The sequence below is a fragment of the Bombina bombina genome, chromosome 3 (genome assembly GCF_027579735.1).
Source record: "Bombina bombina isolate aBomBom1 chromosome 3, aBomBom1.pri, whole genome shotgun sequence".
Taxonomy (NCBI): domain Eukaryota; kingdom Metazoa; phylum Chordata; class Amphibia; order Anura; family Bombinatoridae; genus Bombina; species Bombina bombina.
The window spans coordinates 509624033-509696121 of NC_069501.1; the positions used below are offsets into that span (position 1 = coordinate 509624033).

The window sequence follows — 72089 nt, forward strand, 5'->3', positions numbered from 1 at the left end:
CTTTTGTCTCCACATTATTTAAGTCTCATTTTTTATTGCTTCTGGTTGCTAGAAGCTTGTTCTTTGGCATTTTTTCCCATTCCTGAAACTGTCATTTAAGGAATTTGATCAATTTTGCTTTATATATATGTTGTTTTTTCTCTTACATATTGCAAGATGTCTCACGTTGCATCTGAGTCAGAAGATACTACAGGAAAATCGCTGTCTAGTGCTGAATCTACCAAAGCTAAGTGTATCTGCTGTAAACTTTTGGTAGCTATTCCTCCAGCTGTTGTTTGTATTGATTGTCATGACAAACTTGTTAAAGCAGATAATATTTCCTTTAGTAAAGTACCATTGCCTGTTGCAGTTCCTTCAACATCTAAGGTGCAGAATGTTCCTGATAACATAAGAGATTTTGTTTCTGAATCCATAAAGAAGGCTATGTCTGTTATTTCTCCTTCTAGTAAACGTAAAAAATCTTTTAAAACTTCTCTCCCTACAGATGAATTTTTAAATGAACATCATCATTCTGATTCTGATGATTCCTCTGGTTCAGAGGATTCTGTCTCAGAGGTTGATGCTGATAAATCTTCATATTTATTTAAAATTGAATTTATTCGTTCTTTACTTAAAGAAGTACTAATTGCTTTAGAAATAGAGGATTCTGGTCCTCTTGATACTAATTCTAAACGTTTAGATAAGGTATTTAAAGCTCCTGTGGTTATTCCAGAAGTTTTTCCTGTTCCTAATGCTATTTCTGCAGTAATTTCCAAAGAATGGGATAATTTGGGTAATTCATTTACTCCTTCTAAACGTTTTAAGCAATTATATCCTGTGTCGTCTGACAGATTAGAATTTTGGGACAAGATCCCTAAAGTTGATGGGGCTATTTCTACCCTTGCTAAACGTACTACTATTCCTACGTCAGATGGTACTTCGTTTAAGGATCCTCTAGATAGGAAAATTGAATCCTTTCTAAGAAAAGCTTATCTGTGTTCAGGTAATCTTCTTAGACCTGCTATATCTTTGGCTGATGTTGCTGCAGCTTCAACTTTTTGGTTGGAAACTTTAGCGCAACAAGTAACACATTGTGATTCTCATGATATTATTATTCTTCTTCAGCATGCTAATAATTTTATCTGTGATGCCATTTTTTATATTATCAGAGTTGATGTCAGGTTTATGTCTCTAGCTATTTTAGCTAGAAGAGCTTTATGGCTTAAAACTTGGAATGCTGATATGGCTTCTAAATCAACTTTACTTTCCATTTCTTTCCAGGGTAACAAATTATTTGGTTCTCAGTTGGATTCCATTATTTCAACTGTTACTGGTGGGAAAGGAACTTTTTTACCACAGGATAAAAAATCTAAAGGTAAAAACAGGGCTAATAATCGTTTTCGTTCCTTTCGTTTCAACAAAGAACAAAAGCCTGATCCTTCATCCTCAGGAGCAGTTTCAGTTTGGAGACCATCTCCAGTCTGGAATAAATCCAAGCCAGCTAGAAAGGCAAAGCCTGCTTCTAAGTCCACATGAAGGTGCGGCCCTCATTCCAGCTCAGCTGGTAGGGGGCAGGTTACGTTTTTTCAAGGAAATTTGGATCAATTCTGTTCACAATCTTTGGATTCAGAGCATTGTTTCAGAAGGGTACAGAATTGGTTTCAAGATGAGACCTCCTGCAAAGAGATTTTTTCTTTCCTGTGTCCCAGTAAATCCAGTAAAAGCTCAAGCATTTCTGAAATGTGTTTCAGATCTAGAGTTGACTGGAGTAATTATGCCAGTTCCAGTTCCGGAACAGGGGATGGGGTTTTATTCAAATCTCTTCATTGTACCAAAGAAGGAGAATTCTTTCAGACCAGTTCTGGATCTAAAAATATTGAATCGTTATGTAAGGATACCAATGTTCAAGATGGTAACTGTAAGGACTATCTTACCTTTTGTTCAGCAAGGGAATTATATGTCCACAATAGATTTACAGGATGCATATCTGCATATTCCGATTCATCCAGATCATTATGAGGCAGTGGATGCATTATCACTTCCTTGGAAGTATCATCCTGCCTATATCTTTCCGCCTCTAGTTCTTCTTCCAAGAGTAATCTCCAAGATTCTGAAGGAATGCTCGTTTGTTCTGCTGGTAGCTCCGGCATGGCCTCACAGGTTTTGGTATGCGGATCTTGTCCGGATGGCCTCTTGCCAACCGTGGACTCTTCCGTTAAGACCAGACCTTCTGTCACAAGGTCCTTTTTTCCATCAGGATCTGAAATCCTTAAATTTAAAGGTATGGAGATTGAACGCTTGATTCTTGGTCAAAGAGGTTTCTCTGACTCTGTGATTAATACTATGTTACAGGCTCGTAAATCTGTATCTCGAGAGATATATTATAGAGTCTGGAAGACTTATATTTCTTGGTGTCTTTCTCATCATTTTTCCTGGCATTCTTTTAGAATACTGAGAATTTTACAGTTTCTTCAGGATGGTTTAGATAAGGGTTTGTCCGCAAGTTCTTTGAAAGGACAAATCTCTGCTCTTTCTGTTCTTTTTCACAGAAAGATTGCTATTCTTCCTGATATTCATTGTTTTGTACAAGCTTTGGTTCGTATAAAACCTGTCATTAAGTCAATTTCTCCTCCTTGGAGTTTGAATTTGGTTCTGGGAGCTCTTCAAGCTCCTCCGTTTGAACCTATGCATTCATTGGACATTAAATTACTTTCTTGGAAAGTTTTGTTCTTTTGGCCATCTCTTCTGCCAGAAGAGTTTCTGAATTATTTGCTCTTTCTTGTGAGTCTCCTTTTCTGATTTTTCATCAGGATAAGGCGGTGTTGCGAACTTCTTTTGAATTTTTACCTAAAGTTGTGAATTCCAACAACATTAGTAGGGAAATTGTGGTTCCTTCATTATGTCCTAATCCTAAGAATTCTAAGGAGAAATCGTTGCATTCTTTGGATGTTGTTAGAGCTTTGAAATATTATGTTGAAGCTACGAAATCTTTCCGTAAGACTTCTAGTCTATTTGTTATCTTTTCCGGTTCTAGAAAAGGCCAGAAAGCTTCTGCCATTTCTTTGGCATCTTGGTTGAAATCTTTAATTCATCTTGCCTATGTTGAGTCGGGTAAAACTCCGCCTCAGAGAATTACAGCTCATTCTACTAGGTCAGTTTCTACTTCCTGGGCGTTTAGGAATGAAGCTTCGGTTGACCAGATTTGCAAAGCAGCAACTTGGTCCTCTTTGCATACTTTTACTAAATTCTACCATTTTGATGTATTTTCTTCTTCTGAAGCAGTTTTTGGTAGAAAAGTACTTCAGGCAGCGGTTTCAGTTTGAATCTTCTGCTTATGTTTTTCGTTAAACTTTATTTTGGGTGTGGATTATTTTCAGCAGGAATTGGCTGTCTTTATTTTATCCCTCCCTCTCTAGTGACTCTTGTGTGGAAAGATCCACATCTTGGGTAGTCATTATCCCATACGTCACTAGCTCATGGACTCTTGCTAATTACATGAAAGAAAACATAATTTATGTAAGAACTTACCTGATAAATTCATTTCTTTCATATTAGCAAGAGTCCATGAGGCCCGCCCTTTTTTTGTGGTGGTTTTGATTTTGTATAAAGCACAATTATTCCAATTCCTTATTTTATATGCTTTCGCACTTTTTATCACCCCACTTCTTGGCTATATGTTAAACTGAATTGTGGGTGTGGTGAGGGGTGTATTTATAGGCATTTTGAGGTTTGGGAAACTTTGCCCCTCCTGGTAGGAATGTATATCCCATACGTCACTAGCTCATGGACTCTTGCTAATATGAAAGAAATGAATTTATCAGGTAAGTTCTTACATAAATTATGTTTTCTACCCTTGCTAAACGTACTACTATTCCTACGTCAGATGGTACTTCGTTTAAGGATCCTTTAGATAGGAAAATTGAATCCTTTCTAAGAAAAGCTTATCTGTGTTCAGGTAATCTTCTTAGACCTGCTATATCATTGGCTGATGTTGCTGCAGCTTCAACTTTTTGGTTGGAAACTTTAGCGCAACAAGTAACAGATCATGATTCTCATAATATTATTATTCTTCTTCAACATGCTAATAATTTTATCTGTGATGCCATTTTTGATATTATCAGAGTTGATGTCAGGTTTATGTCTCTAGCTATTTTAGCTAGAAGAGCTTTATGGCTTAAAACTTGGAATGCTGATATGGCTTCTAAATCAACTCTACTTTCCATTTCTTTCCAGGGTAACAAATTATTTGGTTCTCAGTTGGATTCTATTATCTCAACTGTTACTGGTGGGAAAGGAACTTTTTTACCACAGGATAAAAAATCTAAGGGTAAAAACAGGGCTAATAATCGTTTTCGTTCCTTTCGTTTCAACAAAGAACAAAAGCCTGATCCTTCATCCTCAGGAGCAGTTTCAGTTTGGAAACCATCTCCAGTCTGGAATAAATCCAAGCCTTCTAGAAGAGCAAAGCCAGCTTCTAAGTCCACATGAAGGTGCGGCCCTCATTCCAGCTCAGCTGGTAGGGGGCAGGTTACGTTTTTTCAAAGAAATTTGGATCAATTCTGTTCACAATCTTTGGATTCAGAACATTGTTTCAGAAGGGTACAGAATTGGTTTCAAGATGAGACCTCCTGCAAAGAGATTTTTTCTTTCCCGTGTCCCAGTAAATCCAGTGAAAGCTCAAGCATTTCTGAATTGTGTTTCAGATCTAGAGTTGGCTGGAGTAATTATGCCAGTTCCAGTTCTGGAACAGGGGATGGGGTTTTATTCAAATCTCTTCATTGTACCAAAGAAGGAGAATTCCTTCAGACCAGTTCTGGATCTAAAAATATTGAATCGTTATGTAAGGATACCAACGTTCAAAATGGTAACTGTAAGGACTATCTTGCCTTTTGTTCAGCAAGGGCATTATATGTCCACAATAGATTTACAGGATGCATATCTGCATATTCCGATTCATCCAGATCATTATCAGTTCCTGAGATTTTCTTTTCTGGACAAGCATTACCAGTTTATGGCTCTGCCGTTTGGCCTAGCTACAGCTCCAAGAATTTTTACAAAGGTTCTCGGTGCCCTTCTGTCTGTAATCAGAGAACAGGGTATTGTGGTATTTCCTTCTTTGGACGATATCTTGGTACTTGCTCAGTCTTTACATTTAGCAGAATCTCATACGAATCGACTTGTGTTGTTTCTTCAAGATCATGGTTGGAGGATCAATTCACTAAAAAGCATCGGACGCGATCCCCTTTGCTCGTTTTCACATGCGACCTCTTCAGCTCTGTATGCTGAATCAATGGTGCAGGGATTACACAAAGATATCTCAATTAATATCTTTAAAACCGATTGTACGACACTCTCTAATGTGGTGGACAGATCACCATCGTTTAATTCAGGGGGCTTCTTTTGTGCTTCCGACCTGGACTGTATTTTCAACAGATGCAAGTCTCACAGGTTGGGGAGCTGTGTGGGGATCTCTGACGGCACAAGGAGTTTGGGAATCTCAGGAGGTGAGATTACCGATCAATATTTTGGAACTCCGTGCAATTTTCAGAGCTCTTCAGTCTTGGCCTCTTCTGAAGAGAGAATCGTTCATTTGTTTTCAGACAGACAATGTCACAACTGTGGCATACATCAATCATCAAGGAGGGACTCACAGTCCTCTGGCTATGAAAGAAGTATCTCGAATTCTGGTTTGGGCGGAATCCAGCTCCTGTCTAATCTCTGCGGTTCATATCCCAGGTATAGACAATTGGGAAGAGGATTATCTCAGTCGCCAAACGTTGCATCCGGGCGAATGGTCTCTTCACCCAGAGGTATTTCTTCAGATTGTTCAAATGTGGGAGCTTCCAGAAATAGATCTGATGGCGTCTCATCTAAACAAGAAACTTCCCAGGTATCTGTCCAGATCCCGGGATCCTCAGGCAGAAACAGTGGATGCATTATCACTTCCTTGGAAGTATCATCCTGCCTATATCTTTCCGCCTCTAGTTCTTCTTCCAAGAGTAATCTCCAAGATTCTGAAGGAATGCTCGTTTGTTCTGCTGATAGCTCCGGCATGGCCTCACAGGGTTTTGGTATGCGGATCTTGTCCGGATGGCCTCTTGCCATCCGTGGACTCTTCCGCTAAGACCAGACCTTCTGTCGCAAGGTCCTTTTTTCCATCAGGATCTCAAATCCTTAAATTTAAAGGTATGGAGATTGAACGCTTGATTCTTAGTCAAAGAGGTTTCTCTGACTCTGTGATTAATACTATGTTACAGGCTCGTAAATCTGTATCCAGAGAGATATATTATAGAGTCTGGAAGACTTATATTTCTTGGTGTCTTTCTCATCATTTTTCTTGGCATTCTTTTAGAATTCCGAGAATTTAACAGTTTCTTCAGGATGGTTTAGATAAAGGTTTATCCGCAAGTTCTTTGAAAGGACAAATCTCTGCTCTTTCTGTTCTTTTTCACAGAAAGATTGCTAATCTTCCTGATATTTATTGTTTTGTACAAGCTTTGGTTCGTATAAAACCTGTCATTAAGTCAATTTCTCCTCCTTGGAGTTTGAATTTGGTTCTGGGGGCTCTTCAAGCTCCTCCGTTTGAACCTATGCATTCATTGGACATTAAATTACTTTCTTGGAAAGTTTTGTTCCTTTTGGCGATCTCTTCTGCCAGAAGAGTCTCTGAATTATCTGCTCTTTCTTGTGAGTCTCCTTTTCTGATTTTTCATCAGGATAAGGCGGTGTTGCGAACTTCTTTTGAATTTTTACCTAAAGTTGTGAATTCCAACAACATTAGTAGAGAAATTGTGGTTCCTTCATTATGTCCTAATCCTAAGAATTCTAAGGAGAAATCGTTGCATTATTTGGATGTTGTTAGAGCTTTGAAATATTATGTTGAAGCTACTAAGTCTTTCCGAAAGACTTCTAGTCTATTTGTTATCTTTTCCGGTTCTAGAAAAGGCCAGAAAGCTTCTGCCATTTCTTTGGCATCTTGGTTGAAATCTTTAATTCATCATGCCTATGTCGAGTCGGGTAAAACTCCGCCTCAAAGGATTATAGCTCATTCTACTAGGTCAGTTTCTTCTTCCTGGGCGTTTAGGAATGAAGCTTCGGTTGATCAGATTTGCAAAGCAGCAACTTGGTCCTCTTTGCATACTTTTACTAAATTCTACCATTTTGATGTATTTTCTTCTTCTGAAGCAGTTTTTGGTAGAAAAGTACTTCAGGCAGCGGTTTCAGTTTGAATCTTCTGCTTATGTTTTTCGTTAAACTTTATTTTGGGTGTGGATTATTTTCAGCAGGAATTGGCTGTCTTTATTTTATCCCTCCCTCTTTAGTGACTCTTGCGTGGAAAGCACAATTATTCCAATTCCTTATTTTATATGCTTTCGCACTTTTTTCTTATCACCCCACTTCTTGGCTATTCGTTAAACTGAATTGTGGGTGTGGTGAGGGGTGTATTTATAGGCATTTTAAGGTTTGGGAAACTTTGCCCCTCCTGGTAGGAATGTATATCCCATACGTCACTAGCTCATGGACTCTTGCTAATATGAAAGAAATGAATTTATCAGGTAAGTTCTTACATAAATTATGTTTTTGGAACTCCGTGCAATTTTCAGAGCTCTTCAGTCTTGGCCTCTTCTAAAGAGAGAATCGTTCATTTGTTTTCAGACAGACAATGTCACAACTGTGGCATACATCAATCATCAAGGAGGGACTCACAGTCCCCTGGCTATGAAAGAAGTATCTCGAATCCTGGTATGGGCGGAATCCAGCTCCTGTCTAGTTTCTGCGGTTCATATCCCAGGTATGGACAATTGGGAAGCGGATTATCTCAGTCGCCAAACGTTGCATCCGGGCGAATGGTCTCTTCACCCAGAGGTGTTTCTTCAGATTGTTCAAATGTGGGGACTTCCAGAAATAGATCTGATGGCTTCTCATCTAAACAAGAAACTTCCCAGGTATCTGTCCAGATCCAGGGATCCTCAAGCGGAAGCAGTGGATGCATTGTCACTTCCTTGGAAGTATCATTCTGCCTATATCTTTCCGCCTCTAGTTCTTCTTCCAAGAATAATCTCCAAGATTCTGAAGGAATGCTCGTTTGTTCTGCTGTTAGCTCCAGCATGGCCTCACAGGTTTTGGTATGCGGATCTTGTCCGGATGGCCTCTTGCCAACCGTGGACTCTTCCGTTAAGACCAGACCTTCTGTCGCAAGGTCCTTTTTTCCATCAGGATCTCAAATCCTTAAATTTAAAGGTATGGAGATTGAACGCTTGATTCTTAGTCAAAGAGGTTTCTCTGATTCTGTAATTAATACTATGTTACAGGCTCGTAAATCTGTATCTAGGGAGATATATTATAGAGTCTGGAAGACTTATATTTCTTGGTGTCTTTCTCATCATTTTTCCTGGCATTCTTTTAGAATTCCGAGAATTTTACAGTTTCTTCAGGATGGTTTGGATAAAGGTTTGTCTGCAAGTTCCTTGAAAGGACAAATCTCTGCTCTTTCTGTTCTTTTTCACAGAAAGATTGCTAATCTTCCTGATATTCATTGTTTTGTACAAGCTTTGGTTCGTATAAAACCTGTCATTAAGTCAATTTCTCCTCCTTGGAGTTTGAATTTGGTTCTGAACCTATGCATTCATTGGACATTAAATTACTTTCTTGGAAAGTTTTGTTCCTTTTGGCTATCTCTTCTGCCAGAAGAGTTTCTGAATTATCTGCTCTTTCTTGTGAGTCTCCTTTTCTGATTTTTCACCAGGATAAGGCGGTGTTGTGAATTCCAACAACATTAGTAGAGAAATTGTGGTTCCTTCATTATGTCCTAATCCTAAGAATTCTAAGGAGAAATCATTGCATTCTTTGGATGTAGTTAGAGCTTTGAAATATTATGTTGAAGCTACTAAGAATTTCCGAAAGACTTCTAGTCTATTTGTTATCTTTTCCGGTTCTAGGAAAGGTCAGAAGGCCTCTGCCATTTCTTTGGCATCTTGGTTGAAATCTTTAATTCATCATGCTTATGTCGAGTCAGGTAAAACTCCGCCTCAAAGGATTACAGCTCATTCTACTAGGTCAGTTTCTACTTCCTGGGCGTATAGGAATGAAGCTTCGGTTGATCAGATTTGCAAAGCAGCAACTTGGTCTTCTTTGCATACTTTTACTAAATTCTACCATTTTGATGTGTTTTCTTCTTCTGAAGCTGTTTTTGGTAGAAAAGTACTTCAGGCAGCTGTTTCAGTTTGAATCTTCTGCTTATATTTTCAGTTTTTTTTCATTATAAAATTTAAACTTTATTTTGGGTGTGGATTATTTTTCAGCGGAATTGGCTGTCTTTATTTTATCCCTCCCTCTCTAGTGACTCTTGCGTGGAAAGATCCACATCTTGGGTAGTCATTATCCCATACGTCACTAGCTCATGGACTCTTGCTAATTACATGAAAGAAAACATAATTTATGTAAGAACTTACCTGATAAATTCATTTCTTTCATATTAGCAAGAGTCCATGAGGCCCGCCCTTTTTTGTGGTGGTTTTGATTTTTTTGTATAAAGCACAATTATTCCAATGTCTTATTTTTTATGCTTTCGCACTTTTTTCTTATCACCCCACTTCTTGGCTATTCGTTAAACTGATTTGTGGGTGTGGTGAGGGGTGTATTTATAGGCATTTTGAGGTTTGGGAAACTTTGCCCCTCCTGGTAGGAATGTATTTCCCATACGTCACTAGCTCATGGACTCTTGCTAATATGAAAGAAATGAATTTATCAGGTAAGTTCTTACATAAATTATGTTTTTTAATGTTCTTCTACTGTTCCTTGTTCCTCTGCATAATGACTGGGGAATGAGTGGAGTGGGAGGAGTATTTAAGTCTTTGACTGGGGTGTTTTTGCCTCCTCCTGGTGGCCAGGTTCTCATTTCCCAAAAGTAATGAATGCAGCTGTGGACTCTTTCCATCTGAACAAAAGAAAATTATCGGTAAGCACAATTTGTTATTTCTTCTCTGGCTAAATGTACTACGATTCCTTTAGAGGATAGTATTTATTTTAAAGATCCTTTGGATAAGAAGCTTGAATCCTTTTTGAGAAGATCTTATTTACATACTGGTTATGTCCTTAGGCCAGCTATAGCTATTGCTGATGTAGCCTCCGCCTCTACTTTTTGGCTTTCTAATCTTGCTCAGCAATTGTCTTCATATCCAGAATGTTGTAATTTTCTTAATTTGCTACAAGACACAAATCGTTTTGTTTGCGATGCAGTATTTGACATTATCAAAATCAATATTAAGACTGTGGGGTCAATTTATTAATGTGCGAACGGACATGATACAATGATAAGATGTAGCCGCACATCGATACGCTGTCTGCATTTATCATTGCACCAGCAGTTCTTGTGAACTGCTGGTGCAATGCCACCCCCTGCAGATTTGCGGCCAATCGGACGCTAGCAGGGGGTGTCAATCAACCCGATCGTATTCGATCGTGTTGATTTCTGTCCTCTGCCTCAGAGCAGGCAGACAGGTTACCACTGCTTCATAACTTCTGTTTCTGGTAAACCTGAAGGCTCGCCGGAACCAAGGGGCCTCAAGCTCCATAAAGAGCTTGATAAATATGCCCCCAGGTCTTAAGATATTCTTTCAAGAAGAGCTTTATTGCTTAAATCTTGGAATGCTGATATGGTTTCTAAAATTAGATTACTATCTTTCTTTTCAGTGTAAAAATCTTTTTGGTTCACAATTATATTCTATAATTTCTTCTATTACTGGAGGTGAGTCAGTTTTCTCTTGTAAGGTGTATCCAGTCCACGGATCATCCATTACTTGTGGGATATTCTCATTCCCAACAGGAAGTTGCAAGAGGACACCCACAGCAGAGCTGTCTATATAGCTCCTCCCCTAACTGCCATATCCAGTCATTCTCTTGCAACTCTCAACAAACATGGAGGTAGTAAGAGAGAAGTGGTGAAATGTAGCTGTTATTTTGCTTCAATCAAAAGTTTATTATTTTTAAATGGTACCGGAGTTGTACTATTTTGTTCCAGGCAGAAAAAAAGAAGAATCTGCCTGTGATTTCTATGATCTTAGCAGGTTGTAACTAAGATCCATTGCTGTTCTCACACATGACTGAAGAGAGAGATAACTTCAGCGGGGGAATGGCGTGCAGGTTATCCTGCTATGAGGTATGTGCAGTTAAGATTTTTCTAGAAGATGTGAATGCTAGAAAATGCTGCTGATGCCAAATTTATGTAAGGTAAGCCTGAATACAGTGATTTAATAGCGACTGGTATCATGCTTACTTTCTGAGGTAATACTCTTTTATATTTACAATATAAAACGTTTGCTGGCATGTTTAAATGTTTTTATATATACTTTGGTGATAAAACTTTATTGGGGCCTAGTTTTTTTCACATGGCTGGCTTAAATTTGCCTAGAAACAGTTTCCTGAGGCTTTCCACTGTGTTACTATGAGTGGGAGGGGCCTAATTTAGCGCTTTTTTTGCGCAGTAACTTTTACAGACTGAGACATACAGCTTCCTCCAGGAGTCCCCTGAATGCTATAGGACATCTCTAAAGGGCTCTTAGGCTTTCCAAAATCGTTTGTTGGGGAAGGTAGGCCCACAGCAAGGCTGTGGCAGTTTGGTGTGACTGTTAAAAATCGTCTATTGTTTTTTTGATCCGTTTTTTGAACTAAGGGGTTAATCATCCATTTGCAAGTGGGTGCAATACTCTGTTAGCTTATTATACACACTGTAAAAATTTTGTTTGATTTACTGCCTTTTTTCACTGTTTTTCAAATTCTGACAAAATTTGTTTCTCTTAAAGGCACAGTACCGTTTCTTATATTTGCTTGTTAACTTGATTTAAAGTGTTTTCCAAGCTTGCTAGTCTCATTGCTAGTCTGTACAAACATGTCTGACATAGAGGAAACTCCTTGTTCATTATGTTTAAAAGAATACTAGAAAAGACACAGTTAAGTCCTAAAAGAAACTGAACTGTGTAGAAAACCTGGCGCTGTTAGAAACAGCTTAAATAAGTAAAATAATATGAAAGTAAATATCACCAGTATATCAGATTATATAGTCTGAAATCACAAAGAATCAATTGATGAAAAACAGATCGCTATGAGAATTGTGTCAAAAATGGTAACAAATGTTTATTAAGACAATGTGTTCAACATAAAAATATATGTCTAACAATTTTAAAACCTACGATGCACTGATCAGGCACTTAAAATGGCATAGTATCAAAAAAATGAAAAAAATAAAAATAAAAATGCAGATAAATACAAATCCCTATATTCCAAATATAGGAAAGACAAACATTTATGTTTAAAAGGCTGCCAGAATGATGATCCCAGAGGAGCAGTCAAAATGGAAACCGGATCAGCTGAGGGTATGAACGGTCTGGAGCTGAAATGAGATCAAGACCCACATCAAAGACAGGAAAAGAGCCACAAAATTATGGTGTTCACTTTTACTTACACCATAACGGTTCTCTGTAGTCTCCGGCTCTTTTTTCTTTTTTTCTTCTCTCTAGTGTATGCCCAATAATCACTGCGGTCCTCTTTTTTCAAGCAGCGTGTTTTTCACTCAATCAAAAGGCAGGACGGCTTGGGAGGGCAGCAAACTCAGTCGGCAGTTATTTCGTCAGGTACACCTGTGACACAGGTATTTGGTGGGCGGAGCAACGCGTTTCAGCCCGTTCTGGGCCTTTGTCAATGCCCGGTCTTTTAAACCGTCAGCACTTCTTCTGATTGGCTGTAACTCAATTTCAAATCAAACAGTCAATTCTCTTTACATAGCCACCATGTAATGTAAATACAAGTGCAGATCATAAGCTAGTTACTTTATTTAAAGATATATCAGATAGATCTGCCTTATGCACTACAAATGTCACAACTATACAAATAGCAGCCTAAATAGGAACAATTATGTAATAGAGTATAGTAGTTGTTTTAAAATCTCATGCCATCTCGTAATTTAAAGAGACAGTACTTTCATTGAATGTGCACAAACTACAAAAAAACAAAAAACTAAATATTAAATCAGAATAGGCTTAAAAACTAAAATAACATATTATATTAATATTCAATGTACATAAAAATAAAATTAAATAATTATAAAACTAAATAAAATAAAATGAAATAACTTGATGCCTTTGTATCCATCTAAGACACATCTTCTCCATAATACACCAATTAAATGGGTGAAATATACATTGCAGATTCTTTGTGATAGACATATAACCTCTTCAGTGTAAAAATATATCTCCAAATTTATAGAGACTAATATACTCAATATAGACTAATATATACAGTCTTTATAAGGAACTTAAGGTATACACAATATGGATAGAAGTATAACATATGGATACTATGACAATAAAAATAGTGTCACTATATATTTTGGCCTTATAGACCGATAGAAGTTATTTTGGGCCATATAGACCGATAGAAACTGATAGAACTTAATTAGTCCCTAAGAAAACAACCTATATCAAAATCTAAATTTAGACCATTTGGTTTTAGTGTTTTTAAGTCAAAGATCCATTTTGTCTCTCTCTTAATAAGGTCAGATTGCACATTGCCCCCTCTCCAATTTTTCTTTTCCGTATCTATACCCATATATGAAAAGCATTTCAAATCCCCATTATTACAAGTAGCGAAATGTTTTGGAATGGGTAATTCCTTATTCCTCTCTAGGTCATGTTTCTCTATGGACCATATATGTTCCCTTATACGGTCTCGTAGGGGTCTTTCAGACTCCCCCACGTATTGCTTCCCACAGGAGCATTGTATCAGATAAATTACAAATTTATCAGCACATCTTATAGTTTCATTAATCTTGAACGACTTCCCTGATATATTTGATTTAAATACTTTTTCTTTTTTAGAGTGTTTACATGACTTGCAAGTCGGACAAGGAAAAAAAACCTTTCAGTTTTTTTCTTTCCAAGCTTAATTGGGTATCCTCATTCTTTTTCTTTTTTTCTGTAGGTGCCAGAATAGACTTTAAGTTACGTGCTTTTTTGTAAATGATTTGCGGTCGTTTTGGTAATAATTTGCCTATTAATTCATCATTTCTTAAAATACCCCAATGTTTATTTAGGATCTTCTCTAAAAGGGATTTGTTATTACTGTAGCCCGTAATAAATGGTATAAAAATATTATCCTTCTCTACACCTATCCTATTGTAGTCCCCAGTTTTGTTTTTATTATTGTTCTTATTTTTATTCTTCTTCACTAGGTCATTTCTATTCACACATCTCACCTCCTGTCTTATATCTTCTATTTTATCATTCTTATAGCCTCTTTCTAAGAACTTAAGTTTAAGTTTCTCTGACTGTTCATCGTAGTCCTTGAGTTCAGTACAATTCTTCTTTATACGTAAAAATTGCCCTTTGGGAATATTATCCACCCATTTTGGATGATGGCAGCTAGTATAGTGCACATAACTATTGGCATCCACACTTTTAAAGTGCGTTTTGGAATGTAATTTCTTATTGACAGCAAATAGTTCTAGTTCAAGAAAATTAACTTTTATTCTACTCTTTTCATAGGTGAAATGAAGATTTATCTCATTTTGATTCATATTCTTCACAAAATCATCAAATTTGACCTCATCTCCTCTCCAAATCATTTGGAGAGGAGATGAGGTCAAATTTGATGATTTTGTGAAGAATATGAATCAAAATGAGATAAATCTTCATTTCAAAACTGGGGACTACAATAGGATAGGTGTAGAGAAGCATAATATTTTTATACCATTTATTACGGGCTACAGTAATAACAAATCCCTTTTAGAGAAGATCCTAAATAAACATTGGGGTATTTTAAGAAATGATGAATTAATAGGCAAATTATTACCAAAACGACCGCAAATCATTTACAAAAAAGCACGTAACTTAAAGTCTATTCTGGCACCTACAGAAAAAAAGAAAAAGAATGAGGATACCCAATTAAGCTTGGAAAGAAAAAAACTGAAAGGTTTTTTTCCTTGTCCGACTTGCAAGTCATGTAAACACTCTAAAAAAGAAAAAGTATTTAAATCAAATATATCAGGGAAGTCGTTTAAGATTAATGAAACTATAAGATGTGCTGATAAATTTGTAATTTATCTGATACAATGCTCCTGTGGGAAGCAATACGTGGGGGAGTCTGAAAGACCCCTACGAGACCGTATAAGGGAACATATATGGTCCACAGAGAAACATGACCTAGAGAGGAATAAGGAATTACCCATTCCAAAACATTTCGCTACTTGTAATAATGGGGATTTGAAATGCTTTTCATATATGGGTATAGATAAGGTAAAGAAAAATTGGAGAGGGGGCAATGTGCAATCTGACCTTATTAAGAGAGAGACAAAATGGATCTTTGACTTAAAAACACTAAAACCAAATGGTCTAAATTTAGATTTTGATATAGGTTGTTTTCTTAGGGACTAATTAAGTTCTATCAGTTTCTATCGGTCTATATGACCCAAAATAACTTCTATCGGTCTATAAGGCCAAAATATATAGTGACACTATTTTTATTGTCATAGTATCCATATGTTATACTTCTATCCATATTGTGTATACCTTAAGTTCCTTATAAAGACTGTATATATTAGTCTATATTGAGTATATTATTCTCTATAAATTTGGAGATATATTTTTACACTGTAGAGTTTATATGTCTATCACAAAGAATCTGTAATGTATATTTCACCCATTTAATTGGTGTATTATGGAGAAGATGCGTCTTAGATGGATACAAAGGCATCAAGTTATTTTATTTTATTTAGTTTTATAATTATTTAATTTTATTTTTATGTACATTGAATATTAATATAATATGTTATTTTAGTTTTTAAGCCTATTCTGATTTAATATTTAGTTTTTTGTTTTTTTGTATCGTTGTGACATTTGTAGTGCATAAGACAGATCTATCTTTGATATATCTTTAAACAAATTAACTAGCTTATGATCTGCACTTGTATTTACATTACATGGTGGCTATGTAAAGAGAATTGACTGTTTGATTTGAAATTGAGTTACAGCCAATCAGAAGAAGTGCTGACGGTTTAAAAGACCGGGCATTTAACACAACAGGAGCTTGACAAAGGCCCAGAACGGGCTGAAACGCGTTGCTCCGCCCACCAAATACCTGTGTCACAGGTGTACCTGACGAAATTACTGCCGACTGAGTTTGCTGCCCTCCCAAGCCGTCCTGCTATTTGATTGAGTGAAAAACACGCTGCTTGAAAAAAGAGGACCGCGGTGATTATTGGGCATACACTAGAGAGAAGAAAAAAAGAAAAAAGAGCCGGAGACTACAGAGAACCGTTATGGTGTAAGTAAAAGTGAACACCATAATTTTGTGGCTCTTTTCCTGTCTTTGATGTGGGTCTTGATCTCATTTCAGCTCCAGACCGTTCATACCCTCAGCTGATCTTCACTAGAGAGAAGAAAAAAAGAAAAAAGAGCCGGAGACTACAGAGAACCGTTATGGTGTAAGTAAAAGTGAACACCATAATTTTGTGGCTCTTTTCCTGTCTTTGATGTGGGTCTTGATCTCATTTCAGCTCCAGACCGTTCATACCCTCAGCTGATCTGGTTTCCATTTTGACTGCTCCTCTGGGATCATCATTCTGGCAGCCTTTTAAACATAAATGTTTGTCTTTCCTATGTTTGGAATATAGGGATTTGTATTTATCTGCATTTTTATTTAATTTGTTTCATTTTCATTTTGTTTCATTTTTTTGATACTATGCCATTTTAAGTGCCTGATCAGTGCATCGTAGGTTTTAAAATTGTTAGACATATATTTTTATGTTGAACACATTGTCTTAATAAACATTTGTTACCATTTTTGACACAATTTTCATAGCGATCTGTTTTTCCATCAATTGATTCTTTGTGATTTCAGACTATATAATCTGATATACTGGTGATATTTATATTCATATTATTTTACTTATTTAAGCTGTTTCTAACAGCGCCAGGTTTTCTACAGTTCAGTTTCTTTTAGGACTTAACTGTGTCTTTTCTAGTATTCTGTTTGGAGTTTGAGGAATCCTCCATTTAACCTATTGGCATATAAGTAAATTAATCCTAGCGCAGTGTGATCTTTGCTCTTTTTGTTGTCATTATGTTTAAAAGCCATGGTGAAAGTACATCTAGGGCGCCCATAGCGTTTACTTTACAAGACATGGTGGCAGTCATGGATAATACACTGTCAGCGGTATTAGCCAGACTACCTGAATTTAGAGGAAAGCGAGATAGCTCTGGAGTTAGAAGAAATACAGATCATACTGAAGCTTTAAGAGCTATGTCTGATACTGCCTCACAATATGCAGAAGCTGAAGAAGGAGAGCTTCTTTCTGTGGGTGATGTTTCTGACTCAGGGAAGATGATGCAACCTGATTCTGATATCTCTACATTTAAATTTAAGCTTGAACACCTCCGCGTGTTACTCAGGGAGGTTTTAGCTGCTCTGAATGACTGTGATACAATTGCAGTGCCAGAGAAATTGTGTAGACTGGATAAATACTATGCATTGCTGTTGTTCACTGATGTTTTTCCAATACCTAAAAGGTTTACAGAAATTATTACTAAGTAATGGGATAGACCAGGTGTGCCGTTCTCTCCCCCTCCTATTTTAAGAAAAATGTTTCCAATAGACGCCACCACACGGGACTTATGGCAGACAGTTCCTAAGGTGGAGGGAGCAGTTTCTACTCTAGCAAAGCGTACTACTATCCCTGTCGAGGACAGTTGTGCTTTCTTAGATCCAATGGATAAAAAGTTAGAGGGTTACCTTAAGAAAATGTTTATTCAACAAGGTTTTATCCTACAGCCCCTTGCATGCATTGCTCCTGTCACTGCTGCTGCGGCGTTCTGGTTTGAGTCTCTGGAAGAGGCTTTACAGGTAGCGACTCCATTGGATGACATACTTGACAAGCTTAGAGCACTTAAGCTAGCCAATTCTTTTGTTTCTGATGCCATTGTTTATTTGACTAAACTAACAGCTAAGAATTCTGGTTTTGCTATCCAGGCGCGCAGAGCGCTATGGCTTAAATCATGGTCAGCTGACGTTACTTCAAAGTCTAAGCTGCTTAACATTCCCTTCAAGGGGCAGACCCTATTCGGGCCTGGTTTGAAGGAGATTATTGCTGATATCACTGGAGGAAAAGGTCATGCCCTTCCTCAGGATTGGTCCAAATCAAGGGCCAAACAGTCTAATTTTCGTGTCTTTCGAAACTTCAAGGCAAGTGCGGCATCAACTTCCTCTAATGCAAAACAAGAGGGAACTTTTGCTCCATCCAAGACGGTCTGGAGACCTAATCAGACCTGGAACAAGGGTAAGCAGGTCAAAAAGCCTGCTGCTGCCTCCAAGACAGCATGAAGGAACGGCCCCCTATCCGGTAACGGATCTAGTAGGGGGCAGACTTTCGCTCTTCGCCCAGGCGTGTGCAAGAGATGTCCAGGAATTCACAAAGCTTATTTAGAAGCGAGTCAGTCTCCGCCTCAGATAATTACTGCTCATTCTACAAGATCAGTTGCCACATCTTGTGCTTTCAAGAATGAGGCCACTTGGTCTTCTTTGCATACTTTTTCCAAATTTTACCATTTTGATGTTTTTGCCTCTTCAGAAGCAGCTTTTGGTAGAAAGGTTCTTCAGGCAGTGGTCACTCATTGATTCTGTTGCCTATAAAAAAAAATCTTCAGGTTTTTTAATTATTAAAAGACTTTTATTTGGATATTATTTTTCAGTGAAAAAAGCTGTTTATATTTTATCCCTCCCTTTTTACTTTGTTACTCGTGGTCTTCCACATCTTGGGTATTGTATCCCATATGTAACAAATCGTGGACTCTCGCCACCTATATGAAAGAAAACATAATTTATGTAAAAACTTACCTGATTAATTCATTTATATCATGGTGGCAAGAGTCCACGAGTTCCTCTCCCTATTATGGGTTGCTTTTAACAGAGCACATCTTTTTTTCTGTTCTTTTTTATGGCTTTTTCTTACTCCTTTTTTTAACACCTCACTTCCTGGCTATACGTTAAACTGAGATACCCCAAGGCAGAACATGCTGTGATCTGAGATGTTATCGCAGAAAATGCAACATGTCTGCAGAAAAAGAATGGGACACATGAGGGAATAGTTAGCACATTAGTTTTGCAGCACTGCTCCACAACTGGCTATTCTTTAAACAGCACTTTGCTGCATTGTGTACATTTTTCCTTAACACAGTGCAGCCACAGCAAAGCACTGTTTGAAGAGAACAGTCAAATACGGGGTAGCACTGCAAAGGAGCAGCGCATTGATTGATTACTGCCTCTTTTTTAACTACTCCAATATAATATATAAAACTTTAATTAGCTTTATTCTCCAGTTAATCAGTATATTGCAATTTAGCTGGTGCGTTAGTATAGCTGCCTAATTTAATATTGTATTTAATTTCAAAATGACCTGCAGAAAAAATTTGACTAAATAAATGTCATTGCAGAAAGTGAAACAAACTTCTGCCTCTGGGCTGAGATATGACTGAGGTGGGTGTGGTATTTATAGGTTTTGAGGTTTGGGAAACTTTACCGCCTCCTGGTGGGAATGTATATCGCATATGTAACAAATTGTGGACTCTCGCCACCATGAAAGAAATTAATTTATCAACTAAGTTCTTACATAAATTATGTTGTTTTTTTTAACACATCTTTAAATTTACAGGTCTTGGTGCTGAATTGGCTGAGCTACTAATGGAAGCTCAGCTCCTACAGGTTTCACTCCCCGAAATTCAAGAGTTGTATCAGACGCTTCTGACTCATCCCTCACCTGCAACTCCTGATCATAACCTTCCTCTTACTAGTCCTAGTAAGGATAAGGGCTCTTCAAAACCGCAAACAGACTGGACCACCACTCATTCTGAGGTAATCAGTTAAAGGGATTGAAAGTTAAAAAGTGAAATGTGCATTTACATTTGAAATACTTCCATTAGCAAAATTGTTTCTAGTAAAAGTTATAACAGTTTTTTTGTGGCATACGCACATATCCTGTAAGGGCTTGTGTACCAGTATTCAAGCACTACACCTTCGCCGAGAGTCAGTGGTGGCTTGTATGACACAAATTATGTCTTCACAGAAGAAATGCACACTACTGCCAGCAATTTAAGCAGCCATGGTGTTTCAATACTGGTGCACAGCCCTCACATTTTAGCTAATGGAAGTATATTGCAAAAAAAATTCCCAAACCCCAAGAGCTCTATAAAACACCTTACTGATAACTCCCAAGGCAGAACATACTGCGATGTGCGATCTCATCACAGGAAAATGTACTGTTTCTGCAGAATTTTTTTTTGCCTGCACTGTTAATTTCTGCCTTCAGGTGTCACTGTTCCATTCTCTCTTAATGTAAATATTTACTACGTTCCTCTCTCTTCAATTTCCTCCCTCTTTCTGAACTCCAGTGCGGTACAGGGTAACAGCACATTGCAGAAAAGGTAAGTCAGGGCTTGAATTTATTCTAGGAGTCTAGGAGCTAAACAAAATACTTAGGAGCCAGATTTATTTATGTTTTTGTTCTTTGTGTGTGTACTGTATATATGTATCTGTGTGTGTGTGTATCTCTTTGTGTGTGTGTATGTATCTGTGTGTGTGTTACTCTGTGTGTGTGTGTTACTCTGTGTGTGTGTTACTGTGTTACTGTGTGTGTGTGTGTTACTCTGTGTTTGTGTGTATCTGTGTGTGCATGTTACTCTGTGTGTATCTGTGTGTATTTGTGTATGTATCTGTGTGTGTGTGTATGTATCTGTTTGTGTGTATCTGTGTGTGTATGTATCTCTGTGTGTGTGTATGTATTTGTGTATGTGCATGTGTGTCAATTTCCATCTAAAGGGGAGGAGAGTCCACGGCTTCATTCATTACTTCTGGGAATAAAGAACCTGGCCACCAGGAGGAGGCAGACACCCCAGCCAAAGGCCTAAATACCTCCTCCACTCCCCTCATCCCCCAGTCATTCTTTGTGGTTATCCATGCCTTACCACGTTCTGCTAAGCGCACGCGTAGGGCGCATCACCATGGCACGGCCCAAGGGTTATCTACGCCTATGGAAATATCAGAGGCATTATACGATGACGAGGCCCACTCCGACTCTTCGGAGGAGGCTCCTTCTGGGTCGGAGTCTGTGTCATCTCATCCTCCGGCGGCGGAGGAGCCTGACTTTAGGTTTAGGAAGGAGAATTTGCGCTTTTTGCTGAAGCAAGTGCTTTCTTCTCTGGAGGTTCCGGAGCCGAAGCTTCCGGAGCAACCTTCGATTCCTAAGCTTGATAAGGTATAGAAGGACAGGGTGGTGCCTCAGACCTTCCCGGTTCCTGTTGTTATGGCTAATATTATTAAGAATGAATTAGAGCGATTAGGTTCTTCCTTTTCCCCTAATTCTTCCTTTAAGAAACTGTTGCCCGTTCCAGACTCTCAACTCGAGCTGTGGTGGACTGTCCCTAAGGTGGATGGTGCTATCTCTACTCTCGCAAAGCTGACAACTATTCTTCTCGAGGATAGTTTGTTTATTAAAGAGCCCATGGATAAAAAGTTGGAAAACATGTTAAGGAAAATGTTTCAGCACACAGGGTTTGTTTTTCAACTGACAACGGCTGTAGCCGCGGTTGCCGGAGCTGCGACATATTGGTGTGAATCCCTGTGTGATATGGTTGAAAGGGAGACTTCCATCGATGAGATACAGGATAAGATTAAGGCGTTGAAGGTCGCAAAATTATTCGCCTAAACGCAAAGGTTTCAGGTTTCTCCGTTTTAGCCCGCAGGGCACTGTGGCTAAAGTCTTGGTCAGCGGACATGACCTCTAAGTCGAGGCTGTTGTCCCTGCCTTTTCAAGGAATGATTCTGTTCGGTTCACGATTGGATTCGATCATATCCATGGTTACGGGAGGCAAGAGAGCTTTCCAACCGCAGAATAAGAAGGCTAAGCCTATAGGATCTACTTTATGTCCCTTTCGCTCACACAAGGCCCAGCAACAGCAGCCCGCCACGAAAGCGGATCAGTCCAAGGGAACTTGGAAAACTGCTCAGTCTTGGAACAAGTCCAAGCAGAACAAGAAGCCTGCTGAGACTAAATCAGCATGAAGGGGTGGCCCTCGACCAGTCTCCTGACCAACTTGGGGGCAGATTGTCTCTCTTCTCCAAAGCCTGGTTGCGTGACGTTCAGGACCCTTGGGTTCTGGAGGTTGTCGTCCAGGGTTACAGGATAGGGTTCAGGTCCCATCCGCCCAGGGGCAGATTCCTCCTGTCTTCAAGTTCGGAAAAGAGAGAGGCCTTTCTAGAATGTTTGAGGGATGTATCCTCTCTATGTTTTATCGTACCAGTACCCCGAACAGAAAGGAGTCTAGGGTACTATTCAAAGAAGGGCACGTTCCGCACGATTCTGGACTTAATGTGTTTAAACAAGTTTCTGGCTGTTCCATCATTCAAAATGGAAACTATCAGATCTATTCTGCCCCTAGTTTAAGAGGGACAGTTCATGACGACAATAGACTTGAAGGATGCTTACCTTTTTGTTCCAATTCACAGGTACCACTTCAAGTTCCTAAGATTTGCGTTTCTGGACCAACACTTCCAGTTTGTGGCTCTTCCCTTCGGCCTGGCGACGGCCCTGAGAGTCTTCACTAAGGTTCTGGGATCGCTTCTTGCAGTGGCCAGATCCAGGGGCATTGCTGTGGTGCCCTATTTGGATGACATCCTAGTCCAGGCGCCATTGTTCAGCCTCGCAGAGGATCATTCGAGGACTCTTCTTTTATTGCTCCAATCACACGGTTGGAAGATCAACTCAGGAAAGGGTTCCTGGTTCCCAGCAAAAGGGTGGAGTTCCTGAGTACGATAATAGACTCTATCCATGAAAATTTTTCTCAGAGCAACAACGCAGGAAGATTGTGTCCAGCTGTCTTGCCCTTTAGTCCTCAAGCCCTTTGGTGGGTCAGTGCATGGAGATGACCAGGCTCGTGGTTTCCAGCATAGACGTCATCCCTTTCGCCAGGTTACATCTCAGGACTCTTCAATTGGGCATGTTGAGACAGTGGAACGGCGATCATTCAGATCTATCACAGCGGATATCCATGGATGCTGGGCCCAGGGACTCCCTCTCTTGGTGGATCTGTCCGGAGCATCTGTCCCTGGGGACATCCTTCTTGAGACCGTCCTGGGAGATTGTGACCACGGATGCGAGTCTGGCAGCATGTTTGGGGTGCCAGAATGGCACAAGGAAAATGGTCCTGGGAGTAGTCTCTCCTTCCGATAAATATTCTGGAACTTCGAGCAATTTACAACGCTCTGAGGGCGTGGCCTCTTCTGGGGTTGTTCAGCTTCATCAGTTTCCAGACCGACAACATTACCTCGGTGTCTTACATCAATCATCAGGGGGGAACGAGGAGCTCCCTAGCAATGAGGGAGGTGTCTTGGATTTTGGAGTGGGCGGAGTCCCACAACTGCTCGCTCTCAGCGATTCACATTCCAGGTGTGGACAACTGGGAAGTGGACTTTCTCAGCAGGCAATCCTTCCATTCGGGGGAATGGTCTCTTCACCCCGTAGTCTTTGCGGAGATTTGTCTCAGATGGGTAATGCTGCCAGATAGATCTTATGGCATCCAGACTCAATTGCAAGCTACCCCGATACGGGTTCGAGGGATCCCCAGGCAGAGCTGATAGATGCCTTAGTGGTGCCTTGGAGATTCAGCCTAGCTTACATTTTTCCTCTGTTACCACTTCTACCTCGTGTAGTGGCACACATCAAGCAGGAACGAGCTTCGGCCATCCTGATTGCTCCATCGTGGCCGCGGAGGACGTGGTGGGGATGTCATCCTCTCCACCATGTAGGTTACCCTGTCGCAGGGATCTGCTGGAACAGGGTCCCTTTCAAAATCTAGTTTCTCTGAGGCTGACTGCGTGGAGATTGAACGCTTAGTCTTAGCCAAGAGAGGTTTTTCTGAAGAAAGCCAGTCACTCGTTGCATCTACCATAAGGTGTGGAGGACTTGTCCTGGTGTGAGAAGCACGGATATCCTTTGCACAAGGTGAAGGTATCCAGGATTCTGTTTTTTCTCCAAGAAGGTTTGGAGAAAAGTCTTGCTGCCAGATCCTTAAAGGGACTCGCTGAGTTTCCTGACATCCAATCTTTTGTTCATTCTCTGTCTAGAATCAGGCCTGTCTTTAGGCAGTCTGCTCCTCCATGGAGCTTAAACTTGGTCCTTAAGGTATTGCAGAGTATTCCATTTGAACCTATGCATTCTATTGACATTAAGATTCTGTCTTGGAGGGTTCTCTTCCTGTTGGCTATTGCATTGGCATGCAGAGTATCTGAGCTGGCTGCCTTGCAATTCGAGCCCCCTTATCTGGTTTTTCATGCGGATAAGGCTGTTCTTCGCACCGGTTTGGGGTTTCTTTACAAGGTGGTGTCTAACCGTAACATCAATCAGGAAATAATTGTTGTTCCTTTGTGTCCTAACCCCCCTTCTTCCAAGGAGAGATTGCTTCATAATCTGGATGTGGTTCGTGGCTTGATGTTCTATCTTCAGGCTATGAAGGATTTCAGACAGTCTACGTCTCTTTTTGTGGTATATTCCGGGAAGCGCAAGGGGCAGGGGGCCTCTTCTACTTCTTTGTACTTTTGTTTGAGGAGCTTGATTCGCTTGGCCTATGAGACAGTGGGGCATAAGCCTCCTCAGAGTATCACGGCTCATTCAACTAGAGCTGTGGCTTCGTCTTGGGCCTTCAAGAATGAGGCCTCTATGGAACAGATTTGTAAGGTGGCTACCTGGCTCTCCTTACACACTTTTACAAAGTTTTATAAATTTGACGTTTTTGCTTCTGCGGAAGCTGTTTTTTGGAGAAAGGTTTTACAGGCTGTGGTGCCCTCAGATTAGGGTCCGCCTTTTTACCCTCCCGTTTTCATTGTGTCCTCTAAAGCTTGAGTATATGTTTCCCAAAAGCAATGAATGAAGCCGTGGACTCTCCTCCCCTGTAGATGGAAAACATAAATTATGCTTACCTGATAATTTTATTTTCATCGTGGGTAGGAGAGTCCACGGCTCCCGCCCGTAACTCCAGTGGGTGGACCTAAATTTAATTTATTTTCTGGCACCATTTATACCCTGATATTTCACCTATTGTTCCTTGTCCCCTTGGCAGAATGACTGTGGGATGAGGGGAGTGGGGGAGGTATTTAAGCCTTTGGCTGGGGTGTCTTTGCCTCCTCCTGGTGGCCAGGTTCTTAATTCCCAATAGTAATGAATGAAGCCGGATAAGCATAATTTGTTTTCCTCCCCCTTCCTGAACTCCAGTGTGGTACAGGGTAATAGCACATTGCAGAAAAGGTAAGTCAAGGCTTGAATTGATCTCATTCGGATGGCCAGTTGCCAACCTTGGATACTTCCGTTTAAACCAGACCTTCTTTCTCAAGGCCCATTTTTTCCATCAGGATCTCAAATCATTAAATTTGAAGGGATGGAGATTGAACGCTTGGTTTTTAGTCATAGAGGTTTTTCTGACTCATTGATTAATACTATGTTTCAGGCTCGTAAATCTGTCTCTAGAAAGATTTATTATTCAGTCTGGAAGACCTACTTTTCTTGGCATTCTTTTAAAATTCATAGAATTTTATTATTTTTTCAGGTTGGTTTGGATAAGGTTTTGTCTTCAGTTCTTTGTTAGGACAAATCTCTACTCTTTCTGTTCTTTTTTCACAGAAAGATTGCTAATCATCCTGATATTCATTGTTTTGTACAGGCTTTGGTCCATATCAAGCCTGTCATTAATTCAATCTCTCCTCTTTGGAGTCTCAATTTGGTGCTGAGGGCTTTACAGGCTCCTCCGTTTGAAACTATGCATTTTCTGAACATTAAATTACTTTCTTGGAAAAGTATTGTTCCTTTTGGTTATTTCTTCTGCTAGAAGAGTTTTTGAGTTATCTGCTCTTTTTTGTGAATATCCTTTTCTGATTTTTCATCAGGATAAGGCAGTGTTACTTCCTGATATTCATCATTTTGTTCAGGTTTTGATTCGTATCAAACCTGTCATTAAGCCAATTTCTCCTCCTTGGAGTCTTAATTGGGTTCTGAAGGTTTTTCAGGCTCTTCTATTTGAGCATATGCTTGCTCTGGACATTAATTACTTTCATGGAAAGTATTGTTCTTTTTTGACATCTATTCAGCTAGAACAGTTTTTGAATTATCTGTTCTTTCTTGTGAATCTCTTTTTTTCTGATTTTTTTTTCATCAGGATAAGGTGGTTTTTGCTGTCCTCATTTCAATTCTTACCTAAAGTTGTAAATTCTAACAAACATTAGGGAGGAATTATTGTTTTCCTAAGACTTCTTTGGTGAGATTCTTACTTTCTTTGGATATGGTAAGAGTTTTTGAAATTCTATGTTGAAGCTATTCAGATTTCAGATAGACTTCTAGTCTATTTTTTATCTTTTCTGGTTTTAGGAAGGTCAAAAAGCTTCTGCCATATAGTTGGCATCTTGCTTAAACTTTTGATTCATCATGCTTATTTGGAGTCGGGTGGATTCCCTCCTCGGAGGATTACGGCTCATTCTACTAGGTAAGTTTCTACTTCCTGGGCTTTTTAAGAAGGAAGCTTCTGTTGATCAGATTTGCAAAGCAATGACTTGGTCTTCTTTGCATACTTTTACTATGTTCTACCATTTTGATGTTTTCTCTTCTTTAGAAGCAGTTTTGGTAGTATGGTACTTCAGGCAGCTGTCTCAGTTTGATTATTCTGCTTATAATGTCAGTTTTTTTTTCATTATAAAAATTGAAACTTTTTGGATTTGGGTAGTGGATTAATTTTTCAGCGGAATTGGCTGTCTTTATTTTATCCCTCCCTCTCTAGTGACTCTTGCGTGGAAGTTCCACATCTTGGGTATTTATTATCCCATACGTCACTAGCTCATGGACTCTTACTAATTACATGAAAGAAAACATAATTTATGTAAGAACTTACCTGATAAATTCATTTCTTTCATATTAGCAAGAGTCCATGAGGCCCACCCTTTTTTGTGGTGGTTATGATTTTTTTGTATAAAGCACAATTATTCCAATTCCTTATTTTTTTTTTATGCTTTCGCTCCTTTCTTATCACCCCACTTCTTGGCTATTCGTTAAACTGAATTGTGGGTGTGGTGATGGGTGTATTTATAGGCATTTTAAGGTTTGGGAAACTTTGCCCCTCCTGGTAGGAATGTATATCCCATACGTCACTAGCTCATGGACTCTTGCTAATATGAAAGAAATGAATTTATCAGGTAAGTTCTTACATAAATTATGTTTTTTCTCTCACGCATTCCAGCAAACCCAGTAAAGGCTCAGGCTTTCCTTAAGTGTGTTTCAGACCTGGAATTATCAGGGATAATAATGCCAGTTCCGTTTCAGGAACAGGGTCTGGGGTTTTATTCAAATCTATTCATTGTCCCAAAGAAAGAAAATTAATTCAGACCAGTTTTGGATCTAAAGATTTTGAATCGATATGTAAGAGTACCAACTTTCAAGATGGTGACTATAAGGACTATTCTGCCTTTTGTTCAGCAAGGGCATTATATGTCCACAATAGACTTACAGGATGCATATCTTCATATTCCGATTAATCCGGATTACTATCAGTTCCTGAGATTCTCTTTTCTAGACAAGCATTACCAATTTGTTGTTCTTCCTTTTGGCCTAGTGGCAGCTCCAAGAATCTTTTCAAAGGTTCTAGGTGCCCTACTCTCTGGTATTGCCGTGTTTCCTTATTCGGACAATATCTTGGTACTCGCTCAGTCTTTACGTTCTGCAGAATCTCACACGAATCAACTAGTGTTTCTTCAAAGACATGGTTGGAGGATCAATTTACCAAAAAGTTTTTTGATTCCTCAGACAAAGGTAACCTTTTTAGGTTTCCAGATAGATTCAGTGTCCATGACTCTGTTTCTAACAGACAAGAGATGTTTGAAATTGGTTGCAGCCTGTTGGAAACATCAGTCTCAGTCATTCCCTTCAGTAGCTATGTGCATGGAAGTTTTAGGTCTCATGACTGCAGCATCGGACGCGATCCCCTTTGCTCGTTTTCATATGAGACCTCTCCAGCTTTGTATGCTGAACCAATGGTGCAGGGATTATACAAGGATACCACAATTAATATCCTTAAATCCCAATTTTCAACTTTCTCTGACTTGGTGGTTAGATCATCCTCGTATAATTCTAGGGGCCTCTTTCGTTTGTCCAACCTGGACTGTGATCACAACAGATGCGAGTCTTTCAGGTTGGGGAGCTGTTTGGGATCTCTGACAGCACAAGGGGTTTGGAAATCTCAAGAGGCGAGATTACCAATCAATATTTTAGAACTCCGTGCGATTCTCAGGGCTCTTCAATTTTGTCCTCTGTTGAAGAGAGAACCGTTCATTTGTTTTCAGACAGACGATATCACAACTGTGGCATATGTCAATCATCAGGGTGGGACTCACAGTCTCCAAGCTATGAAAGAAGTATCTTGGATACTTGTTTGGGCGGAATCCAGTTCTTGTCTAATTTCTGCGGTTCATATCCCAGGTATAGACAATTGGGAAGCGGATTATCTCAGTCGTCAGACTTTACATCCGGGAGAATGGTCTCTCCACCCAGATTAGTTTTCTCAAATTGTTCAGATGTGGTGGCTTCCAGAAATAGATCTGATGGCATCTCATCTAAACAAAAAACTTCCCAGGTACCTGTCCAGGTATCCTCAGGCGGAAGCAGTGGATGCGTTGACACTTCCGTGGTGTTATCAACCTGCTTATATTTTTCCGCCTCTAGTTCTTCTTCCAATAGTGATCTCCAAAATCATCATGGTGCAATCGTTTGTGCTGCTGGTGGCTCCAGCATGGTCTCACAGGTTTTGGCTATTCGTTAAAACTGAATTGTGGGTGTGGTGAGGGGAGTATTTATAGGCATTTTGAGGTTTGGGAAACTTTGCCCCTCCTTGTAGGATTGTATATCCCATACGTCACTAGCTCATGGACTCTTGCCAATATGAAAGAAATGAATTTATCAGGTAAGTTCTTACATAAATTATGTTTTCTTCCTCGTGTTGAAAGACCCCACCATGTTTTTCTGGTGATGGTTTATTTCTTTTTGCATATCTCTTTCCTGCTCCTATTTTTGTGCTCTTAAAGGACCACTCCATGCAATAGAATTGCATAATTAACAAGTGCATAATGAAAAGACAATGATTTAACACCTTCTCTGAATTTCAAATAAGCAGTAATTTTTTTTCCGACACATTTATTTTTTCTCCCATTTTCCGGCCCCTTGTAAACATGTGAAAGACATCAGCCAATCACAGCCGAGTATACGTATACCCTGTGAGCTTGTGCACATGCTCAGTAGGATCTTGTTCCCCAGAAAGTGTACTTATAAAAAAATTTTGATAATGGAAGTAAATTGTAAAGTGTATTAATTCTGCATGCTCTTTCTAAATCATAAAAGTTAATTTTGACTTGAGTGTCTTTTCCTAACTGTTTTTGCTTGGCTAAATGTCAGACTAGTTTCCACTAAGGTGGGAGAGGGGGTTTTCTAGAGCTCTTGGGGGTTGGGAATCTGTGCCTCCTACTAGTGGCAGCGAAGAGTAATTCCCAGGAGTATTGGACAGTGGACTCTCAACACCATGAAAGAAAGACATTTCTTTCTAATGACACAGTGAGTCCACGGATCATCATCAATTACTGTTGGAAATACCACTCCTGGCCAGCAGGAGGAGGCAAAGTGCACCACAGCAAAGCTGTTAAGTATCACTTCCCTACCCACAACCCCCAGTCATTCTCTTTGCCTCTCGCGCAAGGGGGAGGTGAAGTAATTAGGTGTCCTGATTAAGATTCTTCTATCAAGATTTGTCTTATTTTTAAGTCGGGGCAAGATTTCTCTGGCCCTCCATAACAATTTGGGTATAGCTGTACTCCACGTTAGTCTCTTCAGCAGGGCTGTGGTGACTTTAAAGCAGTTAGGAACTTGTAAAGTTGGCTTTGCTGCGTTTTCCTAACATGTTGCTGCCCTGGTATAGAAAGCCTGAGTAATCTTACTCTGTCTTTCTTTTTACACAGGTCTCTCTGAGGAGCGGCATCCTCTCAAACTTTGTGAGTCGTCTGACTGCCGGACGGCTAGAATGCAGGTAAGTGCCTTTTGTTCTTCTGGAGCTAGAAGGCTGGCACTGAAGGGGTTAAGACCCTCTCCTTTTAAATGGGACACTTCCTTTTTGGATGATACGGCAAATGCACAATGCATGAGACAAATGTAGACTGTTATCCTCCTTCACAAAGGGAAGGAGTTAACTACCAGTTATCCCCAGCTCCATGGTTCGTTACATAATAGGAGCTGTGCGAGGGTGCCAGTGTCTGTTATACTAGTTTTTGGATATAGCTCTCAGGTTTGATCCCTGACATAGGGGTTAAAATTGCTGATTTTAAGTTTAATATACCTCATAGTAGAGGGAATTACTCGACGGAATAACGTTTTTTCCGTGCCGACTTTTGGCCATGCCTCCTCTGCATGATGGAGCTGCGCCATTTTAGAGGGGTTGAGAACGGAGCGGAGCTGATGTTCTGCCTGCCTTCTGTTTAGATGTTTTTTTCTATGCGGTTAGTAGTCTTCGCGCTGGGAAAAATAATGGATCAGTGTATGTGAGGGTTATCCCTTAGGCATCCGATTTTTAAAGTCATTGAAAGAATAATGATTAAATTGTTTATGTTCTGCTTTTTCCCAGAGACAGTGAACCTATTAGGGTCGGTGAAATTTTGTTTTCCCCTACCTTGGTAGCACTTTTTTTATTTTAATGCTGTAAAAAAGCTATTTTTTTACTGTTACATATTTATACATTTGTGTAGCTTAGATTTCCTTCACTTAAGGAAAATTTATCTTAATCCAATCAATTGTTTTATTTTGATAACGTATGGAACAGAGGTCTGTTACTAATATGTTTAGATTTTTTAGTAGTATCTATAATGACAGTGTAATTTTAAATAATTTTATATAATGTAATCCCAAAGTTATTTTAGCCTAATGACTCCCTGGTTGATACTGTTTAGGCTATGCCACAGCTTCTCCCCAGACGTCCCAAGCCTTTTTATTGTTTCACATGCACTCCCTGTGGTTCCTCTCAGTCTCCTGGAGGAGTTATTTGCCGTCAGAATTGTATGCCCAGGTATCTTCTGGCATCTGTGGCGTTATCTGCTTTTCCTATCTTAGAGGGAATATGCAAGAGGAAATTAATGAATGAGATAGTAAGGTTTCTGCTCCGCTTGCTGCTACACATATTATCCTTCTTTGAGGAGGAGGATTGCCGGTAGCATCTGAGGGTTAAACCTCCAATTCGGACAGTATAATTCCGTCATCTTGTGCTGAAGTAGTTCTCTTCAGATTCAAGCCTGTACTCCTTTGGATATAATAGGAGGGGTGGCTACTTGGTAGTCTTAGACTTTCCGAGGTTTAATATATATACTAGGATTCTTATGTGAAAAGTTTCTTGTTCTCAACCATGCTAGGAGAATTTTCTCAGGTATGGGAGAAGTCAAGGATCCCTTTTTTTCCATCTCCTGTCCTGTCCAGGGTGTGTCATGAAATATGAGCCGTTGCTATTCTGGCTCAGAGGTCTTCAATCCATATAAAGGATAGATGCTCTTTTAAGGATGGAAGCCTTTATGGACAAGTGCGACATCCTTTTAGTGCAACGCCTTGTCTATTTACATTGGAGGTCTCCATGAGGAGATCCAGGACAGAAAAGCTGTTAGGCTAATCTTTTATGTCTGTTACTTCCTTTGTCACTTCAGGAAGTCTTCACCTTTGTCTTCCAAGCGGGAGCAGTTCAGGTCCTCTTGGATACCCAGTCAGTCTTGGATCAGAGGGAGGTAATTAAAATCCGCAGATGATTATCATGGAATCAACTACTTCCTTCCTGGAACATGTTCCACTTTCTCTGGATTATCTGTAGACCAGATAAGTAGAGAGGCGTTCTGAAAGGTGTTCAGGATCTTCCTCCCTGGGAGTGAATATTTTCGTTCCAATTTGGAACAGGATTTAGTTTCTTTTTCATGCTGTTCGTGGAAAAGAAGGAATTTTCTGTCATAATTTAGACGGTGAAGTCTAACCATGTTTCTCAGAGTAACCGGTCTTCAAGATGGAGACTATTCGCTTCATTCTTCCTTGGTGCAAGAGGCTCAGTTTATAACGACCTTAGTCTTTAAGGATGCGTAGGTTCGCATTCAATTATCTCAGATGTCTGAGCCTTTCCGGCAAAACTCCTTCAGTTGTGGTTCAACAATGGCTTTGCCTCAGCTCTCAGTGTTTTCTCTGTTTGGGCTGCAATTCGGTTCTGGGATTTTCAGGGGCGTCCCTCCTGGACATCCTATTGGTTCAGGCGTCAACTTTCTACAAGCAATGGCCGGTGAGGTAGCTCAGTTGGTAAATGCCCTGACTACAATAAAAAACAAAAGCTTGTTTAAAAGATCCAAGGTCTCAGGTTGAATTCCCAGCAGGGCCGACTCAGCCCTTCATCATTCCAAGGTCGATAAAATGAGTACCATTAAATTAAGATCTCATTCAGAGGTTTTTGTTGTTTTTTCTTAGTTCCACGAATGGAAGTGGAGCTGGAAAGGAGCTCCCCTGTCCCATCTACAAGGGTAGTGTGCTTAGGAACTATATTGATACTTTATCGATGAAACTGTCTGATGGAGGTCAGAAAAGCCAAGATCCTCCCTCTTGCTTTTCTCTTCAGTCTACTGTTAGGCAAGTAGTTTCTGTGTATGGAGTTGACTGGTCTGATGGTGGCTTCCATGGACATCATTCCCTTGATCGATACCGTTTGAGAGTTCTGCAGTTGTGCATGCTCAGACAGTGAAATGGGGATTGTCCGAACTGTCTCAGAGAATCTAGTTCAGCTGAAAGGAGTCTCTTCCCGTGTCGGCTTTATCGGGTTCTTCTGTCTCAGGGTGTCTGCGATCATTGAAAGCGTAGGGACTCTGGTCCTGAGGGAAGTCTGTTCTCGCCTTCATCATTTGGAATGAGAGCGATTTTCAATGCCCTGATGTTTGGCCTCAGTTGTCTTTAACCCAGTTTATTGGGTTCCAGTCAGACAACATGGCCTCTGTAGCTTTCATCTTCCTCCAGGGAGGAACTATGAGTTCCTTTGTCATGACGGAAGTTTGCAGATTTTTATCTGTGGGCGAGTGTTCAGTTTGTCTATTTGCCATCCACGTTTTTTGGAGTGGACATCTCAGAAGCGGATTTCTGAGCACACAGATTTCCCATTCCGGGGAGTGGGAACTACTTCCAGAAGTGTTCTCCAGTTTATCTACCAATTGGGGGTTTCTAGAATTGGTTCTGATGGGGTCTTGTCAGAACTTCAAGTTTCCTAGCTTCTCTTATAGATATTGTGTCAGTTCCTTGGAACTTCATTTTGGTATATCCTCCTTTCGGTTTGTTCTTCTTCCGCAACTCATCGTTCGGATTAAGTAGGAGAGTGCATTGGTTTCTTCTAGCTCCTGCGTGGCATAGCAGGATCTGGTAGGCGGATCTAGTGGAGATGTCGTCTCTTCCTCAGTGGTAACTTCCGCTGAGGAAGGATCTTCTGCTGCAGGGGTCCTTCCTTCATTCAAATATTGTTGTCTCTGAAGCTGTCTGCTTGAGGATTGAACGCGTTTGTTAGCTAAACATGGGTTTTTCTAATCGGTTATTGAGACCACGATTCAGATTCGAAAGCCTTTCACTGGGAAGATTTTCTTTACGATTTGGAAGGATCCCAAGGATCTTATTATTTTTGAGGAATGGTTTTATATGTTAGTATCCTCAAGGGTCAGATTTTGGTACTTCCATTCCGCTGCTCAAGTGTTGGGCTAACGTGCCGGTTGTACAGTCCTTTTATCAGGTGCTGGTATTAACCTTGTTCCTAAGGGTTTCCTTCAGGCTCTGTGGGAACCTATACATTCCATAGATTTAGGTTGTTAGCTTATAAATGTATTTCTTCTGCTCGGAGGGTTTCCGAACTCTCAGCTTTGCAGTATGTTTTTCCTTATCTCGTATTCAGGCAGATAAGGCAGTTCTTCGTACCAGGTTTGGTTTTCTTCCTAAGGTTCCTTCTCTCTGTCTTAATTCTTCTTATCATAAAGAACATCTGTTGCACAACTTAGATGTTGTGCGGGCCTTTAGATTTTATTTTCAGGCTTCAAGGGACTTTCGTCAGTTATCTGTATTGTTTGTTGTCTTTCTGGATAGACATAAAGACTAGTAAGCTTCCTCCACTTCTATTTCTCTCTGGTGAGAAGTATTATTAGTAGGGCTTATGAGCCTGCTGGGCAGCAGCCTCCTGAGAGAATACAGCTCTCTTCTAGGGCGGGTTTTTTTCTTGGTCCATCAAGAAGGAGACCTCTGTAGAACAGATTTGTAAGGCGGCGACTTGGCTTCCTTTGTTGATTTTTTCTTCAGTCTATAAATTTTATTCTTTTGCCTCAGCTGAGGTTTTCTTCGGGAGAAAGGGTTTTCAAGCAGTGGTGCCTTCTGTTTAGGTTACCTGTCTTGTCCCTCCCTTATCATCTGTGTCCTCTAGCTTGGGTATTGATTCCCAACTGTAATTGAGATAATTTATCTCAGCAATAACTTTTTTTTAATATAATTTATTCTAAATCTTGCAACAAGATCCTGAATGATTTGCTCTTGGTTAAATCTTTTCAGTTGAGGGTTACGGTATAGAAGTGAGTGATTAGGTGCTTAGAGCAATGAAATGGTTAGATATATCAAATGGAACTGCACGTCCCCTTCCCTTAAATCTCCATTAATTATTATTTCTTATTTGTTTTTGCATATCTTGTAGCTTGTATCAATTCTGGCAGTTTATATTGTGGAATAAAAATGCATTTGTTCCCACAAAAAATGTGCATTTCATTCTATTTCATGTGTCGGACAGAGATTTTTATCATAAAGAACATCTGTTGCGCAACTTAGATGTTGTGTGGGCCTTTAGATTTTATTTTCAGGCTTCAAAGGATTTTCGTCAGTCTTCTGTATGGTTTGTTGTCTTTCTGGATAGACATAAAGACCAGTAAGCTGCCGCCACTTCTATTTCTCTCTGGTGAGAAGTATTATTAGTAGGGCTTATGAGCCTGCTGGACAGCAGCCTCCTGAGAGAATTACAGCTCTCCTCTAGGGCTGGTTTTTTTCTTGGTCCATCAAGAAGGAGACCTCTGTAGAACGGATTTGTAAGGCGGCGACTTGGCTTTCTTTGTTGATTTTTTCTTCAGTCTATAAATGTTATTCTTTTGCCTCAGCTGAGGTTTTCTTCCGGAGAAAGGGTTTTCAAGCAGTGGTGCCTTCTGTTTAGGTTACCTGTCTTGTCCCTCCCTTATCATCTGTGTCCTCTAGCTATAGCGCTGCGGAATCTGTTGGCGCTCTACAAATAACCGATAATAATAATAGGGTATTGATTCCCAACTGTAATTGATGATGATTCGTGGACTTTTTATGCTTACCTGATGAATTTATTTATTTCTTGACACAGTGAGTCCATGGCCTTCCCTGTGTTTTTATAGTTTTTCTTTGTTATATAAACATCAGGCACCTCTGCACCTTGTGTTATTTCCTTTCTCTTCTTTCCCTTGTTCAAATGACTGGGGGTTGTGGGTAGGGAAGTGATACTTAACAGTTTTGCTGTGGTGCTCTTTGCCTCCTCCTGCTGGCCAGGAGTGGTAATTCCCAACAGTAATTGATGATCTGTGGACTCACCGTATCTAGAAATTTATCAGGTAAGCAAACATTTTGTTTTATCAGGTAACCATACATTGTGTTTTTCATCTTTTTAGGTCCTAAGTTGTACAGCTAGGAAGGACAAATCTTGCAGTGCTGAGTGGAGGTTAAAGCGTGGCCATGAGGGTGCTGGACACAAAATGAGGAAAAAACCCACTCCCTGTAAAAAGAGAGTAAAAATACCACAGTCCAAAGATTTGTATTACCATGAGGAGACCAAACCAAATGATTCTCAGTGGTCGTTTACTTCAGATGAATCAGATGATGACAATGCCGTTTGTCCAGCAGATCACTGCCAGGAACCGGAAGGTGATGAGGTGAGATTAGAAATGTTGTAAATACTAGCTAAATCAAATATAGATCTCATGGAAATGCAGATGTGGATACAGATGATGTAAACTAGTGTGTTAGGACTGAGTGGGGAATGTATATGTGAATATAATGATTTCTGATTTTGCTCTTTCTTGTAGGTAGACTGGGTACAGTGTGATGGGAGCTGCAATAGATGGTTCCATCAAGTCTGTGTTGGTCTCTCTGCAGAAGCAGCTGAGAAGGAAGACTATATGTGCATTCACTGTAGCAAGATTTCTGCTGAACATAAATGATGGCAGGCAGACACTATCCTCCAGCACTCAAAATAAAAATTCAGGTCTTTTTCACTTTGATGGCGCAGGGCAAAATTGACATTTCCTGGAGCTGTGGATTTCCTTTTTCTCCTTTTTGAAGATGTTTTCAGGTTTTCTTTTATTCTAATTAAGCTCCAGCTCCAAATGGTGCTACTTAAACATGTGCTGCCCTCTCTGCCTTCCACAGAACTCTTGAGAAAATATTTTTTTTGGAAATTTTGTAAAGTTTTTTCTTTCAACAGTGCAGCTCTTTAGTTAATGATCTGGTTTTTCATCTCAATTTTTTTTCCTTCCCTTTTGAGAGGAGCTTCTTCTGCAATCCTCTTTTTGATACCTCACATCAGTGATACATAAGTTCGGCAGCCAATAGCAGTCTTTCAATGAGTTGATATTTTTAAGGCACCGTGACTCATACTTATGGAGACTCAACTCCTTCTCTTGAAATATTAATTTGGAATATACAGAACTTATTTTCAGTAGGATAATTTATCTCGGCAATAACTTTTTTTTTTTTTTTTTAAATATAATTAATTCTAAATCTTGCAACAAGATCCTGAATGGTTTGCTCTTGGTTTAAACGTTTCAATTGAGGGTTACAGTATAGAAGTGAGTGATTAGGTGCTTAGAGCAATGAAATGGTTAGATATATCAAATGGAACTGCACGTCCCCTTCCCTTAAATCCCCATTAATTATTATTTCTTATTTGTTTTTGCATATCTTGTAGCTTGTATCAATTCTGGCAGTTTATATAGTGGAATAAAAATGCATTTGTTCCCACAAAAAGTGTGCATTTCATTCTATTTCAATAAGAGGAACCTGCCTTTAATCCCATATAAATTGTGAAAACATTTGTGATGCAAGACTAAAATGCGTTATACCTACCTGTAAGCCACATATACTTTTTTTCAAAGATGCTATGTTATGAGAAGAAATTATCAGATCTTTGTTGTGAGGTGGAATATTTCCTGGCCCATAAAGGGGGGAAATAGTATTCATTTTATTATTGCATTTATGAGTGGGGGAAAAAATTTGATTTTCTCTTGTAAGGTGTATCCAGTCCACGGATCATCCATTACTTGTGGGATATTCTCACCCACAGCAAAGCTGTCTATATAGCTCCTCCCCTAACTGCCACCTCCAGTCATTCTCTTGCAACTCTTGACAAGCATGGAAGCAGTAAGAGAGATGTGGTGAAATGTAGTTGTTTTTTCTTCAATTCAAAAGTTTATTTTTAAATGGTACCGGAGTTGTACTATTTTTGTCCCAGGCAGAAAATAGAAGAAGAATCTGCCTGTGGTCTCTAATGATCTTAGCAGGTTGTAACTAAGATCCATTGCTGTTATCACACATAAATGAAGAGAGAAGGAACTTCAGCTGGGGAATGGCGTGCAGGTTATCCTGCTGTGAGGTATGTGCAGTTTAAATTTTTTCTAGAAGAATGTAAAGGCTAGAAAATGCTGCTGATACCAGATTTATTTAAGGTAAGCATGATTACAGTGATTTAATAGCGACTAGTATCATGCTTACTGTTAGAGGTAATACTCTTATTATTTTTGAATTCCTGTCATATAAAACGTTTGCTGGGAGTGTTTAAACGTTTTTCTATATTTGTTGGTGATAAAACTTTATTGGGGCCTAGTTTTTCCACATGGCTGGCTTAAATTTGCCTAGAAATAGTTCCCTTAGGCCTCCCACTGTGTGGACATGAGGGGGAGGGGCCTAATTTCGCGCCTAAGTGCGCAGTAACTTTTACAGACTGAGACATCCAGTTTCCCTGCAGGAGCCTCCTGAATGCTATAGGACCTCTCTAAAGGGTTTTTAGGCTTTCCAAAGTCGTTTGTATGGCAAGGTAGGGCCACAGCAGAGCTGTGGCAGTTTGTTGTGACTGTTAAAAAAGTCTATATCGTTTTTTTAAACGGTTTTTTAAACTAAGGGGTTAATCATCAATTTGCAAGTGGGTGCAATACTCTGTTAGCTTATTATACACACTGTAAAAATTTCGTTTGACTTACTGCTTTTTTTCACTGTTTTTCAAATTCTGACCTTTTTTATTTTTCTTAAAGGCACAGTACCGTTTTTATTTTTTGCTTGTTAACTTGCTTTAAAGTGTTTTCCAAGCTTGCTGGTCTCATTGCTAGTCTGTTTAAACATGTCTGACATAGAGGAAACTCCTTGTTCATTATGTTTAGAAGCCATGGTGGAACCCCCTCTTAGAATGTGTACCAAATGTACTGATTTCACGTTAAGTAATAAAGACCATATTCTGTCTTTAAAAAATTTATCACCAGAGGAATCTGACGAGGGGGAAGTTATGCCGACTAACTCGCCCCACGTGTCAGAACCTTTAAATCCCGCTCAAGAGGCGCCAAGTACATCTAGCGCGCCCATGGCGTTTACTTTACAAGACTTGGCGGCAGTCATGGATAATACACTGTCAGCGGTATTATCCAGACTACCTGGGTTACGAGGAAAGCGAGACAGCTCTGGAGTTAGAAGAAATACAGAGCATACTGACGCTTTAGTAGCTATGTCTGATACCCCATCACAATATGCAGAAGCTGAGAAAGGAGAGCTTCTTTCTGTGGGTGATTTTTCTGACTCAGGGAAGAGGATTCAACCTGATTCTGATATGTCAACATTTAAATTTAAGCTTGAACACCTCCGCGTGTTGCTCAGGGAGGTTTTAGCTGCTCTGAATGACTGTGATACAATTGCAGTGCCAGAGAAATTGTGCAGATTGGATAAATACTATGCAGTGCCCGTTTACACTGATGTTTTTCCAATACCTAAAAGGTTTACAGAAATTATTACTAAGGAATGGGATAGACCAGGTGTGCCGTTCTCTCCCCCTCCTATTTTTAAGAAAATGTTTCCAATAGATGCCGCCACACCGGACTTATGGCAAACGGTCCCTAAGGTGGAGGGAGCAGTTTCTACCCTAGCTAAGCGTACTACTATCCCTGTCGAGGACAGTTGTGCTTTCTTAGATCCAATGGATAAAAAGTTAGAGGGTTACCTTAAGAAAATGTTTATTCAACAAGGTTTTATTCTACAGCCCCTTGCATGCATTGCCCCAGTCACTGCTGCTGCGGCCTTCTGGTTTGAGTCTCTGGAAGAGGCTTTACAGGTAGAGACTCCATTGGATGATATACTTGACAAGCTTAGAGCACTTAAGCTAGCCAATTCTTTTGTTTCTGATGCCATTGTTCATTTGACTAAACTAACGGCTAAGAATTCTGGTTTTGCTATTCAGGCGCGTAGGGCGCTATGGCTTAAATCATGGACGTTACTTCAAAGTCTAAGCTGCTTAATATTCCCTTCAAGGGGCAGACCCTATTCGGGCCTGGTTTGAAGGAGATCATTTCTGATATCACGGGAGGAAAAGGTCATGCCCTTCCTCAGGATAGGTCCAAATCAAGGGCCAAGCAGAATAATTTTCGTGCCTTTCGAAACTTCAAGGCAAGTGCGGCATCAACTTCCTCTAATACAAGACAAGAGGGAACTTTTGCCCAGTCCAAGTCGGTCTGGAGACCTAACCAGACTTGGAACAAAGGTAAGCAGGCCAAAAAGCCTGCTGCTTAGAAGACAGCATGAAGGATTGGCCCCTGATCCGGTAACGGATCTAGTAGGGGGCAGACTTTCGCTCTTCGCCCAGGCTTGGGCAAGAGATGTTCAAGACCACCTAGTTATGGGAGTGATCCACCCAGTTCCAAAGGAGGAACAGGGACAAGGATTCTATCCAAATCTGTTTGTGGTTCTCAAAAAAGATCTTCGATCTCAAGATCCTTAACAAATTTCTCAGGGTCCCATCATTCAAGATGGAGACTATTCGAACCATCCTACCTATGATCCAGGAGGGTCAATACATGACAACAGTGGATTTAAAGGATGCTTATCTTCACATTCCGATACACAAAGATCATCATCGGTTTCTCAGGTTTGCCTTCCTAGACAGGCATTACCAGTTTGTAGCTCTTCCCTTTGGGTTAGCTACAGCCCCAAGAATCTTTACAAAGGTTCTGGGGTCACTTCTGGCGGTCCTAAGGCCGCGGGGCATAGCAGTGGCCCCTTATTTAGACGACATTCTGATACAGGCGTCAAATTTCCAAATTGCCAAGTCTCATACGGACATAGTTCTGGCATTTCTGAGGTCGCATGGGTGGAAAGTGAACGAAGAAAAGAGTTCTCTATCCCCTCTCACAAGAGTTTCCTTTCTGGGAACCCTAATAGATTCTGTAGAAATGAGGATTTACCCGACAGAGACCAGGTTATCAAAACTTCTAAATTCCTGCCGTGTTCTTTATTCCACTTCTCGCCCTTCGGTGGCTCAGTGTATGGAAGTAATCGGCTTAATGGTAGCGGCAATGGACATAGTGCCGTTTGCCCGTCTGCATCTCAGACCGCTGCAACTCTGCATGCTCAATCAGTGGAATGGGGATTACACAGATTTGTCCCCTCTACTAAATCTGGATCAAGAGACCAGGGATTCTCTTCTCTGGTGGCTATCTCGGGTCCATCCGTCCAAAGGTATGACCTTTCGCAGGCCAGATTGGACAATTGTAACGACAGATGCCAGCCTTCTAGGATGGGGGGCAGTCTGGAACTCCCAGGGGTAGAGAACTGGGAGGCGGATTTTCTAAGTCGTCAGACTTTCCATCCGGGGGAGTGGGAACTCCATCTGGAGGTGTTTGCACAATTGATTCATCGTTGGGGCAAACCAGAACTGGATCTCATGGCATCTCGCCAGAACGCCAAACTTCCTTATTACGGATCCAGGTCCAGGGATCCCAAGGTGACGCTAAATGCTCTAGCAGCGCCTTGGTCCTTCAACCTGGCTTATGTGTTTCCATCGTTTCCTCTGCTCCCTCGTCTGATTGCCAAAATCAAGCAGGAGAAAGCATCGGTGATCTTGATAGCGCCTGCGTGGCCACGCAGGACTTGGTATGCAGATCTAGTGGACATGTCATCCTTTCCACCATGGACTCTGCCTCTGAGACAGGACCTTCTACTTCAGTGTCCTTTCAACCATTCAAATCTAATTTCTCTGAGACTGACTTAAAGTTCTTCAAGGGGTTCCGTTTGAACCTCTTCATTCCATAGATATCAAGCTTTTATCTTGGAAAATTCTATTTTTGGTAGCTATTTCCTCGGCTCGTAGAGTTTCCGAGTTATCTGCCTTACAATGTGATTACCCTTATCTGATCTTCCATGCAGATAAGGTAGTTTTGCGTACCAAACCTGGGTTTTTACCTAAGGTGGTATCTAATAAGAATATCAATCAGGAGATTGCTGTTCCGTCATTGTGCCCTAATCCTTCTTCAAAGAAGGAACGTCTATTACACAATCTTGACGGGGTTCGTGCTTTAAAGTATTATTTACAAGCTACTAAAGATTTTCGTCAAACATCTGCTTTGTTGTCTACTCTGGACAGAGGAAAGGCCAAAAGGCCTCGGCAACTTCTCTTTCGCTTTGGCTAAGAAGTATAATACGCTTAGCTTATGAGACTGCTGGCCAGCAGCCTCCTGAAAGGATTACAGCTCATTCTACTAGAGCTGTGGCTTCCACTTGGGCCTTTAAAAATGAGGCTTCTGTTGAACAGATTTGCAAGGAGGCGACTTGGTCTTCGCTTCATACTTTTTCAAAATTCTATAAATTCAATACTTTTGCTTCTTCGGAGGCTATTTTTGGGAGAGAGGTTTTACAGGCAGTGGTACCTGCCTTGTCCCTCCCTTCATCCGTGTACTTTAGCTTTGGTATTGGTATCCCACATGTAATGGATGATCCGTGGACTGGATACACCTTACAAGAGAAAACATAATTTATGCTTACCTGATAAATTTATTTCTGTTGTGGTGTATCCAGTCCACGGCCCGCCCTGTCATTTTAAGGCAGGTATTTTTTAACTTTAAACTACAGTCACCACTGCACCCTATGGTTTCTCCTTTCTCTTGCTTGTCTTCGGTCGAACGACTGGAGGTGGCAGTTAGGGGAGGAGCTATATAGACAGCTCTGCTGTGGGTGATCCTCTTGCAGCTTCCTGTTGGGAAGGAGAATATCCCACAAGTAATGGATGAATCCGTGGACTGGATACACCACAAGAGAAATAAATTTATCAGGTAAGCATAAATTATGTTTCTTTCATAAATTGGTTGAGATTCCATCCAGCCATTACTCCTGGGATTCAACTTCTGGCCCACTAGTAGGAGGCAACGTTTCCCAAAACTCCAAGAGCACTACACCTCTTAAGCCATTAGGATGTAGGTACTATGTCACAGGGTACTTTGCTTAGAATACCCTGTTGACGTAGTTCATATGTCTAAATTTATGGCTCATGCTATGGTCCCCACTGTCGGCTTTGACATTGAAGACTAGAGCTAGAGGCAGAAGGCATTGTTATTCATATGGTAAGGAAGAACTGATCATTCTTCCTTTACTATATGAAGGCAGATCACTGTTACATTGACACTCAGTGTCACTGTCTATTGGCTTGCAGTGATACCGCTGGAGGGAGGAGGGCGGGCAGCACATCATAGGAGGGGGTAGAAAGGGGACAGTTCCCTATGCTACTGAAAAAATGTTTGGTGGGGGAGGGATGGGCCACTACGTTACAGAAACGGGTGCCCTATTAACAATCGCTAGGTAGGGTGATGGGGAATTGTTACACTACATGACATTTCTTTCATGTTATTGGCAAGAGTCCATGAGCTAGTGACGTATGGGATATACAATCCTACCAGGAGGGGCAAAGTTTCCCAAACCTCAAAATGCCTATAAATACACCCCTCACCACACCCACAATTCAGTTTTACAAACGTTGCCTCCTATGGAGGTGGTGAAGTAAGTTTGTGCTTGATTTCTACATTGATATGCGCTTCTCAGCATTTTGAATCCCGATTCCTCTCAGAGTACAGTGAATGTCAGAGGGATGTGACTGGAGTATCACCTATTGAATGCTATGGTTTTCCTCACTGGAAACATGAGCTAGTGACGTATGGGATATACATTCCTACCAGGAGGGGCAAAGTTTCCTAAACCTTAAAATGCCTATAAATACACCCCTCACTTTGCCTCCCATGGAGGTGGGGAAGTAAGTTTGTGCTTGATTCTACGTTGATATGCGCTTCGCAGCAGGCTGAAGCCCGGTTTTCCTCTCAGAGTGCAGTGAATGTCAGAGGGATGTGAAGGGAGTATTGCATATTTGAATACAATGGTCTTCCTCTAGGGGATCTATTTCATAGGTTCTCTGTTATCGGTCGTAGAGATTTCTTCTCCTACCTCCCTTTTCAGATCGACGATATACTCTTATATACCAGTACCTCTACTGATTCTCGTTTCAGTACTGGTTTGGCTATCTACTATATGTAGATGAGTGTCTTAGGGTAAGTAAGTCTTATTTCTACACTCAAAGCTATGGTGGGCACTTTATATGTAAAGTTCTAAATACAGTATATGTGTTTAAACTTATATTTGCCATGATTCAGGATATTCAGTATTCCTTCATTCAGACTGTCAGTTTCATTTTGGGAAAATGCATATAAATTTCATTTCTCTTGTAAGGTGTATCCAGTCCACGGATTCATCCATTACTTGTGGGATATTCTCCTTCCCAACAGGAAGCTGCAAGAGGATCACCCACAGCAGAGCTGTCTATATAGCTCCTCCCCTAACTGCCACTCCCAGTCATTCTCTTGCAGCTCTCGACAAGGGAAGTAGCTAGAGAGATGTGGTGAATTAATGTAGTTTATCTTCAATCAAAAGTTTATTATTTTCAAATGGTACCGGAGTTGTACTATTTTGGCTTCAGGCAGGAAGGTGAAGAAGAGTCTGCCTGAAGTTTTTTTATGATCTTAGCAGTTTGTAACTAAGGCCCACTGCTGTTCTCACACATAACTGAAGAGATGGGTAACTTCAGCTCGGGGAATAGCGTGCAGGGTTTCCTGCTCTGAGGTATGTGCAGTTTTACATTTTTCTAGAGAGATAATAAGCTAGAAAATGCTGACAGTACCTGATTTATTTAAGGTAAGCCTGATTACAGTGATTTAATAACGACTGGTATCATGCTTGCTGTAAAGGGTAATATTTTTGTTATTTGCTCTCATTACTTAATAGATATGTTTGCTTGATGTATATAAACGTTTGCTACAAATGGTGATAAAACTTTATTCTGGGGCCCAGTTTTTCCACATGGCTGACTAGATTTTGCCTAGGGATAATTTTTTAAGGCCCTCTCACTGTGATTACAGGTTGGGAGGGGCCTATTTTCGCGCCTTAATTGTGCAGTAGTTTTTGCAGCTTGAGACATCCAGCTTTCCTGAAGGAGTCCCCTGACATATAGGACCCCTCTACAGGGTTTTTGTGCCTTCCAAAGTCGTTTTATGGGCAGGTAGGAGCCACAGTAGAGCTGTGGCAGTTGGTTGTGACTGTTTAAAAACGGCTATATCGTTTTTTGATCCGGTTTTTAATCTAAGGGGTTAATCATCCATTTGCAACTGGGTGCAATGCTTTTTCAGTCTATTATACACACTGTAAAAATTTCGTAGAATTTACTGCTTTTTTCACTGTTTTGCAGTTTATGTGATTGTTTTTTTCTTTTAAAGGCACAGTACCCTTTTTATTTTTTTGCTTGTTCACAGTTATTAAAGTGTTTTCCAAGCTTGCTGGTCTCATTACTAGTCTGTTTAAACATGTCTGACATAGAGGAAACTCATTGTTCATTATGTTTAGAAGCCATTGTGGAACCCCCTCTTAGAATGTGTACCAAATGCACTGATTTTACTATAGATTACAAAGACCATATTCTGGCTTTTAAAAATTTATCACCAGAAGAAATTGACAAGGGGGAAGTTATGCATCTAGCTAGTTACATCTAGCGTTCCCATTGCATATACCTTACAAGACATGGTGGCAGTTATGAGTCATACCCTTACAGAGGTATTATCTAAACTGCCAGGATTACAAGGAAAGCGAGACAGCTCTGGGACTAGAATAAATACAGACGCTTTAGTGGCTATGTCTGATACACCCTCACAATGTACTGAAGCCGAAGCAGGGGAGCTTCAATCTGTGGGTGATTTTTCGGATTCAGGGAAGATACTTCAATCTGATTCTGATATGTCTACATTTAAATTTAAGCTTGAACACCTCCGCATATTGCTCAGGGAGGGTTTAGCAACTCTGGACGACTGTGACGCTATTGTAGTCCCAGAGAAATTATGTAGATTGGATAAATACTATGCAGTACCTACTTACACTGATGTTTTTCCAATCCCTAAGAGGTTTTCTGAAATTATTACTAAGGAATGGGATAGACCAGGTGTACCATTCTCTCCCCCTCCTGTTTTTAAAAAGATGTTTCCTATAGACGCCGCTACACGGGACTTGTGGCAGACGGTCCCTAAGGTGGAGGGAGCAGTTTCTACTCTAGCTAAAAAAGTGCTAGTGTATAATTAGTGCGCCAACGGTCTGAAAATCTACTGTCTATATGACAGTGAGACACAATCACAGTGTTAAAAATCTAAATATATAACTATACGATACAAATCGTTATAGAAAAATACTCTAGCTAAGCGTACCACTATCCCTGTCGAGGACAGTTGTGCTTTTCTAGATCCAATGGATAAAAAATTAGAGGGTTACCTTAAGAAAATTTTTATTCAACAAGGTTTTATTTCCCAGCCTCTTGCATGCATTGCCCCAGTCACTGCTGCTGCTGCTTTCTGGTTTGAGTCTCTAGAGGAGGCTCTACAGGTTGAAACCCCGTTGGAAGATATTATTGACAAGCTTAAGGCCCTTAAGCTAGCCAATTCATTTGTTTCTGACGCCGTTGTTCATTTAAGCAAGCTAACGGCTAAAAATTCAGGTTTTGCTATTCAGGCGCGTAGGGTACTATGGCTTAAATCCTGGTCAGCTGACGTGACTTCAAAGTCTAAACTTCTCAACATTCCCTTCAAAGGACAGACCCTATTCGGGCCTGGACTGAAGGAGATCATTTCTGACATCACTGGAGGAAAAGGTCACGCCCTTCCTCAAGACAGGTCCAACAAATTAAGGACCAAACAGTCTAGTTTTCGGCCCTTTCGAAACTTCAAGAGTTGCGCAGCTTCAACTTCCTCTAACACAAAAGAGGGAACTTTTGCCCAGTCTAAGCCGGTCTGGAGACCTAACCAGGCTTGGAACAAGGGGAAACAGGCCAAAAAGCCTGCTGCTGCCTCTAAGACAGCTTGAAGGAGCAGCCCCCGATCCTGAAACGGATCTAGTAGGGGGCAGACTCTCTCTCTTCGCCCAGGCTTGGGCAAGAGATGTCCAGGATCCCTGGACATTGGAAATTGTGTCCAAGGGTTATCTTCTGGAATTCAAAACCTCTCCCACAAAAAGGAGATTTCATCTCTCACATTTATCTGCAAACCAGATAAAGAGAGAGGCATTCTTACATTGTGTCCAAGACCTCCTAGTTATGGGAGTGATCCACCCAGTTCCGCAGAAGGAACAGGGGCATGGCTTCTATTCAAATCTGTTTGTAGTTCCCAAGAAAGAGGGAACATTCAGACCAATCTTAGATCTCAAGATCTTAAACAAATTTCTCAGAGTATCATCCTTCAAGATGGAGACTATTCGAACCATCCTTCCTATGATCCAGGAGGGTCAATATATGACTACTGTAGACTTAAAGGATGCTTATCTTCACATCCCGATACACAAAGATCATCGTTTTCTCAGGTTTGCCTTTCTAGACAGGCACTACCAGTTTGTGGCTCTTCCCTTCGGGTTGGCCACGGCACCAAGAATCTTTACAAAGGTTCTAGGGTCCCTCCTAGCGGTCCTAAGGCCGCAGGGTATAGCAGTAGCCCATTACTTAGACGACATTCTGATACAGGCGTCGACTTTTCAAATCGCCAGGTCCCATATGGACATTGTTCTGAAATTTCTGAGGTCCCATGATTGGCAGGTGAACGAAGAAAAGAGTTCTCTATCACATCTAACAAAAGTTTCATTCCTAGGGACTCTGATAGATTCGGTAGAAATGAAGATTTACCTAACGAAGGCCAGATTGTCAACTAGACTCTTGCCGTGTTCTTTATTCCATTTCTCGTCCTTCAGTGGCTCAGTGTATGGAAGTAATCGGTTTAATGGTAGTGGCAATGGACATAGTACCGTTTGCCCGCCTACATCTCAGACCGCTGCAACTTTGCATGCTCAGTCAGTGGAATGGGGATTACACAGATTTGTCCCCTCTACTAAGAAACCAGGGATTCTCTTCTCTGGTGGCTATGTCAGGTCCATCTGTCCAAGGGGATGAGCTTCCGCAGGCCAGATTGGACTATAGTAACAGATGCCAGCCTTCTGGGCTGGGGTGCAGTCTGGAACTCCCTGAAGGCTCTGGGCTCGTGGACTCAGGAGGAAGCACTCCTTCCGATAAACATTCTGGAACTAAGAGCGATTTTCAATGCTCTTCAGGCGTGGCCTCAGCTAGCTGGGGTCAGGTTCATCAGATTTCAGTCGGACAATATCACGACTGTAGCCTACATTAACCATCAGGGGGGAACAAGGAGTTCCCTAGCAATGTTGGAGGTTTCAAAGATAATTCTATGGGCAGAGGTTCACTCTTGCCATCTATCTGCTATCCATATTCCAAGAGTCGAGAACTGGGAGGCGGATTTTCTAAGTCGACAGACTTTTCATCCGGAGAGTGGGAACTCCATCCGGAGGTATTTGCTCAGTTGATTCAACTTTGGGGCAAACCAGCACTGGATCTCATGGCGTCTCGCCAGAACGCCAAACTTCCTTGTTACGGGACCAGGTCCAGGGACCCCAAGGCAACGCTGATAGATGCTCTAGCAGCGCCTTGGTCCTTCAACCTGGCTTATGTGTTTCCACCGTTTCCTCTGCTCCCTCGTCTCATTGCCAAGATCAGGCAGGAGAGAGCTTCGGTGATTTTGATAGCACCTGCGTGGCGACGCAGGACTTGGTATGCAGACCTGGTGGACATGTCATCCTGTCCACCATGAACTCTGCCGCTGAGGCAGGACCTTCTACTTCAGGGTCCTTTCAACCATCCAAACCTAATTTATCTACGTCTGACTGCTTGGAGATTGAACGCTTGATTTTATCAAAGCGTGGTTTCTCTGAATCGGTCATTGATACCTTAATTCAGGCTCGAAAGCTGGTTACCAGGAAAATCTATCATAAGATATGGTGTAAATATCTTCATTGGTGTGAATCCAAGGGTTACTCATGGAGTAAGGTCAGGATTCCTAGAATATTATCTTTTCTCCAAGAAGGATTGGAGAAGGGATAGTCGGCTAGTTCCTTAAAGGGACAGATTTCTGCTCTGTCTATTCTTTTGCACAAGCGTCTGGCTAATTCTCCAGACGTTCAGGCGTTTTGTCAGGCTTTAGTTAGAATCAAGCCTGTGTTTAAACCTGTTGCTCCGCCATGGAGTTTGAATTTAGTTCTTAAAGTTCTTCAAGGGGTTCCGTTTGAACCTTTGCATTCCATAGATATCAAGCTGTTGTCTTGGAAAGTTCTGTTTTTGGTAGCTATCTCCTTGGCTCGACGAGTTTCGGAGTTATCGGCTTTACAATGTGATTCTCCTTATCTCATTTTCCATGCTGATAATGTAGTGTTGCATACCAAACCTGGGTTTCTTCCTAAGGTGGTATCTAATAAGAATATCAATCAGGAGATTGTTGTTCCTTCACTATGTCCTAATCCTTCTTCAAAGAAGAAATGTCTATTACACAATCTTGATGTGGTCCATGCTTTAAAATTCTATTTACAAGCTACGAATGATTTTCGTCAAACATCTGCTTTGTTTGTTGTCTACTCTGGACAGAGGAGAGGCCAAAAGGCTTCGGCAACTTCTCTCTCTTTTTGGCTAAGAAATATAATCCGCTTGCCTTATGAGACTGCTGGCCAGCAGCCTCCTGAAAGAATTACAGCTCATTCTACTAGAGCAGTAGCTTCCACATTGGCTTTTAAACATGAGGCCTCTGTTGAACAGATTTGTAAGGCGGCGACTTGGTCTTCGCTTCATACTTTTTCTAAATTCTACTGATTCGATACTTTTGCTTCCTCGGAGGCTATTTTTGGGAGAAAGGTCTTACAGGCAGTGGTGCCCTCCGTTTAAGCGCCTGCCTTGTCCCTCCCTTCATCCGTGTCCTATAGCTTTGGTATTGGTATCCCACAAGTAATGGATGAATCCGTGGACTGGATACACCTTACAAGAGAAAACATAATTTATGCTTACCTGATAAATTTATTTCTCTTGTGGTGTATCCAGTCCACGGCCCGCCCTGTCATTTTAAGGCAGGTGTTATTTATTTTTAAACTACAGTCACCACTGCACCCTATAGTTTCTCCTTTCTCTTGCTTGTCTTCGGTCGAATGACTGGGAGTGGCAGTTAGGGGAGGAGCTATATAGACAGCTCTGCTGTGGGTGATCCTCTTGCAGCTTCCTGTTGGGAAGGAGAATATCCCACAAGTAATGGATGAATCCGTGGACTGGATACACCACAAGAGAAATAAATTTATCAGGTAAGCATAAATTGTTTTTTCTTACCTTCAATTTTCAATTGACTTTTTTTCAAAAATTGCGGGCTGTTAGGCTCGCGGGTGCAGAAAATGCTTCTATTTATTGCGTCACTCTTGGCGCGAGACTTTTTTGGCGCAAAAATTTCGTCATTTCCGGCGTCATAGTTGCTGCCGGAAGTTTTTTCGTAATTGCGTCATTTTTTACGTATGCGTATTGCGGACGTTTTTTTGGCGCTAAAAAATATGGGCATCATTCTGGGCGCCAAAATGTATGGGTGTCATTCTTGGCGCCAGTTTTTTTCTCATTATTTCAGTCTCATTTTTCTCCTACATTGGTGTATCCGGTCCACGGCTTCATCCTTACTTGTGGGATATTCTCAATCCCTACAGGAAGTGGCAAAGAGAGCACACAGCAGCTCCGCCCCCCCCCCCCCCCAGTCATTCTCTTTGCCGCTCTAACTAGTAGCATCTCCCCAGGGGTGGTAAAGAGTATGTGGTGTTAGTTGTAGTTTTTTATTTCTTCTATCAAGAGTTTATTTTAAAATAGTGCCGGCTTGTACTATTTACTCTGCAGCAGAAAGTAAAGAAGATTTCTGCTAAGAGGACTATGATTTTAGCACCAGTAACTAAAATACATTGCTGTTCCCACGCAGGACTGTTGAAACCAGATAACATCAGTTGGGGGGAACAGTTTGCAGGCTTAACTGCTTCAGGTATGAGCAGTCATTTTTCTAACAAGACCCAGTAATGCTAGAAGACTGTCAGAAATTCCCTCTGGGATAGGTAAGCCATTGTTATTAGATTCAGCAATAAAAGGATGGCTTATTTTAAGGGCTTATGCTGGTTGACACTATTGTGGGCTAATCGATTGCTTTTTAGCAAGTTTTCAACTTAAATAGGTGTTTTTTTATCAACTTAAAACACTTTTGGGGATTAATTTGCGCCTGGCACTTAGTTGGACACCTAATCTAGTCAGAAAGGCCCCTCCACTCTGGTATGCAGAGGAAGGAAGCCTCATTTTCACGCCTCAATTGTGCACTTGTTTTGACTAGCCAGTTCATGCAGCTTCACGTGGGGAGTCCGGAGGCATCAGGAAGGGCTCCAGGGAGGCTTATATTCTTACCAAAATAAGCTAAGGAAGTTAAAAGCCACAGGGCAAGCTGTGGCAGAGTACTGTAGTGTGTTAACCGGTTAACTGCTGTTATTAGCTCCGGTGTGGGCATTAAGTGTCTGAAAATTTGTGTCCAACCTTTTCAAAGCATTATGACACTGTGGTGAATATTTCATAAAAATCGGATGTGTTTTTGATGGTTTTTTGATGTTTCAGTAATAAAGTGTGCACTTTTATTATTTAAAGAGACAGTAACGTTTTTGTCAAAAATAAATTTTATTGCATTGAAGTAACTTTTAACTCTGTTAAACATGTCTGAACCTTCAGATAGCCTATGTTCTCTATGTTCAAAGGCCAAGGTGGTTCCCCCATTAGATTTATGTGTGAAATGTGCTATAGCGTCCAAACAAGCTTAAGGACCGTACAATTACACTTAAAGATATAGCCCAAGATGATTCTTTAGCTGAAGGGTGTGAAGATAGCTCGCTATCCTCCCCTTCTGTGTCAACACCAGCTATGCCCGTGCAAGCGATGCCCAGTACATCTAACGCACCAATTGCGATTACTATGCAACAGTTAGCGGCAGTAATGGATAATTCTCTCTCAGCATTTTTATCCAAACTGCCAGCTTTTCCTAGGAAGCGTGATTGCTCAGTTTTAAACACAGAAAATGAGCAAGCTGACGCAGAGGATAATTTATCTGTAGTGCCCTCACATCAATCTGACTTGGCGGTGAGGGAGGGCCTGCCTGAGGGAGAAATTTCTGACACAGGGAAAGTTTCTCAGCAGGCAGAGCCTGATGCCATAGCATTTAAATTTAAGCTAGAACACCTCCGCGCCCTACTTAAGGAGGTCCTAGCTACACTTGATGATTGTGATCTTTTGGTGATCCCTGAAAAATTGTGTAAAATGGACAAATTCTTTGAGGTCCCAGTACACACTGATGCATTTCCGATACCTAAAAGGTTGGCGGATATCGTTACTAAGGAGTGGGAGAAGCCAGGTGTACCCTTTGTTCCCCCTCCTATATTTAAGAAAATGTTCCCAATTGTTGACCCTAGAAGGGACGCATGGTAGACGGTCCCTAAGGTAGAGGGGGCAGTTTCAACGCTAGCTAAGCGCACAACTATACCAATAGAAGACATTTGCACTTTCAAAGATCCTATGGATAAAAAATTAGGTTTACTTAAGAAAATCTTTGTTCAACAGGGTTTTCTTCTTCAACCAATTTCTTGCATTATTCCTGTAACCACTGCAGCGGCTTTTTGGTTTGAGGAACTAGAAAACTCGCTCCAAAAGGAGACTTGGAAGTTGGCTAATTCTTTCATTACAGACGCCGCTTTCCAGTTAGCTAAATTAGCGGTGAAAAATTCTGGTTTTGCAATTGTGGCGCGCAGAGCGCTTTGGTTAAAGTCTTGGTCGGCGGATGTGTCATCCAAAACAAAATTACTTAATGTTCCTTTCAAGGGTAAGACCCTATTTGGGCCAGAGTTGAAGGAAATTATTTCAGATATCACTGGGGGAAAGGGCCATGCCCTTCCACAGGATAGACCTTTCAAGGCTAAAAATAAGTCTAATTTTCGTTCCTTTCGCAATTTCAGGAACGGACCGACTTCCACCTCTACAGCCACTAGGCAAGAGGGTAACGCATCCCAGCCCAAACCAGCATGGAAGCCATTGCAAGGCTAGAACAAGAGCAAACAGTCCAAGAAGCCTGCTGCTGCTACCAAGACAGCATGAAGGGGTAGCCCCCGATCCGGGACCGGATCTAGTAGGGGGCAGACTTTCTCTCTTTGCTCAGGCTTGGGCAAGAGATGTTCCGGACCCCTGGGCACTAGAAATTGTTTCTCAGGGGTATCTTCTAGAGTTCAAGGACCTTCCTCCAAGGGGAAGGTTCCACATGTCTCGCTTATCTTTAGACCAGATAAAGAGACAGGCATTCTTACGTTGCGTAGAAGACCTATTAAAGATGGGAGTGATACACCCAGTTCCAACAGCGGATCAAGGACTGGGTTTTTACTCAAACCTGTTTGTAGTTCCCAAAAAAGAAGGAACTTTCAGGCCAATTCTGGACTTAAAAATTCTAAACAAATTCCTCAGAGTTCCATCATTCAAAATGGAAACCATTCGGACAATTTTACCAACGATCCAGGAGGGTCAATACATGACTACTGTGGACTTAAAGGATGCGTACCTGCATATTCCTATCCACAAAGATCACCATCAGTTCCTGAGGTTCGCCTTTCTGGACAAACATTACCAGTTCGTGGCTCTTCCGTTCGGTTTAGCCACTGCTCCCAGAATTTTCACAAAGGTGCTAGGGTCCTTTCTAGCGGTGCTAAGGCCGAGGGGCATTGCTGTAGCACCTTACCTAGACGACATTCTAATACAAGCGTCGTCCCTTCCCAAAGCAAGGGCTCATACAGACATTGAACATAGAAAAAAGTTCCCTGTCCCCGTCCACAAGGGTTCCCTTTCTGGGAACAATAATAGACTCCGTAGAAATGAAGATCTTTCTGACAGAGGTCAGGAAGTTAAAGCTTCTGAACGCTTGTCGAGTTCTTCAATCCATTCCTCAGCCCTCCATAGCTCAGTGCATGGAGGTAATAGGACTAATGGTTGCGGCAATGGACGTGGTTCCTTTTGCTCGAATTCATTTAAGACCATTGCAACTGTGCATGCTCAAACAGTGGAATGGGGATTATGCAGACTTGTCTCCCCAGATTCAAATGGACCAGAAAACCAGAGACTCACTCCTCTAGTGGCTGTCTCTAGATCACCTGTCTCAGGGAATGAGTTTCCGCAGACCGGAGTGGATCATCGTCATGACCGACGCCAGTTTTTTGGGCTGGGGGGCGGTCTGGGAGTCCCTGAAGGCTCAGGGTCTATGGTCTCGGGAAGAATCTCTTCTCCCGATAAACATATTGGAATTGAGAGCGATATTCAATGCGGAGGCCAGATTCATCAGATTTCAGTCGGACAACATGACGACTGTAGCGTACATCAATCATCAGGGGGGAACGAAGAGTTCCCTGGCGATGAGAGAGGTATCCAAGATCATCAAATGGGCAGAGGATCGCTCCTGCCATCTATCAGCAATTCACAACCCAGGAGTGGACAACTGTGAAGCGGATTATCTGAGTCGTCAGACTTTCCATTTGGGGGAGTGGGAACTTTACCCGGAGGTTTTTGCCCAGTTAACTCAACTATGGGGCATTCCGGATCTGGATCTGATGGCGTCACGTCAGAACTCAAAAGTTCCATGTTACGGGTCCAGGGATCCCAAGGCGACACTGGTAGATGCCTTAGCAGCGCCTTTGTCGTTCAATCTAGCTTATGTCTTTCCACCATTTCCTCTTCTCCCACGGCTAGTAGCCAGGATCAAACAGGAGAAGGCTTCGGTAATTCTGATAGCTCCTGCGTGGCCACGCAGGACCTGGTATGCAGACCTGGTGAATATGTCATCGGTTCCACCATGGAAGCTACCTTTGAGGCAGGACCTTCTAATTCAAGGTCCATTCGTACATCCAAACCTAGTCTCTCTGCAACTGACTGCTTGGAGATTGAATGCTTGATTCTAGCTAAGCGTGGGTTTTCGGATTCAGTTATAGATACCCTGATTCAGGGTAGAAAGCCTGTCACTAGGAAAATTTACCATAATATATGGCGGAAATATCTTTGTTGGTGCGAATCCAAGGGTTACTCATGGAGTAAGATTAGGATTCCAAGGATTTTAGCTTTTCTCCAAGAAGGATTGGAGAATGGTTTGTCAGCTAGTTCCTTAAAAGGACAGATATCAGCTCTGTCTGTTTTGTTACACAAACGTCTGGCAGCAATGCTCAGGAGTTTGTGCAGGCTTTAGTCAGAATCAAGCCTGTCTACAGACCTGTGGCTCCTCCATGGAGTCTAAATCTAGTTCTTTCAGTTCTCCAGGGGGTTCCGTTTGAACCTCTACATTCCATAGATATTAAGTTACTATCTTGGAAAGTTTTGTTTTTGGTTGCTATCTCTTCTGCTAGAAGAGTTTCTGAATTGTCTGCTTTGCAGTGTAATTCACCCTATCTGGTGTTTCATACAGATAAGGTCGTTTTACGAACCAAACCTGGTTTTCTTCCAAAAGTGGTTTCCAATAAGAATATTAACCAGGAAATAGTTGTTCCTTCTCTGTGTCCTAACCCAGCTTCTAACAAGGAACGTCTGTTACACAATCTCGATGTGGTTTGTGCTTTGAAGTTTTACCTAAAAGCACCTAAAGATTTCAGACAAACTTCGTCCTTGTTTGTTATCTATTCTGGTAAGAGGAGAGGTCAAAAGGCGACTGCAACCTCTCTGTCTTTCTGGCTGAAAAGCATCATCCGGTTGGCTTATGAGACTGCTGGAAGGCAGCCTCCTGAACGAATTACAGCTCACTCTACTAGAGCTGTGGCTTCCACTTGGGCTTTCAAGAATGAGGCTTCTGTTGAACAGATCTGTAAGGCAGCGACTTGGTCTTCACTGCATACATTTGCCAAATTTTACAAATTCGATACTTTTGCTTCTTCGGAGGCTATTTTTGGGAGAAAGGTTTTGCAAGCAGTGGTGCCTTCCGTTTAGGTTACCTGACTTGTTCCCTCCCTTCATCCGTGTCCTAAAGCTTTGGTATTGGTTCCCACAAGTAAGGATGAAGCCGTGGACCGGATACACCAATGTAGGAGAAAACAGAATTTATGTTTACCTGATAAATTTCTTTCTCCTACGGTGTATCCGGTCCACGGCCCACCCTGGCATTTTAGTCAGGTTTAAATTTATTTTTATAAACTACAGTCACCCTATGGTTCTCCTTTTTCTCCTAACCATCGGTTGAATGACTGGGGGGGCGGAGCCTGAGGGGAGCTATATGGACAGCTTTGCTGTGTGCTCTCTTTGCCACTTCCTGTAGGGATTGAGAATATCCCACAAGTAAGGATGAAGCCGTGGACCGGATACACTGTAGGAGAATGAAATTTATCAGGTAAACATAAATTCTGTTTTCAGTTGCTTCTGGTTTTCTAGAAGCTTGTTTCATTTTGCATTTTTTCCCATTCCTGAAACTGCCATTTAAGGAACTTGATAATTTTGCTTTATATGTTGTTTTTTCTTTTACATATTGCAAGATGTCACTACCTGACCCTGGATCAGAATCTACTTCTGGAAAAGCACTACCTGATGTCTGTTCTACCAAAGCTAAGTGCATTTGTTGTAAACTTTTGGTAACTCTTCCTCCGGCTGTTGTTTGTGATAGTTGTCATGATAAGCTATCAAAAGCAGATAGTATTTCCATTAGTAATAATCCATTACCTGTTGTTGTTCCTTCAACATCTAATGTTCAGGATGTTCCTGTTAATGTTAAAGAATTTGTTTCTAAATCTATTCGGAAGGCTCTGTCTGTTATTCCTCCTTCTACTAAACGTAAGAGGTCTTTTAAAACTTCACATATTTCAGATGAATTTTTAAATGACCACCATCATTCTGACTTATCTATTGCTGATGTGGATCTATCTGATTCAGAAGATTTTACCTCAGATATTGACACTGATAAATCTTCATATTTATTTAACATGGAGTTTATTCGTTCTTTACTTAAGGAAGTGTTGATTGCTTTAGATATGGAGGAGTCTAGTCCTCTTGATATTAAAACTACTAAGCGTTTAAATGCAGTTTTTAAACCTCCTGTGGTTATTCCAGAAGTTTTTCCAGTTCCTGATGCTATTTCAGAAGTAATTTCTAGGGAATGGAATAGTCTGGGTACTTCATTTACTCCTTCTCCAAGGTTTAAGAAATTGTACCCTTTGCCATCTGATAGATTAGAGTTTTGGGATAAAATCCCCAAAGTTGATGGGGCTATTTCTACTCTTGCTAAACGTACTACTATTCCTACGGCAGATAGTACTTCGTTTAAAGATCCTTTAGATAGGAAGATTGAATCCTTTCTAAGGAAGGCTTATTTATGTTCAGGTAATCTTCTGAGACCTGCTATTTCTTTGGCTGATGTTGCTGCAGCTTCAACTTTCTGGTTGGAGGCTTTAGCGCAACAAGTGTCAGACCATAATGCTTATAGCATTGTTAAACTTCTTCAACATGCTAATAACTTAATTTGTGATGCCATTTTCAATATCATTAGAATTGATGTCAGGTATATGTCTTAAGCCATAAAGCTCTTCTAGCTAAAATAGCTAAAGTCTTGGAATGCGGATATGACTTCTAAGTCAACATTGCTTTCTCTTTCTTTCCAAGGTAATAAATTATTTGGTTCTCAGTTAGGCTCAATAATTTCAACGGTTACTGGGGGGAAGGGAGCCTTTTTACCTCAGGATAAAAAATCTAAAGGTAAATATAGGGCTGCTAATCGTTTTCGTTCCTTTCGTCAGAATAAGGAACAAAAGCCTGACCCTTCCTCTAAAGGAACAGTTTCCGTTTGGAAACCTTTTCTAGTCTGGAATAAATCCAAGCCTTTCAGAAAGTCAAAACCAGCTCCCAAATCCGCATGAAGGTGCGGCCCTCATTCCAGCTCAGCTGGTAGGGGGCAGGTTACGATTTTTCAAAGTTTTGGATCGATTCGATTCAAAGTCTTTGGATTCAGAACATTGTTTCACAAGGGTACAGAATAGGTTTCAGGGTAAGACCGCCTGTGAGAAGATTCTTTCTTTTACGCATTCCAGTAAACCCAGTGAAGGCTCAAGCGTTTCTGAAGTGTGTTTCAGATCTGGAGTCAGCTGGAGTAATTATGCCAGTTCCAGTTCTGGAACGGGGCCTGGGGTTTTACTCAAATCTGTTCATTGTACCAAAGAAGGAGAATTCCTTCAGACCAGTTCTGGATCTAAAAATATTGAATCGTTATGTAAGGATACCAACATTCAAGATGGTGGCAAGGGCATTATATGTCCACAATAGACTTACAGGATGCATATCTTCATATTCCAATTCATCCGGATCACTATCAGTTCCTGAGATTCTCTTTTCTAGACAAGCATTAACAGTTTGTTGCTCTTCCTTTTGGCCTAGCTACAGCTCCAAGGATCTTTTCGAAGGTTCTCTGTGCCCTTCTCTCTGTAATCAGGGAGCAGGGTATTGCGGTATTTCCTTATTTGGACGATATCTTGGTACTTTCTCAGTCTTTACATTCTGCAGAATCTCACACGAATCAACTTGTGTTGTTTCTTCAAAGACATGGTTGGAGGATCAATTTACCAAAGAGTTCCTTGATTCCTCAGACAAGGGTAACCTTTTTAGGTTTCCAAATAGATTCAGTGTCCATGACTTTGTCTCTTACTGAAAAGAGACGTCAGAAATTGGTTTCAACTTGTCGAAACCTTCAGTCTCAACCTTTCCCTTCGGTAGCTTTGTGCATGGAAATTTTAGGTCTCATGACTGCTGCATCGGACACAATCCCTTTTGCTCGTTTTCACATGAGACCTCTCCAGTTTTGTATGCTGAACCAATGGTGCAGGGATTATACAAAGATATCACAATTAATATCCTTAAATCCCAATGTTCGTTCTTCTCTGACTTGGTGGTTGGATCACCATCGTTTAGTTCAAGGGGCCTCTTTTGTTCATCCAACCTGGACTCTGATCTCAACAGATGCGAGTCTTTCAGGTTGGGGAGCTGTATGGGGATCTCTGACAGCGCAGGGGGTTTGGGAATCTCAGGAGGCGAGATTACCAATCAATATTTTGGAACTCAATTCTGGCCTCTTCTGAAGAGAGAATCGTTTATTTGTTTTCAGACAGACAATGTCACAACAGTGGCATATGTCAATCATCAAGGGGGGACTCATAGTCCTCAGGCTATGAAAGAAGTATCTCGGATACTTGTATGGGCGGATTCCAGCTCCTGTCTAATTTCTGCGGTTCACATCCAAGGTATAGACAATTGGGAAGCGGATTATCTCAGTTGCCAGATGTTACTTCCGGGCGAATGGTCTCTTCACCCAGAGGTATTTCTTCAGATTGTTCAAATCTGGGGGCTTCCAGAAATAGATCTGATGGCCTCTCATCTAAACAAGAAACTTCCCAGGTATCTGTCCAGATCCAGGGATCCTCATGCGGAAGCGGTGGACGCGTTGTCACTTCCTTGGAATTATCAACCTGCTTATATCTTTCCGCCTCTAGTTCTTCTTCCAAGAGTGATTTCCAAAATCCTAATGGAGCGTTCGTTTGTACTGCTGGTGGCTCCAGCATGGCCGCACAGGTTTTGGTATGCGGATCTCGTTCGGATGGCAAGTTGCCAACCTTGGACACTTCCGTTAAGACCAGACCTTCTATCTCAAGGCCCATTTTTCCATCAGGATCTCAAATCATTAAATTTGAAGGTATGGAGATTGAACGCTTAATACTTAGTCATAGAGGTTTCTCTGATTCAGTGATTAATACTATGTTACAGGCTCGTAAATCTGTGTCTAGGAAGATCTATTACCGAGTCTGGAAGACTTACATTTCTTGGTGTTCTTCACATAAATCTCTAGTGACTCTTGCATGGAAGTTCCACATCTTGGGTATCTGCTATCCCATACGTCACTAGCTCATGGACTCTTGCTAATTACATGAAAGAAAAGATAATTTATGTAAGAACTTACCTGATAAATTCATTTCTTTCATATTAGCAAGAGTCCATGAGGCCCACCCTTTTTGTGGTGGTTATGATTTTTTTTGTATAAAGCACAATTATTCCAATTCCTTATTTTTGATGCTTTCGCTCCTTTCTTATCACCCCACTTCTTGGCTATTCGTTAAACTGAATTGTGGGTGTGGTGAGGGTTGTATTTATAGGCATTTTAAGGTTTGGGAAACTTTGCCCCTCCTGGTAGGAATGTATATCCCATACGTCACTAGCTCATGGACTCTTGCTAATATGAAAGAAATTAATTTATCAGGTAAGTTCTTACATAAATTATGTTATTTTATCTTCAATCAAGAGTTTGTTTTTAAATGGTACCGGTGTTGTACTATTTACTCTCAGGCAGGACATAGATGAAGATTTCTGCCTGGAGGATGATGATCTTAGCATTTGTAACTAAGGTCCACTGCTGTTCCCACAGAAGCTGAGGAGTACAGGAAAACGTCAGTGTGAGGAACGGTTTCTTGCTATACAGCAATGAGGTATGTGCAGTCATATTTTCTGCAGAGACTGTGTTAACTCAGAAAGGCTGCCAGTATCCCCATTAGGGGAAGGGGAAGCAGTAATCCTAGTGTATAAGGGGCATTACTAGCTTGCATAAAGGGCTAATTTTATGGGCACTCAATTTGATGATATATTGGGCAAACGTTTGTGTGTTCTGGGAGTAAACGTTTTTATTTTCTGATGGGACATATGTTTGAGGGTTCATTTTGCTTATTTAGGGGTTTTTATAACCCACATGGCTTACAAACAGGGTTTGATGGATTTTGTGTAGGCCCCAGCAACATCGAGTGAAATGGGCGGGCCTATTTTCACGCCTCAGTTGCGCATTTAGTTTATGCAGCAAGCAGCATTTCCAGAGGTCCTGGTACTCTTCTGGAGCCTAAACGAAGCTTTATCCTCATATTATCGTCCCCTAAGGGCAGGTAGGTGCCACAGCAGAGCTGTGGCAAGGTGCTGACAGGGGTTTTTACCGGTTTTGGGCATTTATCAATCCGGTTTTCTCATTTGGGGGTTTATTGCTTATTTACTTATGGTACAATCTTTCTAAAGCTTTGTGTGTACACTGTTAAAATTTCTGAAAATTTGAAGCAATTTTAACCAGTTTTGCAGTTTGTGTAATGCCTTTATCTCCTCAGATAAATCTGGATCAAGAGACCAGAGACTCTCTTCTTTGGTGGTTGTCACAGGATCATCTGTCCCAGGGCCAGATTGGGTTATAGTGACGACAGACGCCAGCCTTCTGGGCTGGGGTGCAGTCTGGAATTTTTTGAAAGCACAGGGTTTGTGGACTCGGGATGAGGCTCTCCTACCGATAAATATTCTGGAATTAAGAGCGATATTCAATGCTCTCCAGGCATGGCCTCAGCTGGCTTCGGCCAGATTCATCAGGTTTCAGTCGGACATCACCACGATTGTGGCTTATATCAATCATCAGGGGGGAACAAAGAGTTCCTTAGCGATGATAGAAGTCTCAAGGATAATCCGATGGGCAGAGGCTCACTCTTGCCATCTGTCAGCGATCTATATCCCAGGAGTAGAGAACTGGGAGGCAGATTTTCTAAGTTGTCAGACTTTTCATCCGGGGAAGTGAGAACTCCATCCAGAGGTGTTTGCTCAACTGGTTCGGCTATGGGGCACACCAGAATTGGATCTGATGGCGTCTCGTCAGAATGCCAAACTTCCTTGTTACGGATCCAGGTAAAGGGATCCTCAGGCAGTACTGATAGATGCTCTAGCAGTACCCTGGTCGTTCAACCTGGCTTATGTGTTTCCACCATTTCCTCTCCTTCCTCGTTTGATTGCCAGAATCAAACAGGAGAAAGCTTTGGTGATTTTGATAGCTCCTGCGTGGCCACGCAGGACTTGGTATGCAGACCTGGTGGACATGTCATCTCTGCCACCATGGACTCTGCCACTGAGACAGGACCTTCTCATTCAAGGTCCATTCAAGCATCCAAATCTAATTTCTCTGCAACTGACTGCTTGGAGATTGAACGCCTGATTCTATCAAAGCGGGGTTTCTCTGAGTTGGTCATAGATACCTTGATTCAGGCTCGAAAGCCTGTTACCAGGAAAATCTATCATAAGATATGGCGTAAATATCTTTTCTGGTGCGAATCCAAAGGCTACTCCTAGAGTAAAATCAGAATTCCTAGGATTTTGTCTTTTCTCCGAGAGGGATTGGAGAAAGGATTTTCAGCTAGTTCCCTAAAAGGACAGATATCGGCTCTGTATATTCTGTTGCACAAGCGTCTGGCAGATGTCTCAGACGTTCAAGTTTTTTGTCAGGCTTTAGCTAGAGTTAAGCCTGTGTTTAAACCTGTTGCTCCGCCATGGAGTCTAAATTTATTTCTTAAAGTTCTTCAGGAGGTTCCGTTTGAACCCATGCATTCCATAGATATTAAGCTTTTATCTTGGAAAGTTTTGTTCCTAGTTGCTATCTCTTCAGCTCGAAGAGTTTCTGAACTATCTGCATTACAATGTGACTCGCCTTATCTTGTTTTCCATGCTGATAAGGTGGTTTTGTGTATCAAGCCTGGGTTCCTACCTAAGGTTGTTACTAACAGGAATATCAATCAAGAAATTGTTGTTCCTTCTCTGTGTCCTAATCCTTCTTCTAAGAAGGAACGTCTGTTGCACAACTTGGACGTGGTTCGTGCTTTGAAATTTTATTTGCAGGCAACCAAAGATTTTCGTCAAACATCTTCTTTGTTTGTTGTCTATTCTGGAAAGCGTAGGGGTCAAAAGGCTACGGCTACTTCTCTTTCCTTTTGGCTGAAAAGCATCATCCGTTTGGCTTATGAGACTGCTGGACAGTAGCCTCCTGAAAGGATTTCATCTCATTCTACTAGAGCGGTAGCTTCCACATGGGCTTTTAAAAATTATGCTTCTGTTGAACAGATTTGTAAGGCTGCGACTTGGTCTTCGCTCCATACATTTTCAAAATTTTACAAATTTGATACTTTTGATTTTTTCGGAGGCTATTTTTGGGAGAGAGGTTTTGCAAGCAGTGTGGTGCCTTCCGTTTAGGTTCCTGTCTTGTCCCTCCCTTCATCCGTGTCCTAAAGCTTTTGGTATTGGTATCCCACAAGTAAGGATGAAACCGTGGGCTCGGTACATCATGCAAAAGAAAACAAAATTTATGCTTACCTGATAAATTTCTTTGTTTTGCGATGTACCAAGTCCACGGCCCGCCCTGTCTATTCAAGACAGATGGTATTTTTTTTTATTAAAAACTTCAGTCACCTCTGCACCTTATAGTTTCTCCTTTTTCTTCCTTGGCCTTCGGTCGAATGACTGGGGGGTGGAGTTAAGGGGGGAGCAATATAGACAGCTCTGCTGTGGGTGCTCTCTTTGCCACTTCCTGTTAGGAAGGATAATATCCCACAAGTAAGGATGAAACCGTGGACTCGGTACATCGCAAAAGAAAGAAATTTATCAGGTAAGCATACATTTTGTTTTTCCCCTTCTCCTGTTTTCAAGAAAGACTTCTAGTCTATTTGTTATCTTTTCTGGTTCTAGGAAAGGTCAGAAGGCTTCTGCCATTTCCTTGGCATCTTGGTTAAAGCTTTTGATTCATCAGGCTTATTTGGAGTCGGGTCAGGCCCCGCCTCAGAGAATTACAGCTCATTCTACTAGATCAGTCTCCACTTCGTGGGCTTTTAAGAATGAAGCTTCAGTTGATCAGATTTGCACAGCAGCAACTTGGTCTTCTTTACATACATATACTGAATTCTACCGTTTTTTTTATGTATTTGCTTCCTTGGAAGCAGTTTTTGGTAGAAAAGTTTTTCAAGCAGCTGTTTGTTTGATTCCTCTGCTTATGTTTAAGGTTTTTTGTTTCATTATGAGAATATGGGTTGTGGATTAATTTTTTTCAGCGGAAAATGGCTGTTATTATTTTATCCCTCCCTCTCTAGTGACTCTTCTGTGGAGTTCCACATCTTGGGTATTACTATCCCATACGTCACTAGCTCATGGACTCTTGCCAATTGCATGAAAGAACATAATTTATGTAACTTACCTGATAAATTTCTTTCATATTGGCAAGAGTCCACGAGACCCACCCTTTTTATGGTGGTTATGATTTTTTGTATAAAGCACAATTATTTCCAAATTCCTTTGTTGATGCTTTTTACTCCTTTATCACCCCACTACTTGGCTATTCGTTAAACTGAATTGTGGGTGTGGTGAGGGGTGTATTTATAGGCATTTTGAGGTTTGGGAAACTTTGCCCCTCCTGGTAGGATTGTATATCCCATACGTCACTAGCTCATGGACTCTTGCCAATATGAAAGAAATTAATTTATCAGGTAAGTTCTTACGTAAATTATTATTTTATTTTTTTTACTAATAAATGAACTGGCAGACAGCCAAAAGTAACTGAGATGGCTAGGACCCTTGGAGGAGTGTTGAAAAGCTGTTTGGCAGGGATCAGAGAGTGGGAGGCTTGAGGAGGTATCCCTGCAATTAAAAAAAAAAAGCCTTAAAACTGCGTACTGGCAGATTATCTGCCAGTATTGAAGACGGTGCTGACCAGTTGCAGGGTGAGGGAAGGAGGATAGCTGTTTGTGAGGGATCAGGGCTAGAATGTGTCAGATGGGAGGGTTATCTCTACACTACAGCTAAAATTTGGTGCACAGCGGCAATTAGCGGCCTCCTAATTGTCAAAACACAATGGCAAAGGATCCCAGACTGCACAATCATTATGTAAATAATTTCAGTGAGATACCCAAAGTTTGTGAAAAAGTTATTTTTTCTATCATAAAGGTAATGAGTCCATGAGCCATTACTCCTAAGAATTCCACTCCTTTGCCTCAGGAGGGAGGTAGAGAATGGATGTTTTTCTATGAGAGGATTCCTCTGACCGATTTGAAGCTCATTTCTTTCAAATAGTTGATGAGTCCACAATCCATTACTACTGGAAATTACTCTTCCTTACGAATAGGAGGAGACAAACATTCTCAAACCCCAAGTGCCCCTTCCACCTCAAACATACCTCATTCTTTACTTTGCCTCCGCTAGAGGTGGTCAAAGAATGAAGATGCGCATTTGATTCTTCAGAGAGAGGAGGGGTTTAGAGTTTATATTGAAGCCTGGTTTCCCTTCAGAGTACTTCTTGTCAGAGGGATGTATATGGGTTTGTGATTTTTTTTTTCACCTCATGGAGTATTTTTCATAAACCTTCCATAATTGTTCGCATGGACTTGTCTTTGCCTCCCTCTGTGGATCTATAATATACTCTTATCTATATCCGCTGCTGATATGTTTCAGTACTAGTTTGGCTATCTGCTTATTTTCTGGTGGACAAGTGTCTATTGGTAAGTCTAATTTTTTTTAAACATTTACACACTCTATAGCTATTTCTTTCCAATGGCATGGAGAGGCCACAAATCCATTCTAATTACTAGTCGGAATTCAACTCCTGGCCACCAGGAGGAGGCAAAGAACACCCCAGCAAAGCTAAAAGGAATCCCGCCCACTTCCCATAATCCCCAGTCATTCTTTGCCTTTGTGTATCTAGGTGGTGTGCGAAGATGGTGCTCTGAAGAAAATGTAGTATATCCTTTAATGGGTAGTTTCCCTGCAAGCAAGGTTTGGGGTAATGCTGTGTCCATGTAGTTTAAGATTTAAGCTTGAGCACCTCCGTTTATTGCTTGAGGAGGTTCTGGCTACTCTAGAGGATTCAGAATCTACTATTTCTGAGACTCCTAAGGTTACTAAACTGAACAAAGTGTTTGATGTCAAACCTAGATCTGTGGAAGTGTTTCCTTTTCTAGATCGTATGACTGATATTATTTCTCTGGAATGGGAGAAAGTGTTTTTTTACCCCTTCTCCTGTTTTCAAGAATTTTTTTCTGTCGCAGACTCTGTACATGAGCTCTGACATACTATTCCTAAAGTGGATGGTGCTATATCCACATTGGCTAAGAGGAATATGATTCCTCTGGAGGATAGTACTTCTTTTAAGGATCCCATGATTAGAACATTGGAGAACTTAAGAAAGATTTTTGTTCACCAAGGTCTGCTATGGCAACCGGTGGCCAGTATGGCGGCGGTCGCTGGCACACCTATTATTGGTGCGACTCCTTATCTGAACTAATTTTGGAGGAGACTACTGTGGTGGAGATCCAGGACAGGATCAAGGCATTAAAGCTGGCAAATACCATCATTTGTGATGCCAGTATGCAGGTGGTACGTCTGAGTGCAACGACATCCAGTTTTGCCATTATATCTCTCAAAGCCTTGTGGTTAAAGTCTTAGTCGGCAGACATGGTTTCTAAGTCTAGACTCCTCTCTCTTCCCTTTAAGGGGAAGACCTTGTTTAGTCCTGGTCTGGACTCCATCATTTCCACTGTCACGGGTGGAAAAGGGGCCTTTCTTTCCCAGGATGATAAGACTAGACCTAAGGTTGCCAAGCTTAGAATTGTGGTTCCTTTTGTAATTTCAAGGGACAGAAATCTTCCTCTTCCAAACCTGAACAGACCAAGTTCTCCTGGAGACCTAACCAAACTGGGAATAAGGGCAAGCAGTCCAAAATTCCGCCTTCTGAGAACAAATCGGCATGAAGGATTCGACCCCGGCCTGAGATCGAATCAAGCAGTGGGCAAACTTTCTCTTTTTCAAAAGACTTGGATTCGAGATGTTCCAGATCCTTGGGCAGTGGAGATGGTCTCACGGATACAAGATAAATCTTGTCCTCAGAGAGGCACATTTCTTCTGTCAAGGTTATCAGTAAACCAGTGATCATTACAGTTCCTCTGGCAGAACAAGGCTGAAGATTTTATTTCAATCTGTTCATGGTTCCCAAGTAAGAGGGAACTTTTAGACCCATTTTGGACCTGAACTACCTCAACAAATTTCTCAGGGTTCTATCCTTCAAAATAGAAACTATTTGTTCCATTCTCCAGTTAGTTCAGAAGTGTCAATTCATGACAACCATCAACCTAAAGGACGCTTACGTTCATGTTCCTATCTACAAGGATCATTTTCAACTCCTTCGGTTTGCTTTTCTGGACAAACATTTTCAGTTTGTAGCTCTTGCTTTTCTTTACAAAGGTTCTGGAGCCTTTTTTGGCAGTGGCCAGATCTCAAGAAATTGCGGTGGCACCATACCTGGACAGTATCTTGTTTCAGGCACCATCTTTTAATTTAGTAAGATCTCATACAGATTCTCTGTTGTTTACTCTCCAATCTCACGGGTGGGTGGTGAATTTGGACAAGAGTTCCCTGATTCCAAGTACCAGGGACTGTTTTTTTAGGGACAATCATAGATTCTATCTCAATGAAGATTTCTCCAACATAGGTGTGTCCGGTCAACGGCGTCATCCTTACTTGTGGGATATTCTCTTCCCCAACAGGAAATGGCAAAGAGCCCAGCAAAGCTGGTCACATGATCCCTCCTAGGCTCCGCCTTCCCCAGTCATTCTCTTTGCCGTTGCACAGGCAACATCTCCACGGAGATGGCTTAGAGTTTTTTGGTGTTTAAATGTAGTTTTATTCTTCAATCAAGAGTTTGTTATTTTAAAATAGTGCTGGTATGTACTATTTACTCTGAAACAGAAAAGAGATGAAGATTTCTGTTTGTAAGAGGAAGATGATTTTAGCAACCGTTACTAAAATCGATGGCTGTTTCCACACAGGACTGTTGAGATGAAGTAACTTCAGTTGGGGGAAACAGTGGGCAGACTTTGCTGCTTGAGGTATGACACATTTCTAACAAGACTTGGTAATGCTGGAAGCTGTCATTTTCCCTATGGGATCCGGTAAGCCATTTTCTTAGTTTTAAATATAAGAATAAAGGGCTTCACAAGGGCTTTAAAGACTGGTAGACATTTTTCTGGGCTAAAACGATTACTTTATAAGCATATTTAATGGTTTATAACTTTGAAGAGTTATTTTAATCTTGGGAATTGTGTTAAAAAAACGTCAGGCACTGTATTGGACACCTTTTTCACTGGGGGCCTTTTCTAGTCATAGGCAGAGCCTCATTTTCGCGCCACTAATGCGCAGTTGTTTTTGAGAAGCAAGGCATACAGATGCATGTGTGAGGAGCTCAGATCCACTGAAAAAGCTTATTGAAGGCGTCATTTGGTATCGTATTCCCCTCTGGGCTTGGTTGGGTCTCAGCAAAGCAGATACCAGGGACTGTATAGGGGTTAAATGTAAAAACGGCTCCGGTTCCGTTATTTTAAGAGTTAAAGCTTTCAAATTTGGTGAATTTTGAACAATTCCTTCATACTTTTTCACATATTCAGTAATAAAGTGTGTTCAGTTTAAAATTTAAAGTGACAGTAACGGTTTTATTTTAAAACGTTTTTTGTGCTTTGTTATCAAGTTTATGCCTATTAACATGCCTGAACCATCAGATAGACGATGTTCTGTATGTTCGGAAGCCAAGGTTCCTCTCCATTTAAATATATGTGATGAATGTGACAAACAAAGTAGGGACAATGATGCCACTGATAATAATGTTGCCCAAAATGTTTCCTTAAGTGAGGGGAGTAAGCATGGTACTGCATCATCTCCTTCTATGTCTACACCAGTCTTGCCCACTCAGGAGGTCCCTAGTTCATCTAGTGCGCCAATCCTCCTTACTATGCTGTAATGGATAATTCTATTAAAAACATTTTAGCCAAAATGCCCACTTATCAGCGAAAGCGCGACTGCTCTGTTTTAGATACTGAAGAGCATGAGGACGCTGATGATAATGGTTCTGACATGCCCTTACACCAGTCTGAAGGGGCCAGGGAGGTTTTGTCTGAGGGAGAAATTTCAGATTCAGGAAAAATTTCTCAACAACCTGACGTTATTACATTCAAATTTAAATTGGAACATCTCCGCGCTCTGCTTAAGGAGGTGTTATCTACTCTGGATGATTGTGACAATTTGGTCATTCCAGAGAAATTATGTAAGATGGACAAGTTCCTAGAGGTCCCGGTGCCCCCCGAAGCTTTTCCTATACCCAAGCGGGTGGCGGACATTGTAAATAAAGAATGGGAAAGGCCCGGCATACCTTTTGTCCCTCCCCCTATATTTAAGAAATTATTTCCTATGGTCGACCCCAGGAAGGACTTATGGCAGACAGTCCCCAAGGTCGAGGGGGCGGTTTCTACTCTAAACAAACGCACTACTATCCCTATAGAAGATAGTTGTGCTTTCAAAGATCCTATGGATAAAAAATTAGAGGGTTTGCTTAAAAAGATGTTTGTTCAGCAAGGTTACCTTCTACAACCGATTTCATGCATTGTTCCTGTCACTACAGCAGCGTGTTTCTGGTTCGAAGAACTAGAAAAGTCGCTCAATAAAGAATCTTCTTATGAGGAGGTTATGGACAGAGTTCAAGCACTTAAATTGGCTAACTCTTTTACCTTAGACGCCACTTTGCAATTAGCTAGATTAGCGGCGAAAAATTCAGGTTTTGCTATTGTGGCGCGCAGAGCGCTTTGGCTAAAGTCTTGGTCAGCGGATGTGTCCTCCAAGAACAAATTGCTTAACATCCCTTTCAAGGGGAAAACGCTGTTTGGCCCTGACTTGAAAGAGATTATTTCAGACATCACTGGGGGAAAGGGCCACGCCCTTCCTCAGGATAGGTCTTTTAAGGCTAAAAATAAACCAAATTTTCGTCCCTTTCGCAGAAACGGACCAGCCTCAAATTCTACATCCTCTAAGCAAGAGGGTAATTCTTCTCAAACCAAGCCAGCCTGGAGACCGATGCAAGGCTGGAACAAAGGTAAGCAGGCCAAGAAGCCTGCTACCGCTACTAAGATAGCATGAGATGTTGGCCCCCGATCCGGGACCGGATCTGGTGGGGGGCAGACTCTCTCTCTTCGCTCAGGCTTGGGCAAGAGATGTTCAGGATCCTTGGGCGCTAGAAATAGTTTCTCAAGATTATCTCCTGGAATTCAAGGAACTACCCCCAAGGGGAAGGTTCCAAAGGTCTCAATTGTCTTCAGACCAAATAAAAAGACAGGCATTCTTACATTGTGTAGAAGACCTGTTAAAAATGGGAGTGATTCATCCTGTTCCATTAGGAGAACAAGGGATGGGGTTTTACTCCAATCTGTTCATAGTTCCCAAAAAAGAGGGAACATTCAGGCCAATTTTGGATCTCAAGATCCTAAACAAATTTCTCAGGGTTCCATCGTTCAAAATGGAAACCATTCGGACAATTCTTCCTACCATCCAGGAAGGTCAATTCATGACCACGGTGGATTTAAAGGATGCGTATCTACATATTCCTATCCACAAGGAACATCATCGGTTCCTAAGGTTCGCCTTTCTGGACAAACATTACCAGTTTGTGGCACTTCCATTCGGATTAGCCACTGCTCCAAGAATTTTCACAAAGGTATTAGGGTCCCTTCTAGCGGTGCTAAGGCCAAGGGGCATTGCAGTAGTACCTTACTTGGACGACATACTGATTCAAGCGTCGTCTCTGCCACAAGCAAAGGCTCATACGGACATTGTCCTAGCCTTTCTCAGATCTCACGGGTGGAAAGTGAACGTAGAAAAAAGTTCTCTATTCCCGTCAACAAGAGTTCCCTTCTTGGGAACAATAATAGACTCCTTAGAAATGAAGATTTTTCTGACAGAGGCCAGAAAATCAAAACTTCTAAGCTCTTGTCAAGTACTTCATTCTGTTCTTCTTCCTTCCATAGCGCAGTGCATGGAAGTAATAGGTTTGATGGTTGCGGCAATGGACATAGTTCTTTTTGCGCGAATTCATCTAAGACCATTACAACTGTGCATGCTCAGACAGTGGAATGGGGATTATACAGACTTGTCTCCGACGATCCAAGTAGATCAGAGGACCAGAGATTCACTCCGTTGGTGGCTGACCCTGAACAACCTGTCACAAGGGATGAGCTTCCGCAGACCAGAGTGGGTCATTGTCACGACCGACGCCAGTCTGGTGGGCTGGGGCGCGGTCTTGGAACCCCTGAAAGCTCAGGGTCTATGGTCTCGGGAAGAATCTCTTCTCCCGATAAACATTCTGGAACTGAGAGCGATATTCAATGCTCTCAAGGCTTGGCCTCAACTAGCAAAGGCCAAATTCATAAGGTTTCAATCAGACAACATGACGACTGTTGCATATATCAACCATCAGGGGGGAACAAGGAGTTCCCTGGCGATGGAAGAAGTGGCCAAAATAATTCAATGGGCGGAGATTCACTCCTGCCACTTGTCTGCAATCCACATCCCAGGAGTGGAAAATTGGGAAGCGGATTTTCTGAGTCGTCAGACATTTCATCCGGGGGAGTGGGAACTCCATCCGGAAATCTTTGCCCAAATAACTCAATTATGGGGCATTCCAGACATGGATCTGATGGCGTCTCGTCAGAAATTCAAGGTTCCTTGCTACGGGTCCAGATCCAGGGATCCCAAGGCAACTCTAGTAGATGCACTAGTAGCGCCCTGGACCTTCAACCTAGCTTATGTATTCCCACCGTTTCCTCTCATTCCCAGGCTGGTAGCCAGGATCAATCAGGAGAGGGCTTCGGTGATCTTGATAGCTTCTGCGTGGCCACGCAGAACTTGGTATGCAGACCTGGTGAATATGTCATCGGCTCCACCATGGAAGCTACCTTTGAGACGGGACCTTCTTGTTCAAGGTCCGTTCGAACATCCGAATCTGGCCTCACTCCAACTGACTGCTTGGAGATTGAACGCTTGATTTTTTCAAAGCGTGGGTTCTCAGATTCTGTCATTGATACTCTTATTCAGGCTAGAAAGCCTGTAACTAGAAAAATTTACCATAAAATATGGAAAAAATATATCTGTTGGTGCGAATCTAATGGATTCCCATGGAACAAGATGAAAATTCCTAAGATTCTATCCTTTCTACAAGAGGGTTTGGAGAAAGGATTATCTGCAAGTTCTTTGAAGGGACAGATTTCTGCTTTATCTGTTTTACTTCACAAAAAGCTGGCGGCTGTGCCAGATGTTCAAGCTTTTGTTCAGGCTCTGGTTAGAATCAAGCCTGTTTACAAACCTTTGACTCCTCCTTGGAGTCTCAATTTAGTTCTTTCAGTTCTTCAAGGGGTTCCGTTTGAACCCTTACATTCCGTAGATATTAAGTTATTATCTTGGAAAGTTTTGTTTTTGGTTGCAATTTCTTCTGCTAGAAGAGTTTCAGAGTTATCTGCTCTGCAGTGTTCTCCTCCTTATCTGGTGTTCCATGCAGATAAGGTGGTTTTGCGTACTAAACCTGGTTTTCTTCCGAAAGTTGTTTCTAACAAAAATATTAACCAGGAGATAGTTGTGCCTTCTTTGTGTCCGAATCCAGTTTCAAAGAAGGAACGTTTGTTGCACAATTTGGATGTAGTTCGTGCTCTAAAATTCTATTTAGAGGCTACAAAGGATTTCAGACAAACATCTTCCTTGTTTGTTGTTTATTCTGGTAAAAGGAGAGGTCAAAAAGCAACTTCTACCTCTCTCTCT

At 41.2% G+C, this 72089-nt stretch overlaps 1 protein-coding gene across 1 annotated transcript; it reads left to right on the forward strand.

Moving 5' to 3' along the window:
- The first annotated feature begins 19651 nt into the window (after positions 1-19651).
- LOC128651751 (lysine-specific demethylase 5B-like) lies at positions 19652-37150 on the forward strand. Its single transcript, XM_053704736.1, has 3 exons — positions 19652-19875; positions 35797-36057; positions 36211-37150. Exons 1-3 carry the CDS (start codon positions 19705-19707, stop codon positions 36343-36345), a joined length of 567 nt encoding a protein of 188 aa, XP_053560711.1. The 5' UTR covers positions 19652-19704; the 3' UTR covers positions 36346-37150.
- Positions 37151-72089: the final 34939 nt, after the last annotated feature.

What these genes read in the sequence shown, in the direction of transcription:
- LOC128651751 (XM_053704736.1), top strand. Translation starts at nt 19,705, where the DNA reads ATGGAAGCTCAGCTCCTACAGGTTTCACTCCCCGAAATTCAAGAGTTG. An exon ending in GGACCACCACTCATTCTGAG is followed by an intron (nt 19,876 to 35,796) that starts GTAATCAGTTAA and finishes TCATCTTTTTAG; the next exon opens with GTCCTAAGTTGTACAGCTAG. An exon ending in AGGAACCGGAAGGTGATGAG is followed by an intron (nt 36,058 to 36,210) that starts GTGAGATTAGAA and finishes TCTTTCTTGTAG; the next exon opens with GTAGACTGGGTACAGTGTGA.